The 72,089-nt window shown below is 33.9% G+C and overlaps 2 protein-coding genes, 1 long non-coding RNA gene and 1 other non-coding gene across 6 annotated transcripts; 2 read left to right on the top strand and 2 right to left on the bottom strand.

Annotated features, from left to right (window-relative positions):
- The first annotated feature begins 26,632 nt into the window (after positions 1 to 26,632).
- LOC136224949 (aquaporin TIP1-2-like) lies at positions 26,633 to 28,009 on the top strand. Its single transcript, XM_066013375.1, has 3 exons — positions 26,633 to 26,844; positions 27,161 to 27,411; positions 27,492 to 28,009. The coding sequence occupies exons 1-3, from the start codon at positions 26,712 to 26,714 to the stop codon at positions 27,864 to 27,866; spliced, it is 759 nt and encodes a 252-aa protein (XP_065869447.1). The 5' UTR covers positions 26,633 to 26,711; the 3' UTR covers positions 27,867 to 28,009.
- A 1,670-nt stretch (positions 28,010 to 29,679) lies between these two features.
- On the bottom strand, positions 29,680 to 33,076 carry LOC136223989 (uncharacterized). Of its 3 annotated transcripts, none has more exons than XM_066012193.1 (10): positions 33,058 to 33,076; positions 32,836 to 32,956; positions 32,679 to 32,764; positions 32,550 to 32,597; positions 32,372 to 32,457; positions 32,182 to 32,235; positions 30,984 to 31,051; positions 30,740 to 30,789; positions 30,508 to 30,605; positions 29,680 to 29,981 (listed from the first exon to the last, which is right to left on the bottom strand). In XM_066012193.1, the coding sequence occupies exons 2-10, from the start codon at positions 32,892 to 32,894 to the stop codon at positions 29,877 to 29,879; spliced, it is 654 nt and encodes a 217-aa protein (XP_065868265.1). In that variant the 5' UTR covers positions 32,895 to 32,956; positions 33,058 to 33,076; the 3' UTR covers positions 29,680 to 29,876. The 3 variants fall into 3 exon arrangements, with proteins under 3 accessions (XP_065868265.1, XP_065868266.1, XP_065868264.1); XM_066012194.1 differs by having other exon boundaries at positions 32,836 to 32,940; XM_066012192.1 differs by lacking the exon at positions 33,058 to 33,076 and having other exon boundaries at positions 32,836 to 32,974.
- LOC136223990 (uncharacterized) lies at positions 33,042 to 37,514 on the top strand. The gene is made up of 2 exons (XR_010686242.1): positions 33,042 to 33,735; positions 37,071 to 37,514. It is a non-coding gene; the product is annotated as an uncharacterized lncRNA (long non-coding RNA).
- Positions 37,515 to 61,776: 24,262 nt separating this feature from the next.
- LOC136225111 (small nucleolar RNA R71) lies at positions 61,777 to 61,883 on the bottom strand. Its single transcript, XR_010686846.1, has one exon. It is a non-coding gene; the product is annotated as a small nucleolar RNA R71 (small nucleolar RNA).
- Between the last annotated feature and the right edge of the window lie 10,206 nt (positions 61,884 to 72,089).

Raw genomic sequence — 72,089 nt, 5'->3', positions numbered from 1 at the left:
CGGATCAGAACATTAATTTATGCAAAGTTCTTAGGATATACATGAGAGTTTCTTAGAGATTGTTTGGATGATGGCATATGAAGGTATGTGAGGATAAATTTTGGGTAATTTTCCATACACCCCAAATTGGAGGATAATCATGGTACATGTATTTTTCTTTTAAAATTACCCTTTCTCTTTTATTTTATTCATACAAATGAAATGATATAAGAGTAATTTTATATATAACTATATTATTAAATCATCACTTACCTTTCTTTAATTACACCTCATTCAAATGAGGCTTTAATGATCTCTGAATGTCATTAATGTATGGATGCACAATATTAATTACAAGTAAATAACAACTATGTAAGATATCTTACCCAATATAGAATGCCATAACTTTTATGACGTTTAAAATAAATATGCTATCTTGGATATTAATGCGCATTGAAATACAAAAGGACATTATTCTTAAACCATTCTCATTATGGTTATTTATTAAGAATTCATTATGATATTCATGTGCAGTAGCAATCTTTATGGTTATGACCGTTATACGTGATATTATTATTAATACAAGCATGATTAAAATTCTATTATGAATTTGTTTGACATATAATATTTACTCGGTTTTATCCTTTGACTAAGTTCATTCTAGAGGCAGTGACCAACGTGAAGGAATTATTAAGTTGATTCCAAGATGAACTAAAAATTCCATAAAGAGAATTGCATCATACATGATATTTGCCAACAAGGCCAATGCAAACATTCTTTTGCTATGAAGTATGTTCCATGGATCAAGCCATTGATCCCCAAGGTAAGTGAATATAGCTTTTATGCCTTACCACAATCTTTTAATAATGGACAGAGTATGCTCCACTTTTGGAGTTCTTTCAGTGCTAACCCACAGGTACAAGGGAATTGCTAATACTACAACCAGTGCAAACACTAGCATGAAAAATAAAGCTCAATCCAAAGAAGTGTATATGCAGAGTCACTTCAGAAAAATTCCTTGACTATGTCATTGGCCAAAACGGAGTTAGAGCAAATCCAGATAAAATAAAAGCCTTGCGAGGAAAAAGGTGAAAAGAGAGCCTAAATGAAAACCCCACAATGGGTGAGAACAATGCAGAAAGGTACGCCATCAAGTTAACATGAATTCGCCATTCACAGCATGGATCCTGGGGTACGAAGCGGACAGAATGTTTAAAGCTTCCAACTTGCCACAATATAAAAGAAAAGATTCAATATAAGCGGGACATTACATATCCCGAACCCAAAGGAGGGGAGCATGTAACCGTTGGAAGAAACGCCAAAGCGTACTACAGGTTGGCCACCACACTGAAGCTTGCTAGGAGCTGGAAAACTAGATAGCTTTGTCCAGAATAACAAATAACAAGACGACAAGCAGAAGACAGATCCCAAAAAGAAATTCAAAAGTGTCATTAATGTCATAGCAGATGGACCAGTGTATCAGCCACCCGTGGAAAAAGAAAAAATATCCGCTCTGGATAAAACATCCCTCCATTGCTCCTTTTGCAGAAACAGGTCCAGTAATCTCTCCACATGCAGATGCATTGGTAGTAACAATGGCGATTCAAGGATGGGAGATAAAATAAAGCGAGTAAAGACACGGACAGTTCTCGCAATGTCATCACCAAAGGTGCATTCGCCAAACTAAATGTTGATCCGATCCAAATAGAAACAACCATTGTTGACATCATTGGAGTGACGGGTCACACTATCCAGACCAAGGGCCAGAGGTTGCAGCCCTAATTTCCATCCGTCGTCTGACAATGTACATTCCCACCAGCAAAGGAGGAGCAATGATTAGCGGGAACCAAAAGGTGGCTAAAGAGACTTATACTCAGCGTCACTATCAATCCGTCCACAATCCAAAGAGGACGAAGGTGAGAAATATTAACTTGTCACTACAGCTTTGGGCGACATAGAAACGCTCCTTATTGCTGATGGAAAGCGGGTGCGGATCGCCAAAGGATTAAAACTTGAGATCAAAGAGGATGTTAAAAAAGTTCTCATTGAGTCTGAAAGCGTATTTACATAGGAGAATGAGATCCCCACAGGAGTAAGCCCAGATGTGATTACTCATAAGTTAAACATCATTGAGGATGCGGTTCTAGTTGCTCAAAAAAGACGGAACCATGGGCCTAAAAATCAGTATTTTTACATATTCTTATATGTGTATTAAACTGTTATAGTATCCTATATTTTATAATTTATTCTTTCTCGCCATACTTCTTATATTCATTTGCCTAGCTTTTAGTGCTCATATACGCCCAATGGTTGGAGAATCATAAGTTCCACAGGTGGATCAATTACCTCAAAGATAGGACAATTGATCCCATCACAAGCGGATCCCCTTTCCATAAAGATAAGAAGCACAGACCCTCAGGAGCTTTCAAATGAGCTCAACTCTCTCCACAAAGACAGGAAAAGGATTGATCACCATCAAAAGCGGGTTAAAATCATCTCAAACATGAGATCATTACACCCTCAACTTTCTCCTCAAAGATAGGAGAACACTCTCATGGGCGGATCCATCTTTAGATGATCACCATTCGAGAAAGAGTTAAAACATTCCTTGGACGCAGGGACTTTACACTCTCTCACTCCCTTCCCAAAGAAGGGTTCACAAGTCCTACGGGCGGATCGCTTCACCTCAAAGATAGGTAGCAAGTTGATCCCCTAGGCAGCTTTACTTCCTCTAGAAGGAATAGAACAGCTTCAAACCTTCACAAAGGTTCACACATTGGGGTACGGCTGGCCACCTACCCTAAACAATCAGAGAAATCCTAAACCAAATTCTAGAAAATTACTTGCTAAAAGATATAATGCATTAGTAAAAATAGTTCTGGAAAGCAAAGGGTTCATCCAAATAATGAAGCCTCGTCTTCATCTCCAAATAATGAAGCCTAGTCTTCATCTCCAAATAATGAAGCCTAGTCTTCATCTCCAAATAATGAAGCCTCGTCTTCATCCAAATAATGAAGCCTCGTCTTCATCTCCAAATAATGAAGCCTCGTCTTCATCCAAATAATGAAGCCTCGTCTTCATCTCCAAATAATGAAGCCTCGTCTTCATCCAAGTAATGAAGCCTCGTCTTCATCCAAATAATGAAGCCTCGTCTTCATCTCCAAATAATGAAGCCTCGTCTTCATCCAAATAATGAAGCCTCGTCTTCATCTCCAAATAATGAAGCCTCGTCTTCATCCAAGTAATGAAGCCTCGTCTTCATCCAAGTAATAAAGCCTCATCTTCATCTCCAAACAATGAAGCCTCATCTTCATCAAAGTAATGAATTCACGTCTTCATCATAGAAATAACGAAGTCTCGCCTTCACAAATGCAAAGTAAAAACACTTTGGAAAATGAGTAAAGGCTAAAAAGGAAAGTGCCTAGAGTGCTAAAACCCTCCACAAAATGCACAAAAGTCCCTAAATGGCTGATCATTCTTACTGATCCCTAAGGGCGGGTCATTCTCCTCAATATGGCAGAACTGAAGAAAAGAAGTCCCTAAGGCGAATCATAATCCTATGCGGTAGGAACAAATGGTCCCATAAAGGGCGGGTTATTCCCTTTCTAAAGGAAATATAACTCTCAAGAAGCCCCTAGAGGATAACAATGGATACGGTTGGCCACCTATCCACAAGGAATCAAAAGCCCCTAAAAGTGCATCATATCCATATATGATCCCACATAGGGTGGATCTTGTTCATAAGATCCCGCATAAGGAAGCCCCAAAAGGCGCATCATTTCCATATATGATCCCCCATCTAGGGCGGGTCCACTTTCCTCCAAGATAGAAAAATAAAACACGGCGGATCAAGCCCTGATCACCACCAGGATTAAAACATTTCTCAGATGTGAGATCTTTACATCCTTCAAAAACACGACGGATCAAGCCCTGATCACCGCCAGGATTAAAACATTTCTCAGACGTGAGATCTTTACATCCTTCAAAACTTGTCTCAAAAAGAGGAGTTTTCTATACCTATGGCAGATTGATCCACCTCAAAGATAGGAAGCAGATCAAACGCTTACGGTAGCTTGATTCCCTCAAAAGGAATACCAAGCATACAAACCTTCACCAAGGTTCAAGTCTTCATAAAGGTTCAAGCCTTCACAAAGGTTCAAACCTTCATAAAAGGTTCACATTCTTAGATACGCCTTCTGGAGGAGCTTCATTCTCCTTAGTCGAGGTTACCATAGCAGGGACCGTGCTGTCAATCACAGCAGTATCAGCTTTGTCACTCGCCTCCTTAGACACATCATCAAAATCTCCTGATTCAAGGTGATAAAAGCACGCCTGGGAGATCAAACGCCCTAAAGGGCATTCTCGGCATTTTAGGGGGGCTTCTGATAACATTGTGATATTATCCTAATGATCAAAAGGGATATTCGCCAAGGATCTACCACAAGAGACCCGCGGGCGAACCTATAAGGCGAATCTCCATGAACCCTCGATTCACCATTAGAAATGGCTAGGCCGCCCCGACACTAAAGGCCATTAATGAGCTATCAATTAGCTAACCACCAGCTTAAAGGTAACCAGTAACCGCCAGCTTAAAGGTAACCAGTAACCGCCATTAATGGGACATTAATGGAGACTTTCTAGTTACTGCAAGTTACAACTTCATGATTATATATATAGCCTATACATCAGGCTATCAAGGTACACATTCACTTACCCTTTGTCAATTCAGTTTGCTCTCTTGTTCTACCTTACTGACTTTGGCATCGGAGCTTCCCCCGTCGAATCCAACGACGCCCCCCACAAAGACAGAATCTAATCGGAAATTCTCCACGAGTTATCAATCCCCTCTGGTTTTTCCCTTGAATTATCACAGATTCCTTACAATTGCTTCGTGGTTCCTCTCCTTTTTCTTTGTCTACTCCAAATGGAAAAAAATATGGCTTCTCTCCAGATACAGGATGATGAATTTGATGGTTTGGATTTCGGCATTGACCCAGCCAGTAGTAACCCGCCTGATTCTGGGCTCCATTTTGTCGGGCGTTTTGCAACTGATAAAGTGGTGAACTATGTTGCTATGAAGAATAAGTTGGCAGAATTGTGGAGACCAGGGCGTGGTGTTGCAATTTCTGAAATCTCAGCCAATTTCTTCTCAATCGAGTTTTTCCACGCAATTGACAAGGATCGTATTCTAGCGGGTGGTCCGTGGTCTTTTGACAATCAGGTTCTTATTATGAATAAATGGCCTTTGGGTGTAGTACCAGAGAATGTTGAATTACATTCCATGGATATTTGGATTCAAATTCATGATCTTCCTATTGGAGCCATGTCTGAACAAGTTGGGATTCAACTGGGGAATTTTATAGGGTCTTTTCTTGAATATGATATTAACAACAGCACTGGCATGTGGCGCCAATATATGCGTATCTGTGTGAGGGTTGATGTTCGAAAGCCACTCAAGAGAATTAAAAAGGTTCGAAAAACTCAGACGGAATGGTCTTTTGTCTGTTTTAAGTATGAACGCCTGGGTGTTTGCTGCTATCTGTGTGGTCTTATAGGCCATTCAGAAAGGTTCTTTGAGAAGATGTTTGAATCAGGGTTCAGGGACTCGCAACGTGAATGGGGTGAGTGGCTAAAAGCTCCAATAAGAAGAAATAGCAACAACAGAGGTGCGAGATGGCTTCGGGAGAATAGTAGTGGCGGCACTGAACAGCTATTGATGCTTGTCATTTACATGAACTCTTTTTACAGGGTGATTTTTTCACATGGGAACGAGGCAGGGGAACAAGTGGTTAGGTCAGGGAGAAATTGGATAGAGCTTTTGGTTCGAACTCATGGATGTTACGGTTTGGTGAGTATAAATTGTCTAGTTTGTCTTCAGCTTATTCTGATCACTCCCCTCTCTTGCTAGAATTCTGTTGTAAGCCAAGGGCACGTTATAAGCGCAAGTTTAAATTTGAAATGGCATGGCTCCGGGAGCCGGGTTTTGTTGAAGTGGTGGGAAAGGGTTGGAGCGCAGGTCGGGGGTCGAATTTAGTGACTCGCCTTGCTGGCTGTTCTTCGTCTATGGAGCAGTGGGGTCAAGATTTTCGTTCCCGTTTTACCAGGCGAATTGAACAGTGTCGATCCATTATGGATAGGCTACGTACTAGTGTTGAGCCTGCAGATATTGCACGGTTCCTAGCGGCAAAAAAGCAGCTTGATTTTCATCTAGCTCAAGAGGAAATTTATTGGAAACAGAGGGCTAAAGTGTTCTGGTTAAAAGGTGGTGACGGGAATTCGAAATTCTTCCATGCTTGTATGAGAAATAGGAGAAAGCAGAATAATCTTCAGAGGGTTCGAACTGCAGATGGCTCTTTTACTGAAGGCCATTCTGAACTGAGCAATGCGGTTAAACATTACTTCTCACAGGTTTTTACTGCAACCCCTTTATCACAACATGATTCTATTTTGGTACTTGATGTGGTGGTGGATAATGATATGAATAATATTCTTGTTGCTCTTTTTGATTTTGGTGAGTTTACACATGCGATTTTTCAAATGAAACCTGAAAAATCTCCGGGGCCTGACGGGTTGAGTCCGGGCTTCTTCCAACATTTTTGGAATCTTATTGGAAATGATGTATTTATTTCTTGTGTTGGGTGGCTTAATCGGAAGGAATTTCCGGCTAATCTCAATGATACTGTGCTTGCACTCATTCCAAAATGTGACAATCCTGAATGGTTGAAGGATTTAAGGCCTATAGCTCTTTGTAATGTTTTGTACAAAATCATTGCCAAGGTGTTAGCAAATAGGCTAAAATCTATTCTGCCTATGGTTATCTCTGAAAGTCAATCAGCTTTTGTCCCTGGAAGGTCTATAATTGACAATGTGATTGTTGCTTTTGAGTCACTTCATTTCATGAAACGTCGAAATAGAGGGACAAAGGGTAATGTGGCCCTTAAGATAGATATTAGCAAAGCTTATGTCAAAGTTGAATGGGGCTTCTTAAAAGCTGTAATGGTAAGGATGTGCTTTAATGATGAATGGATTTCATGGATTATGTTATGTGTGTCGACGGTCTCATACTCTATTGCAGTGAATGGGGAATTAGTGGGCCCAATTGAGCCGGAAAGGGGTCTGAGACAGGGTGATCCACTGTCTCCTTATCTCTTTATTTTATGTTCTGAGGTTTTCTCAAAAATGCTGTATAGGGCTGAAGCTGAGGGTCATATACATGGATGCCGCATTCATAACAGTGCACCTTCAGTATCTCACTTACTCTTTGCAGATGACTCTTTTCTTTTCTTCAAAGCAACAATAACTGAAAGCAACAAGATACTTGATATTCTGAAATTATATGAGGCAGATTCTAGACAAGCTATCAATCTCCAAAAATCAGGTATCTTCTTCAGTTCGAATGTGAGTTCTGAATTACAGTCTAACATTTGTGGAATTCTAAATGTCACAGCTTCTCTGAATACTGGAAATTATCTGGGGTTACCTTCATTGATTGGTAGATCCCGTACTGCTGTTTTTAGTTTCCTAAAGGATAGATTACGCAAGAGGCTAAATAGTTAGGGTGTAAAATTTCTTTCAATAGCTGGTAAGGATGTGCTTTTGAAATCTGTAGCCCAAGCATTACCCACCTATTGTATGAGTGTTTTTCTGTTGCCACACTCTATCTGTGACGAACTCCAACGGATGATGAATTCATTTTGGTGGGGTATGAAAAGGGATGGTAGGAGGAGCATTCATTGGAAGAGTTGGAACCATCTATGCATCCCTCGTGAAAGTGGCGGATTGGGTTATAGGGATCTCCGTGCATTTAATTTATCTCTTCTTGGAAAGCAAGGGTGGAATTTGGTGAATAATCCTAATGTTTTGGTAAGTCGTATGCTCAAAGCTAAATATTTCCGATCGAAAAACTTTATCAACTTTGAACTGGGCAATAATCCTAGTTATGTTTGGAGGAGCATTTGGAGTTCACGTGATTTGTTGAAGTTGGGGTTAAGATGGAGGATTGGAGATGGTACCGGAGTGTATGTGTGGCGTGATCCCTGGATTGCACAAGAAAGGGGATTTTATCCTACTATTCGAGAACCGGTAAATATGTCGCTACGTGTTTCAGATTTAATGATTGAAGGTGAGAAAAGGTGGGATAGAGAAAAAATAAGAAGCACACTTAATGTTGATGATAGTAGTGTTGTCCTTACTATGTACCTTCCTCAGAGAGAATGCGGGGATCGGTTGATTTGGCATCATACAAAGGATGGTTTCTATACGGTGAAGTCGGGTTATAAAGCTTATGAACTCTCTCTTCGTGATAATGGGGTAAGCCTTGGATGGAAAAAATTATGGCAACTTCACCTTCCCCCAAAGATTAAATTTTTCTTGTGGAGATTGGTTACTAATTGTCTTCCCACTCGTGTGTTATTATCTCATCGGGGTATTTCGATTCCCATATCATGTTTGTTATGTTCTGGAGAAAGTGAGCATGTTTGGCATCTCTTTACGGAATGCCCCTATGCTATTAAATGTTGGCTACAGGTGGGAATTCCATTACCGAGGAATTCTGAGGCTGCATTTGGTGAGTTTCTCTTGCAATTGTGTCAAATTCAATCATCAGATTGGTTGTGCAAATTGGCGGTGATTCTATGGGTGATATGGAATCAGCGAAATGATGTTCTTTGGAATGGGAAATGGATAGATCCGGCGACAGCAATCCGTTTTGGGCAGGTGTTCGTCCAAGAATGGAGGGAACAGCAGGTTCCTGAAGTAGCTGGAAGAAGATCTGAACAACACTCTATGGTTTGGCGTCTCCCAGAGTTCGGTTGCCTGGTCTGTAATCTTGATGCTGCAATTTTCGATTCTGATCAGCAGCATGGTTGGGGAGCGGTTATTCGAAACGATTAGGGATATTTTATCGCTTGCAGCAGTGGTTTTCAGCAGGGACGGGTTGCAGGTTGAAACGCAGAGGCTTTTGCTCTTCTTTCGGGCCTTCACTGGTGTCGGGCTATACAATGGGAAGCGGTGGATTTTCGTACAGACGCTAAAATCATCGCTGACTGCTGTAATAGTGAGGTAACTGATCTGTCCGACTTCGGCTTATTAATACAAGATTGCAAGGATATTCTTGTGTCTAGACCAGATTTTAAAGTGTCTTTTTGCCCCCGATTAGCGAACAAAGCAGCTCATACTCTAGCTAGGAGTGCTTGTTCCAATGCTAATCCTTTTAATTCTTTTGTTATTCCGCATTTCTTGGAGTCTGTACTGTTTTCAGACTTTAATTCTATGATATAATAGTAGCTTGGTGTTTTCCTCACAAAAAAAAAAAAACAAAAAGCAGGAAATATTAATAGGTAAACGTTATAGATAAGCCCTATGTAAATAGAACCTGAGCCCATCTCAAATTAGTATCCAGAACAGAAGGGCCTAATCATGATTCTATCATATGGACTTCTTACTAAAATACCAAAAATTAAAAAATAAATAAAGAATTATATCCAAAATACTAAATACTATTAAAATATCTAGATACCAATTAAAGTTAGCTTCGGTCATTAAAGACATCAAATTCATTAAGCTAGTAATTTTGAGTAAATCAGATTTTAATTTTTATTTACATTTATCAAAATCGTTTTATATATTATCCACCAAGCATTTTGAGACCATCATCGAGGAAAGAGCATGTCACTAGAGCTAAAAAAAATTCATTCTTATCGTAAAACTTTTTCCATATACTCATCTTAAAGGAAACTGTGATTGCCTACTTGTATTTGATGAATAATGTCAATTACATGCACTATGTTAATAGGTGCAGGTCTCACCGAAGGTATTAATTTTTTGTTTTTACATTTCCGGTGCATGTGAGTTTTCCATGAATTATGTTATCAAATTCCATATGTGCCATATGATTGTATAAATATACTAGAATTCTAATCAAAGTATTGTGATACATCTTAAAGGACAAAAAAAAAAATAAAAAACTTTTAGATTTGCAATTACTCTATAGAGAATAAGAAATAATTGAATTGAATGCACTAGACACAATAAATAGCTAAAATTTGTGAAATTTAACTATAAAAAAATCAGGAATTTTCACGTGCACCTTAATGATCATGTAGAATTTGCTCATGCACGCTTATTGAAAAAATAAACTTACAAACTTATAGTGGATTAAAGCCGTACGAAAATATTGTTGAAATTGAAATAAAGTTGAACTAATAGAAAGATAAAAGGATAAATAATTTTTTTATTCATGTAAAAATCATATCATAACATAGAAAAGGTAGTTCAAAATTGAGTGAAATTCAGTTTCGTATTTAGTATGTAAGTTCACATTTGAGGAGATGTGATTCACATTTGAGGAGATGTGATTCACATTTAGGTTTCTGCATCGCATATTTATGAAATGCAATGTGCAATAAGGTTCGCATTTTGTTGTTTGCAAAAATAGATACAAATAGTTCATTCGCAATTTGATCGCATTTTACACTAAATGCAAATAATAATAAAATATGTTCGCAACTTATCAAGGAGCTTCGCATTTTGCGATTTGCGAACACCAAAGCCTAGGCGAAGAATATATAACGGTATAAAAACCTTTCATATAACTAACCTAACATTGCAATTGATTATTATGTATTTAAAATCAATAATAACTTACTTGATGTTTGGAAATCAACAAGAGTTTGGATTTGAGATGAAGATTGAAAGTTATTTGGAGATGAAATTAAATTGATTCTTTTCATAGTATTTGTTATATATATATATATATTAAGGTTATTTTTTGGAAAAATATATAATAAAAGCGTCAAGTTTGATAGCATATATATCTAAATCTGTCTAAATATATAAATTTAAATGACCAACTAACATTAGGTCAGTTTTGTAAATTTCCGGTGATTTAGTTAATACAAAGGCAAAACTCATAAATTAGCCCCTAAACTTTCTCTATTTAAGGATCAAAGGATCAAATCCTTGATTATTTATTTTTCAGCATTAAGCCTTTATCATTAAATCTGTTATTTAATATACCTTTTTTAACATCTACATCCGTGTCATCAAATTTCTTTAAGTAGGAAAAAAAAAAAAAAAAAATTTACAAATCAGATTAAAATGCGTATTTACAAAAGCCTCACTGATTAATTGGTTGCATAATTGAATAATGTTCATGATACATATAATACATACATGTAGTCTGATGTGCATTGATTTTAAATGAAAACTTTTTAAAATAAAACTAATCCATGTATTGTCTCACTAATTGGAGTTGATCTTACAAAGTCTAAATGGTTTTTAGAGAATTATGAAAAAGAATTTTTTTTTTCCTAATTAATAAAGTTAAATATTATATCAGCAGTATCTGTATTTGCAGGTGTCAAACACATAAATAAGATGGATCATTTCATTCAAACTACGTGACAAACAACATACTTTCAAACTGTCATTCAATTTCAATATTTATGAAACTCTCTATTCCAAAAAAGAAGCAACATAATGACAGTGTCATTTTCAGGGTTAGATAATAATAATAATAAAAGAAAAATGAGAATAGTAGGAGCAGTTCACACTGTTATGATTTTGGAATTAGGACGTACTATTTCATGACTTTGGTACTAATCAATCTATATGGAAATATGTGGTCCTATATTTATTTGGAAATAACTGAGTTATTTTGTATGATAATATAATTGTTGGTAGAATATTATGATTTTGAAAGAATTCAAGTATGAAAGATTTTACATATGATTTAGTTGCTACCTTAAAAGAATTAGAGATGAAGTCATCTGTTTTTATTGGTCACTCAAATTTTTTTTTTTTTTTTTTTGATAAAAATGCATATATCTTCATTAGATACGAAAACAACAAGTACAACAAGAAATAAGAAAGGTAAAAAACCTTACAAAATCCACAATTGGACGAAAATGACTACAAAGAGCATAAAAAGCCATAAAAGGTACAAAACCAACAAAAAAAAACAAAAAAACATATACTTCATTGAAATCCAAATCCGTAGAAAAGCAACTGCAATCGAATCTTCATCATTTAGGTCCTTCCGAACATTTGGACCCGAGTCCGTTCGTTTATTGCATCCACGTAGATATATTGATCCACATATAAAATAAATCATTTTGCTCTTGCTAAATCCGAAAAAATGTATAAACAGTAGAATAATGTAGAACAGATACAATTCAAATCGATAAAGAAATCCAATAAAATATATAAACACTGATCGAAAAAAAAAAAAAAAAAATTTACAATAAATCTAACCGTTGAGAGGAAGAAGACGGAACTTCCTTTTTCCTCCTTAATGTAGATCCACAAAAGAGAGAAAAAACTTGAAGACAGAAAGAAGAAAGAAAGGAGCAGCGGCAGTTTTTTTTCCTAGAGAGAGCAGTTCTCTCTAACTTATTGATCACTCTATTAAAAACATGGTTGTGCTCTTGTTTCTATTTCCCTCTAGATCTTATCTATAAACTTGTCTCTCTTTATGTTATCCCTAGGTAAGAGTTATTTAAAGTTTTAGTACGTAAGTTCCCATTTAGTATGCAAGTAAAGTTTGAGTATTGAATTGTTGGTCAATTAGTTTATTAATGGATGGTTGGGCTGGGCTTACTCTTTAAAGAACACTACACATATTCACATAGAATAACAAGTGGACGTCGGCCCTACTAGAAATACTAATATTTATTAGGGTTTTTTTTATTTTTTACAAGAAAAGCATAAAACAGAACCTACGCAAAAACACAAACGGCTATTTTAAGTAGCAATCAATCGGTGTCTGTATAAGAGGGTTCACGCCAATTGGAAAATCAAAGGTTGTTGAGGTTAGATGATCATCGCACTTGTTTCATTCCCTGTGGATGTGTACTACCCTTACAACCTCAAATTCTTTTGTGAGGATCTGGATACCCCTGATTAGAGCTCGGGCTGGGTGGTGGGTGGGGCAGGAGTGATTGACATATGTTACAACCTCTTGGCAATCCGATTCAACTATAATTCATTTCGTTTGGTTCTTCAAAGCCATATTTAAACTCGAGAATAACCCCCATAATTCTGCCTCGAAAGAATTCCATTTCCCGATATTATGGGCGAATCCGCATATCCAATTACCATCACTGTCCCTCAAAAGGTCTCCTGCAGCAATAAGACCATCAGTGACCCTACAGGATCCATTCGTATTTAATTCCAAGTCCCTAGAGGAGGTTTGTCCCATCCTAGCCAAACCTCCCGCTTGCTAGGAGGTTGTATTTGTGAAGTGACAAAGTCCCAACAGTCTTCATTTTCCTTTACCCGCTGCATAATGATACGACTTTTAATCGGGGGGGAGGGAGGGAGAAGTTCAATTGGAAAAGGGTTTTGTTCCTCCATTCCCATAGCAGCATTGTAGTTGTTACAAACAAAGCTTTCCAGTTTGCAATTCCATATTCTCCCTCTGGTGCAGAGAAGCATGGAGTAAACTAGTTCACTTCTGGCAAAGAAACAAAGTTGTGCCAAGCACGATGGGGGAGAATTGATTTCCAGGTTTTCAGACTTACCGGGCAATCACGAAGCGTATGGCAGACCGTTTCCTCCTTTGACTTGCACCTGGGACAGATACCCGTGTCTACTAGGTGACGCATATGTCTCTCCAAATTAGTAAGGAGTCTGTCATGAAGACAGAGCCATGCAAAGGATCTGGAGCGTTGTGGGATCTTGAGTTTCCAAACCTGCATGAAACACGGGCTAGGCTGATTGTCGCCATTTCTTTCGACAAGAAAATCATAGGCAGCTCTACAATTGAAGGTTCCATAAATCGAATTCGTCCACCCAGGCATATCACCAATTTCAGTATTCCTTTTAACCAAGACACATCGGATTCTCAGGAGGATCTCAGTTTTGAAATATTTTTCTAAAATTTCCCATTTCCATAGACTATCGTTGTCGACCAAGTCTGCCACCTTCCATTCCGATAGTTCTCCTACTACGGGCATAAGGGTTTCATCTCTCAGTTTTATGTTGTCTAGCCACTTGTCATCCCAGAACGAGATAAGTTTCCCATTGTCTACACTCTAGGACATCCCCGTAACAAAGTCGTCAAAGACATCATGGAGGCTTCTCCATAAATGAGATCAGTTGCCTACAATCCTTTGCGTGCCCCCAAAAATGACATCCTTCTGATACTTTGAGGCAAGCATCGAGGCCCAGTACGCGGTAGGTTCTTTCCAAAGGCGCCATAAGAGTTTCATTAAGAGAACCTTGTTGTTATCTCTAGCTTTCCTAACACATGTTCCTCCGTTCCTTCTAGGTTGGCAAACCTTGTCCCAAGGAAGAAGGTTCAGTTTCTTTTCTTGAGAGCTTCTACCCCATATGAATCCTCTATTGAGTTTATCCATCGTGTTTAGTATGCCAGTCGGGAGCTTGTTGGTTTGTATGATGTGGTTCGGAGCAGTAGACGTCATAGACTGAACTAGTGTAATACGACCTGCTAATGAGAGGGAATTGGCTTTCCAGGCACTCAATTTAGTTTGCATATGGCTGACAGTCTCAACAAAGGTAGCTCGGGTGACCCGATCATGAAGTAGCGGGACTCCAATGTACTTCCCAAGGAACTTAGTGAGGGGAATATGACAAGCATTACTAATATGCCTAGCCAAGCTAACCGAGACGCTTTTGGAAACACAGAGTTTGGATTTAGTGAGGTTGATTTGCTGACCTGATACTTGAAAGAACTTCTCCATCACTTCCATAAAATTCGATGTCTGTTGGATGTCAGCTTTTAGGAATGCAAACACATCATCCGCGAAGAATGGGTGGCTAATTGGTGGCCCATTGCAAGAGTTTGATGAGCTTGATACTGTGTGAGGTAACCGCGTCCTTAAGCATATGATCTAACCGGGCCATACACTGAACAAAGAGGTAGGGGGATATTGGGTCCCCTTGTCTGATGCCTCGTGTTGGGCTGAAAACATCTGTCATTTCTCCGTTGATAAGGACATGCATTGAGCTAGTCGTTATATATTGGTTCACCACCGCCCGCCATGTTGGAGGAATGCCGACTTTTTCTATGGTATCATTGATAAAGTCCCACCTCAGCCTGTCATATGCTTTTTCCACGTCGATCTTAATCGTAACTATTCCTTTTTTACCCTTTTTAGTACACATTGAGTGGATAACCTCCTGTGTTATCACAATATTATCCACAATCTGCCCGCCTTTCATAAAGCTGCTCTGACGATCCCCGATAATATTCGATAGCAAGAGGTGGAGCCTGTTGGCGATGAATTTGGTTATTAGTTTATACACTATGTTGCACAAACTAATGAGTCTAAACTGTAAGAGAGAAACTGGGTTTGGGACCTTCGAGATAAGGACAAGAAGAGTTTGATTCACAGTATCAATAGTGCTAGTGCCGGTAAACACATTGAGGCCGAAGTGACACACTGATTCCTTCATTGTATTCCAATGCTTTTGGAAGAAAAGAGTCGGCAGACCGTCTGTACCTGGAGCCTTAGTCATGTTCATCTAAGAAAAAAGGATGTTTGAATGTCTTCCTGGTTAATCGGTCTGAAAATGGAAAGCATTCTTGTGTTATCAACTCGGGGAAAGGACGTTGTTGTATGCAGCAAGCCCCCTTGTGGGTTAACTTCCTTGTCATAGAGCTGCTTGTAAAACAAAAGAGCATGTTGCCTTATATCCTCTAAATTGTACATCCAATTTCCTTATTCATCCTTAAGTGTCTCAATCTTATTTTGCTTCCGCCAGATAAGAGTGGAGAGATGATAGAACTTCGTGTTACGATCCCCTTAGGAGCTCCACGTGCGGCGAGATTTCTGGAACTATAATACTTCTTCTTGCCTAAGGAGTGCTGTAAGTTCATTTAAGAGGGACCTTTCCACTTGGCTTAATCTGTTATCATGTCGGAAGGCTAGTGATTTCTGTACCCCCTATTAGTCGACCAAGCAATCTCCTTTTCCAAGCGAATAGATTACCATACACGTGTTTATTCCAGATGGTGGATTTTATTCAAAAATCTGTAGATGCCATCGTAGGGTGAGTCTTGCCAGCCCAGGACTCGCTGATGATTTTATCAAACTCTGCATGCTCTTCCTAGGCTATAAGGTATCTAAAAGGTCGAAGCTCATTATTTCCTACCAGGCCGCTGGCTTTAAAGAGGATTGGAGCATGATCTGAGTGTTGGAAGGGTAGTTTGATCATCGTGGCCTCTTGAAATTTTGTTCTGCCCTGCATGTTTCCAGAGACTTTATCCAATCGAACATAAAGAAATCTTCTTCGCCAGGTATAGCGTGGGCCAGAGAACCTGAAATCAATAATCCCACATTCATCCATCAGTGCCTTATGATTGATAGCTCTCGTGGTATACTGGGCACTGCCCCCTCATTGATCATCCAGGGTTCTGATATAATTGAAGTCACCAATAAGGAGCCAGGGGTTAGAAATACTCCTACTCATTGAGATTAGTTCGTCCCAAAGGTTTTTCCTCTTAGATAGAAAAGGGGAAGCGTACACAACAGATACTAGGCACAATAACTTGCCACTCTGAACTACCTCACAGTGTATGTATTGGTGGTGAATCTGAAGGACCTTAAGCTGCACTTGACAATCTCGCCAGAACACTTAGATCCCACCCGCTCTACCATGTGCCTCTGATCGCACACAGTTCCATCCTCTAAATTTCTGCACAATACTATCAGTTGCACTGCCACTGACTTTTGTTTCTAAAAAGGCAAACATTGTAGGCTTGTAAATTCGAATAATATCCTTAAGGTGTAAGCGAGTGTTCCTGTTCGCCGCACCTCTCACATTCCAAGCTAAACAGTCCATAAACAATAAAAAAAAGGGGTTAAAGAGAAGCTAGAAACCAACTAACCAGCTTCAAGGGGAGCGTTTTGCTCCGAAGCCCATCCTACTTGTGGTTAGACTGTTGTTGTAGTTTTTCAGCTTTTTGTCGCTGGTCGGTGGTTTATCGGCCCTATCGGTCTTCATCTGACTGTTTTTCGGGTGGGTTGTGATTTTTTTCATTGTTTGGGCTGGCCTTCTCCCTTCAGTGTCGTCATTATCCTTACTCCAAGTTCTTTCTTTTGTGGTTTCTATCCTCAAGATAGTAGTATCCTCTGTCTGCCTCTCTGTATCTTGGATGACTTGTGCAGTGGTATTCAGATGCTCATCCTCCTCCATATCGTATAGGATATTGAACCGAGAGCCTCCTCCATTCTCTGCTATAGTTCCTTGCTTATCCCCTTCCTCACTGGTGAGAATAATGTGTTCTTTATTTTCCTGGGCCATCACTGTATCTATCCTTGTACTATCAACCATAAATGTCTGCTCTGGGCCTTTCATTCCAGCTTTGGAAGGAGGTTTAGCTCTACGTTTCATCGGCTTTTTAGCCATCATGCACGGGCCGTAGTCATTAGCAATGACTTCGCTGATGACTCTATCAAGATCCGAGCTGTTACCTATTGCGTAGCGTTGCGCTTCCTCAGCTTCCTTGGCTACCTGGGACTCAGGGCAGTGTTCCTAGGAGTGGCCATATCTACCACATCCATAGCATATTGTGTGTAACCCTTCGTATTCAATCTTATATACCATGTTCCTTAGCTTAAATTTAGACAACATGGGATTGTTGAGATCAACTTCCACACAGGCTCTTACGAACTTGCCTCTCTCAGCTGTACCAGACTTCTTGTCGACTGAATGTACCACCCCTACTTTCGCTCCAAGCCTTGTGAGAAATGCGTGGTTATAGTACTCTATTGGAAGCCCTGGGAATCTGACCCAAGTAAGGATACAGTTCACTTTGGCACTATAGGGGTCGAACTTAGGCTTCCAATGTTGGATTTCTAGGACATGATCAACAACCAAATATGGGCCTCCCATGATAGCTAGATCAAAATCATTAGAGCTGGAGAATTTGGCAATGTAAAAGTCATTTTCTAAATCAATTAGAGCTACTGTTCCTTCTCTGACCCAGAACTGAGTTATTCTTTGCTGGAGATACCAAATCCAATTTTCCTCCCCAGAACTTTGATAATAATGGATTGGCACCATGGCTTCTAGAGATCTTTTTTGTCTTCCGCCGACAACTTGATGGAAGGGTAGATGGGATCGTCGTCATCTTCGTTTTCATCATCAGAATCGTGCCGGAGCAGCTCTTCTTTGAAAAACGGATTAGTTTCTGGAACGAATTCCATGTCTGAATCTTCCTCCTCCGATCGACCCAATACCGTGCTCTTCCAAGTGACTTTCCTCTTGGTCGGTGACTGTAGCGATTCAGTCGTTCCTAAGTCTTCTGATATGCCATCTATGCCATTAGCCTTCTTCTTGCTCCTACTTCGCTGGTCATGGGAGGAAAGAGGGTCGGCCGGCAGCGGATCCCCAAGGGGATTACTCATGTGTATCAATAGTTTCGCTACTTGCGTCATTCTTTCTAGAGAAAAAGCTACATTAACTTAGAAGGCAGTGGATTTTGGAATATAAGATTATATTTATTAGGCTTTTTACATAAATATTATAATGGGAAAATTACATAGAAATTCATCTTTTAAAAACTATTTATAATTATGTCAAGTCATAATTTTGTATTATGTCAAACTAGTAAAATCAGTACTTTTAATATATTTTAAAAATTAGAATTTATAAATTAGAAGTCTAGAATATTTTTTTTAGGGGTTTATGATTTATGAATTGGAATCTAGAATTTTTAAATTATAGTGTAAAACCATAATATATAGAGAATAATGACATATTAAGATTTAAGTTTTGTGATATGATTTAATTGTAATTTTTTACTTAATTATGACATTCACGTATTTTACCCTATTATAATTGAATACAAAATTACACTAAATCATATTATCAAACTTAATTTTTAATATGTCATGTTTTCTATATAAAAACAATAAAATATATTTTTATACCTAATTTAAAAAATTTAAACCCAAATTCATAAATCCCAAACTCTAGATAAAATATCCTAGACCCTTAATTTATAAATTTTAATCTTTAAAAATAGTGATTTTATTAGTTTGATATAATTCAAAATTATGACTTGACATAATTGTATATAGTTTTTCAAAAGTGAATTTCTATGTAAATTTCCCAGATTTATTCGGGTTATTTCAAAATAGAATTGGTTCAAACTCATCCAAAAAGATGGAAAATTAGAATTAGGGGTTTGTAAGTTAAATCTCGGATATAAATAGATAGCCACCTACCTCTAATCACAAGGCTAATCAGAGTTGATCCAGAGAATACACAATATCCTTTCTCTCTGTTTCTAACGTTCGGTTTAGTTTGTCGATCCACCGTTCTCATCTCGTGGCTAATATATGCATGGCTGATACGTAACTGATGATACGAGATCGTGGTTGCTTCTATTTTTCTGATGTTTATATTCTCAACGGGTTCTGCTTTACAAGAGGTAAGTGTTAAACCTGTGTTTGTATTAAGTTTATTTCTTAGGATAATCTCTTCATTGGTATCAGAGCCACATATCTTGTGTTCTATCTATTTTGATCCGCGAATATGAATAAAAACATAGTTTTGCATGCTAGGATCAATATTTGTATTAAATCTATGTTATATGGGCATGTATGCGTGTTTTCGGAGTGTATTTTATTTTTGTGCAAAACGACACTGAAATCACCAAAAACTATGTTAATTTGCGTTTCAGACTTTTCTGTTTCGGATTTATACAAATTATAGTCTTATCCAAGAGTGTTTGAGTCTCAAATCCTATTTTTTGTTCTTTGCATGGACAAACGGACTTCACCATCATAACCAGGGATCCCGAGAACCCTAGACCATACCAAAATTCGAGGGTAGCTAATGATGGAAAGGTTGTGTGTGGCCATCATGCGCCTGGGTGCAGGCACACACCATGTGTTGCGCATGTGGCGCGCACCAATCATGTCGCAATGCATGGTGGCCCTCACCTAACCGCAGTGCGCCACATGGTGCCTGAGGGCCTTTTTCAAATTCAGATTGTAATACACCCTTTCACGCAGATGCCCGAAGCGTGTACAACACATGCTCATCTTACCATGTGTTGAAATTTAATCAATAAATAAAATTTCAAGGATTGAAACTCTCAACCACCTAATCTAATACCATATTAAAAAACCAAATCCAAACTTTAAAGTGATAGTTAAGATTGAAGAATAATTTTTATTATTATTTCTCACAGTTGAAATTGTATTTTGTATTCATATTTATTCTTAGATAATTCTTTCATTACCTATTATTCATTATTATTATTATTTATTTATTAAATGGTTCATTGAATTGGAATATTGTTAGATTTAGAGGGTAAAAAGCACTCATGGTCACTCACCTTTGGCAATTTTCACATCATCATCATTAAACTTTAAAATAGAACAATAAACTCACTAAAGTTTTGCTCGTTCCACAATCAAGTCATAATGAACGGTTTTAATGTTTATGTGACGCCAAAATGATGATGTGGATGATTCGTAAAATCAATTTTTCGATGTGTACTTGAGGTTTTTACAAATGTGCAATTATTAAGTGGATCAAACCACAATTAATTTTATTTTTTCTAAATTTATAACCATAATTAGTGTTTATTTTATTTTCATGTGTGATTAACACGTGACATTGAACTTTCTTGCAAATCGTTCATGTCATCATTTGGCGCTACGTGACACTAAACCGGTTATTGTAATTTTATTGTCCTAATTTAAAATTTAATGACCATACTGTAACAATGGTCGAATTAGTGATGACATGAACTTTTCACCCTTGATTCATACAACATAATTTGTTGTTAAAATTTGAATTTCAAGTAACAATCAGTTCAGTAATTTATTATTACTTATTGTAATTATAATTATTTTTTTCATTATTATTATTATCCCTATTATTAGAACCATTATTAATTTTATCAAATTTTTATTTTAATCATTGCTATTTTTAAAGGATTATATTATTATTTCAGTTTCAATATAGTTCAGTTCAGTTCAGTTTTTTCGGTCATATAGAACAGAGCCTAAACTTGTTTTGCACATACTTTTAAAACCAACTAGATCATAGTTGCAATGCTTATTAGATAAAAGAGTAAAATCCCTTTCCAAAGTTGGCTTTTAGAAAAATGAGTGATCTAAATTAAAAAAAAAAAAAAGTATAATTACAGCCATATATATTCTCCTCACAACATAAGACAAATAAAAATATATATAAAAAATAGCCGTCCATATGATTAACTAAAACAAAACAGATAACATTAGAAAATATATGGTAGAGAAGGACCAAAAATGTAATTTATATTATATATATAAACAACACAGGATCCCAAAATATATTCCAAGACAAGACAAAAACATGACAAAATCCAATTCTCTTAACTATTAATTACTTATCATAATTTCAATTTTAAATTAAGTAATGGCTGTGAACATGGTCGGTCCAATACTTATTTATTGTAATGATAATGCATCCTCCAGTCTAACCATTCCCACATTAATTTACCTACTTATTTTTATTTTCTTTTTGTTAATCTTAACAACTCATTTGCACTTTTCCGATCTAATCCAAATTAAAATATCCAATTAAAATATGTATTTTATATAATTAATTAGTTATCAAGTTGCATATAGTGACTATGAATTTTTGGTTGTAATATTATCAGTTGACTTAATTAGATATATGTTAGCCATTCTTGCATTATAATTTCTACAACTTGGTCTAATAAAAAAGAAATTGTGATAATGTCACATGATGCTACTGATCAAGAGTGAAAATCAAAATAACTATTTAAATATATAATAGTTTAGGTGATGCATCCAACTAAACTACTTTTGCATAATCCGGTTAAATTATATATTTAGAAGGGATGGAAATGATGATATGGTTGACACATTAACATAAGTTAATTTAGATCTCTGACTGAAATAGAATTTTTATATTAAGCATCGGGTCTTCTATGTCACTTGGAGGACCTCCAATTCACATTTGGATATTGTGACTCCACATAACAATTAAGATAGTGGAGTCTCTTATAATTTAAGTGGATCCATATTACACGTGTCAAAATATGTATGGGAGGTCCTCCATTTGACATGGAGAACCGGATGCTTCTAATAGGGAAAAATTACAAAACTGGGTCAAATGGGAGACCCATTTACTCAACCTACTACATATCTAGACTGTTTTTATGAGACTTTTCCATAATACCCTCAATATTTATGGCGCGGCTATCTCCCTCCCGTTTGACTTCGCAGATTCCAGCATATGCGAACCTTGCGAAGCTAATGTTTGGTTTAGTTGATGCTTTTAATTAGCATATGCGAAGTCTGAATGTGTTTTGAACAAAATTCGCTAAGTGATATACAAACAACAACAGATTCTAATATTAAAATCATAATATTATCAAAATTTACAACAAGATTACCACAATAAACTCCTAACAAATCACTTCATAATACATAGGCTCTTATTCACCACTGATGGATGGACGTGTCTTACGGTGTAAGCTCTTATTCACCACCGATGGTGGAAGTCCATGTAGGTTCATTGACAAATGGTGCATTTAATCCAATAAGAAGTGAATATAACGAGTATGATTGAAAATTATATGTATAGTTAGTCCTCAAATCACTAGGAATCAATTATTTATATTATTTTTAGAGATTGGAGTAAGATTCTCTCAGAGATGCTCTAACAACACAAATCACATATATATGTTTGAAAACCGCATATCTACATTAGAATTCTAACGCAACTTTTTTTGTTATTATTATAATAATAATAATAATAATTACTATTATATATTTTTCTCTATTTATTTGATGAGCTAGAGTCCGTTTGGTTTACCTGCTTGCTATTATGGTTTTTTGTTGAAAAAAACTGTATGCTATTATTGTTGAAAAAAACTGTTTTTTCAAAAAGCAGAGGTTCCCTACTTTTATAAAAAGCTATTTTCGTGTATAAAAAGCAAACAGAAGTAGAGACGACAATGATACTGTACCTATGGGTACCCGATCCTAATGGGACTACCCGTACCCTATATAAAAGGGTGAGACGAGTATGAGATCAAAACCATCCGCGATGGGTATGAGATCAAAACCACTACCAGTTACGGATATGAGACAAGTATGAGATTACCCTCAGGGTACTGATACTCGTTACCTGTCATAAATCTTTTATATATTAGAAAATATTATTATTATTATTATTTATATGTGAGATGCGAAATTCAAACCCCAACTTTTGTTTTTCAATCATTAAGTGATACCATTATACTTTATTTTTTATCAAGGTTTAATTTGTTCAATTTTTTTAATGGATGGTTTATTAAATTATACTTTATTTGTAATATTTTTTTGTTTTATGTATTGATTTTTTACGGGTAAAGGTACCATCGGGTACCTATTAATTAAATGAGACGGGTATGAGATGCAAAATATATACCCTATTAGAGTAACTGGTAATTAAAAAATAAACGGATAAGAATTTATAATTGACACTGCCTGTAGGTATCTTATCCGTTGTTATTCCTAAATTGAAAAATTTCTAACCAAACATTTAAAACTCCATCAGTAGGTGAAAAGTATCGATTGAGATATTTCTTTTAAAGGGATTTGTGTTGAATGTAACAACTTGAGTAAAATCAATATGGTGAAACTAATATGGCTTACGCACACATAAATAAATATAGGACATGAAGCATGTACAATCATTTGTTGATTGATGATTTTGTCATCAATCATTGTTTTTCTATATAGTTTGTGATTTCATATTTTTTAGGGGGTGTTTGTTTCACCTTTTCGGAGGAGCGTTTAGCGTTTCACTCCAAACCGCAGGAAATATAGCGTTTGGTTAGGTTTATATAACCGCAGCGTTTAGCATTTTCTCTGAAAACTGCAGTGTTTTGGAGCGTTTCACGAAAAGCTCCTATTTGGAGCTTTTCATAAACAGATGTTTGCAGTTAGTTGTTATTGACATAATTATCCTTCTTATTTCCACAAAATATGTTTATTCTTTAACATTATTTATATTTCTATAACATAATTACCGAAAAACAAGATTTTGTTGCGTTCAATAAATTTTTTATTTTTTTATATAGATTATTTTTATTAATTTGTGTAACACATTTTTTATTTTATAATAGGATAAGGTGCAAAAATACCCCTAACATTTATAACTAGAAACAATTTTACCCTTAACGTCTAAAATGGTGCAATTATACCCCTAATTTTGGCAGCCAAAAGCAATTTTACCCCTAATATTGACAAGTTGGGTCAATTTGAAAAATAATTTAGCAAACTGTCTTCTTGGTCATGAATATTGTCATCTACCCTTTACATGTGACCATTTTATCATCGTCAGTAACGGATCACAAACATATGATTAGACGTGAATTCTTTTTTTAAGAAAATAAAAAAAACATATTGTCTTTTGTACGAGTTGGACAAAAAAATTTCAAATATTTCACCGAATTTATATATATTAACTTATAATTTTATTATTAAATGACAAAAAAAATATGAAATCATTTTTTTAGAACTAATGATATGTGCAATTGATGTAGAATAAAAAATAAAATATCTATGTTTTCTAATAATATCTGAAATCTATCCAACTTGCCAATGTTAGGGGTAAAATTACTCTTAGCTACCAGCGTTATGGGTAAAATTGTACTATTTTAGACGTTAAGAGTAAAATTATTCCTAGTTATAAACGTTATGATATTTTTTCACATTTTCCCTTTTATAATTTCATTGTTTATTAATTTAAAATATGTCCATTTTAGACATTTTAAATCCGAACAGCAACAGTTCAATATAATTTTACCAAACACTAGTAATTGAACAGCTAATAACAAACAGCTAACAGTAACAGCTAACAGCTTACTGCAACTACAAACAGCTAACAGCAACCGCAACAGCTATTAGCTAACAACTGAACCAAACAGGCCCTTAATAATCTCAATCTTTTTGGTTTATATGTTTAATTTAATTTAAAGAATTCATACACTGTTCTAATTGAATTATAATAACTGTATTTATATTTATTTTAAACAAATATATCGGCTTTAACAAATCCAATTCAAATTCAGAAAATGTTACAATTTCCAATGATAATATAAGATATCCCATATTCAATACTTGGGTGCTCATCCTGTCCAAATTCAGTCTCGTCCCAATTTCTATTAAAAAAATATATTTTCGTTTTAAACTAAGCTATATGTCTCACTTTATTTATCAATATATATCAGAGTTTGCACTTACCTATCTCACGAAAATTTAACTAATTAATTATAGAAGCATCAATCTATATATCTATTGAAAGTTGTCATTTTCCATTGAGTCACCTCTTATAAAGTATTTTTTTTTTTGGTACAATGGAGGGAGTAAACCGAGGAAACACCAAAAACAGACCAACTTTTAAAGACGGGTCATTCTGGGAAGCCCGGAACCACAAAAAAAAAAAGAATATCTTGAATGCCTGCAGGAGGCGCATCACACTCGTGAAGACCAAAACTCAAACTCTCTGCGTAATTTGTCATCCAATCAGTTGCTCTATTCCTTTCCCGTAGGATATGAACGAGCCGAACCTCCCAATCTCTGTCATATAGATCACGACACGCCATAATAAACCAATAAAAACGATGTCGTTAAACCACCTCATGACTAACAAGTCGAATTACTACCAAAGAGTCCATTTCAAATATTACCTTGCTCATCATGCTAAAAAACAAACTTCATAGTTCTGCCAGTACTATCGTGCAAAAACCAAGATTCACCGCCACACCTCCTAACCACTGACCATACTCATCACGTAGGATCCATTCAGCCGAAACTTGCACCGTCACTTATAAAGTAGTTAAATTAACATGTTTTCCAACATTCTAATTTGTAGTGAAAAAGATAATGTATTAATTTAAATATAAAACTAATATTATGATAGGAGTTGTTTTTTGTTTTCTTTTTTGAAAGAAAGCTAAGAGTTTTTTCTGGTTACGTGGAATATTTCTAAATCTACACTTTCTCAGTTTTTTTTAATCCACAACTACTATTCTTATTGAGATAATAATGAAGTGATTGTCATGGAACCGATTGAACTAAAAGCTCGAACTGATAGTTAAGGTCCAATCATATATCTTATATTAATCTCCGACAATAATCAATTCAATTTCAAAGTAAAATTTTATTTAAAATTATACTTCCAATGCATATAAATTTTTCTACATATTCAATCCAAATCCTTTTTTTACCATATGGTCAACCCAAATCTTTTTATTTTTCCATATATTCAACGAGGGGTCCACTTGTCCACATCATCAATCACCGCCGTTCATGGTCTCCACTAATCTAAAAACAAAACCATGATGGTCGGTAATTTAGCTTGATTAATCTCAACTGACCACCATAATAAACTAAACCTCATGGTCGGTAATGCAGACCACTTAACAATCATCATGGACCCCACTCCACCTCCACAATTCGTTGATCATGATTGATAGAATTTCTTTCCCATTTGATTGGTTGATCATCCTTACACGTGGCATTACATGAACAATTGGGAGGCTTGCCAACTGGAAAAAACGTGGAAATTCAACTCTCACCGGATGCCAACCGGCTATTCCGGTCACTTGCTATTTCATCACTCCCCTGTATAAATAACTCTCACCAAATAGGATTTCAAGCAAGACAAGAAAACAAACTTAGTAGACTCAAATATTTGGCTTTGAAAATAAACAAAAATTTCAAAGCTAAATTTTTATTTTTAAAATGCCGATCCGTAATATTGCTTTGGGATCTCCGGCTGAAGCTAGCCAACCCGATGCCCTCAAGGCGGCTCTTGCTGAGTTCATCTCCGTCCTCATTTTTGTTTTCGCTGGTGAAGGCGCCGGCATGGCATTTAGTAAGAACCTATACCTAGCTAACATTTCTCCAATATTTTTCAGTTAGTGCTAAATTCAATTTTCAAATGTATGTATTTTGGTCGGATGTATTGATCCGAAAGTATGGTAAAACCTTTCGTATTTTGGTCAGATATTTGTTTTAACATATACATATGAATCAAATTAAAAAAAATTACATAAATTGGACAACATACCAATATATAAACATTATTATTATATGGTATTATTATGTTTTACCTCTTCCTACCGGTCTATTACATTTGGTCCACCATAAATCTATATAGTTTATAATGAAATGAAGTATACACTTGACAGGCAAATTGACGGCGGATGGTGCAACAACTCCAGCCGGCCTAGTAGCAGCCGCGCTGGCTCACGCTTTTGCCTTGTTCGTGGCGGTTTCAGTCGGTGCCAACATCTCAGGTGGACATGTAAACCCCGCGGTCACATTCGGAGCCTTTGTTGGTGGACACATAACCTTCATGAGAACTATTGTATACTGGATTGCTCAGTTGTTAGGATCTGTGGTTGCTTGCTTGCTTCTTAAGTTCAGCACCGGTGGATTGGTTAGTACTAATTAAAATTGGTTTGTTTTACTTATCAGTGACCAAAAATGTAATTTGTTATAATTGTTGTTGATTTTCAGACAACATCAGCCTTTGCGCTATCATCGGGTGTTACCGTGTGGAACGCAGTCGTATTGGAAATAGTGATGACATTCGGATTAGTGTACACAGTATATGCAACAGCAGTAGATCCAAAGAAGGGAAATATTGGGATAATTGCACCTATTGCAATTGGTTTCATTGTGGGTGCTAACATTTTGGTTGGGGGTGCTTTTGATGGTGCATCAATGAACCCAGCAGTGTCATTCGGACCAGCAGTGGTTAGCTGGACATGGGCTAACCACTGGGTGTATTGGCTCGGACCGTTTGCCGGTGCGGCCATTGCTGCCCTTGTTTATGAAGTGATCTTCATTGGCAACAACACCCATGAACAGCTACCATCTGCTGATTTTTAAGTCAGAATATTGTTTTTTTTTATTGGGTTGAAAGTTGGTTGTTTTGTTTTTAGAAATGTTGTATTGGTGAAGTTGGTGTTGTTTGTATTTTGGATATGCTTCTTTGTTAATTGTTGATTCCAGTTAACTCCATCAATTCTCTATTTTCTTTTCAATCATTTTATCAATTATCTGTTTTCGAAATGACACGATATTAAAAAAACAAAAAGCAAAGCTCATTAATAATTTGCTAATTTATAATTTTTAGGGCTTAACTTTTAATTCCAACTCAGCATTAAGTTAAAATATAAAACTTTTATTGTGACTTAGTTAGATGAAGAAAATACTAAAATAGAACTAGAATGCTCTCATGGTGCTTAGGGCATTATTTCCTGGTGGTAGATTGGCCGGTGATTAAATAAAATAGAGAATATAAATGTAGAATTATTAGAGAATATATTAACAAATTGAAATGTTTATATAATGAAACACTAAAGACAGATACTTGATCGACTTTCCAATTTGCATGAAGGTTGGTTTGACTTACAATCTAGTCCTCCCATGAGGTAAAGATAAGTGAAATGAATGAAAGATTTTCTATATACGAGGAAGATGCATTTACTGATATTCAAGATAGATAAATCCAAAGGCAAGATGAATGCGGATTGAGGATTGGAATATGAGCAAGTCTATGGTTTTATCCGATAATTTATCGAAGACCATGTGTACAATCACATTTCTGGCGAAACTTATGCACAAACTTTGTGGAACAAGCTCGACGACTTGTACGCCTCAAAAACTGAAAACAACAAATCATTTTCTTTGAACAAATTGGTGAAATATTGATAAGGTACTTCTCTGGTGGATCATTTAAATGAGTTTTAATGGATGATGGGATCAGTTGTCCAGTATGGGGCTGAAAATAAAAAATGACAAATCTACTAATGCTGGCTTCCTTACTACCAGAGTCATCGTGGACGAAGGTGCTGAACCATACATTTAACTTTGGAAACTTCTTTAGAGATACGAAGTATAATCTCTCAGCATAAAAACTAGCTCAAGAGATCCAACAACTGCATGAAAGGTGCGAGCTAAAATAGAGAAGAATAATGCTAAGGTAAAGGGGAAGGTTGATGTGTGTCAGATATATGATTGGACCTTAACTATCAGCTCGAGCTTTTAGTTCAATCGGTTCCATGACATGGTATCAGAGCCTCTAGGACCAAACGGTCCAGGGTTCGAGTCCTGCAAGCCCAAGGGGCATTTGTGTGTGGGGATGTGTCAGAAATTAATATAAGATATATGATTAGACCTTAACTATCAGCTCGAGCTTTTAGTTCAATCGGTTCCATGAAAATGTGCAAAGGAGAGTTTGCAATTTGAAGTAAGGGATGAAATTCTTGTATACTTGAGCAAAAGAGGCTTCCAACGCATCAAGCAACAAGCTCAGACCCTAAAAGTATGGGCCATAGAACATTTTGAGGTAGCTGGGGCGGAACTCCTATGTTTCAAACTTCTTAAATTGGTTGGGAAAGTCGTCTCTATCCTTAGATGCGAAGGATCCCAATCCATACAGGACCAACAAATCCCTTTTATACCTTGAGATCAAGTTTCTTTAAGAAAGGATGAATGATGATGTCATCTCAATTTACAAATCCTTTTTTTGTAACCTGCCTGTTCTTTCCACTATAGTATATTGCAAGTTAACTCTAATACTATATCCAAATGAAATATGTAAAACTACATTGACTATACTAGTGTAATATATAATTACAAAAACATAGAAACTAATAAATTGTTTCTCCAAATCTAAATGTAAGCAGAGATTTAGACAGGATTATGAATATGCAGCCTTATCATTAAGACAAATAAGAGGCAGAAGATATTGATTCAAAGATGAACAAACACAAGTTTATTCATCATGTACATGCCAAAAGATGTTTCCTCGGCAAATCATCTCAACAATATCTGATTTTTATGCTTGAAAATATCTGAATCATTTAATTATACTAACTGAAATAATGTATATACTCACATATTCTTCTTCTCTTGGCGTTTTCCCAGCTTTGACCGCCGTTGCTTTAACAAGTGCATATACAGTTTCAACCACAGGAAGGGGTAGCAGACCAGCACAACCTGTTGTAAATATGAGCATCAAAAAGTAAGATCATGAATTCCTATAAAAAAGATCCAATAGTGAAAACTTGTCCTTACACAGAAACACAACAATAAATGCAACTCACACTGTTATCAATGCAAGAAAGATTAACCAACAGTATAGAAAATGCAAAATCCATGAACCAAATTGTTATAAACTATACAAATCTCAGCCAAGCTATAGAACTAGTTTAGTGGAAATCTTCACAATGTTAGCACATGTTGGAAGAACAAGGTAAAAATATATAATCAACTCTATCTTCAGTTTCCATATTTGTAAAATGTTCCGTCTCATCATGGTTTTACACTTCAACAATATGATTACCAATTATAGCACCGACTACAATCCTTAGTAAATTTGGTACTTTCAACCTGTGTTGTTGAGGCAAAATAAATAGATTGTGTACCCAAATAATGCTTCAGATTAACTACTGAACATTTGCCATCATGGATGGAATAGAAAATATAAGCAATCACGCAAATCCCAGTAGAAGCTAAGACATACCTTGAGGAAGTTAGGATAGCTGATCGGAAGAGAAGCAAAGAAATCACCGTAAAGGTTCTTGTTCTTTATATATGGGAGTGCTTGATACATCAGCCACACTGCAAAGTGTTGATTCAAGAATACAAAATTGTAAGGAAACAAGTAAATATATTTACACAATGGAGGACTGCTATGGGTAGATGGATGTTAATGTACATTTGTTCAGTGATTTCTATACAATTATTCCACTTACTTTCACCAGGAGCAATTCCCACAGGATATAGAACGATGAATGCTGTATACCTGGAGAATAGCAAAAGTTTTAACAAGATGTCTAAAGAAAAGACTACAGCTCTGACAGTATTAAATTAAACGTGTCTACGGATAACTGTTTTGAGTGAGCTTTTGTGTGCATGTGAGATAGAGGGCAAGCAAGAGCCAGAGGTATTTAACCAACACGAGATTAGCACACACCAATGTACATATTTACATCAAACCTGAGGTAAGTGATCCAAGATGGACAATTTCCAATGATGTTCAAAGCATACTGTGAATATCTAATTACCTGTGATCAGCATTGCAAACATGTCATTTGGTCTTTATGTAAGAATATAGCAAGAACAAACAAATGAAACTGGACATAGAAACTTTTTGAATGGACAATGACAAAAGAAATTTGAAAGGACATGATAAGACAATACAAAGAGGATTAAGTTAGAAAATAACTCATCGTTCCTTGCAGTTATTCTGTTTTAAATCATGAATTTATGAAAACCGAATAGGGAAGAAGATCAGAAAATGGCATATCAGTCTCAGATGGAGCTCAGAAAACCTATGTTGCACGGACAAGGACATGGGCATGGAAATAGATACCAAAAACTTAAAACATAACCTTCATAAAATAGCCTTCAAACAAAAATGGACACAGACACGGATACAGACACTAAATGCAGAAAAGCTACTAAAAAGGAGTGTCCATGAAACATATAACAAGCCTTGTAACCTTGAATTACAGGTTTTAGTCTGCCTCTATCTACAACCATCTCACTAGTATCATATGACATCGACCATTACATTTTGTTGGTTTTGAAAAATATCATAGTAAGATTTCACTTCTCATGTTACTAAAATGAGTTATAAGTCCATGGCAGTAAAATTTTGTGAGAAACAAGTTGAAGCATGCTCAATAATTCTCCAATAATGTAGCCTCCAAGCATGTCTGCTAACTAAAGTATATTTAGCATGCAACAGGTATAATGAATTAGTAACTGTCAGATATTAATATGAGTGGACCTTTAACTATCAGTTTGAGCTTTTACTTGAGTTGGTTTCATGACATGGTATCAAAGCCAGTGTGACCAAGTGGTCCAGGGTTCGATTCCTGACAGCCCCATTTGTTGATTTATTTGAGCTTTTAGTTGAGTTGGTTTCATGACAATGACAATACTAAACCGAATGTCTTGATATGAGATGAATGCCAAACTGAATGTATTGAATTGAAACATGTAAGGGAAGTTTTTCAGTTTGATAAGCAATAGGATGTGAGCTATGTGCCGGCAGATTTGCTTAGATATGAAAAAATAACTCTCTATATAATTATCTGGCTCACAACCAACAATTTTCAAGCCAAATGAAGACAAGCCATAAAACAGATATATAATTTCCCAAATATGAAGAAAATATTAAGGGACTCACCTCGGCTAGAGACCAAACAAGAAAGGTTATAAAAACTGATGGCAGTTCCTGAACCTACAAAAGTTAAGTGAATAATTGAATCAATGGAACCATCAACAAACCATTGAAGAGATGATCAATTAGGTAAACACCAAAGGTATCTATTTAGTTAACTAAAATAAGAATTTTCAGAAAGGAATAAAGTACAAACCTCGGCAAGGTTACGGATGATGAACACAAAATGGGTTCTTCCACCCCATTGCATAAACGGGAACAACAATCCACTTGGAACAATGCCTTACATTTTGAACAATTAAAAACATAGTTAGCTTAACTTAATTCAAAATTATTCTATTCAATTGAGCTTAAAAGAATCAAATTAAATTTACCCAGGGCTCCATGTATTACTTCCAAGAATGCAGCAACTTGCAAAATACCTTCAAAGTACACAAACATGTTGGATTAAAATAAAATTAAAAACTCGAATCAAATGATGAAATTGGAGCAAAAAGACTGACAGATAAGCTCTCCAGAAGAAGCATAAGCTCCAGTAATTGAGTGAGTGGAAAGAAGGCTGCTCAAAATTCTGAAGAGAGCAATAAACCTGTCATGTAAAAGCATAAATACAGAGAGAGAAGGAAAATGGGGGAAGAAGCAGAATGATAGGAAGTTTACCAGCCAAAGGTCTGAACAGAATTGTAAAGGAAAAGATACATCTTCGGAAATGTCAACATGATGATGGGTTTGGGTTTGGGTGTTAATTCTGGTTTAATTCACCATCTGTATACAACGATTTCTGGAAAATAAATTAATTGTACTTTATTGTTATATACACCATCGATATAAATTAAATTTAATCACATCCATTAAAACTCAAAACTAGATAAGATCGGCTACCTGCTATTCTACTGGTTTGCACTAAAATTAAATGCATCTTCTTTCATAAAGAAAAAAAATACGTCTTTACTGGTGCCCCGCTATCCTCACTTCCTTTAAAAATTCCGGTTTCTTCCAATTTTCCTTTCTCCTCTCTCGATAGTGGCGAAGAGATACTATACTTCATCTTCTGAACTAAACGGAATAAATCCCTACACCTTCATCTTCTTCGACTTTCTCACCTCAACCTCTCCATCCTTTACATTCAGACTCCTTAGCCAATTTCTATCATTCTCAAGTTTGAGCACCAGCTTGAAGGAAAAAAAGAACTCCGATTCGATAGCATCAAAGAGCAGCGGAAAAGGTGAAAAACAGTAAGAGCTCCTTCTGTGGCAGTAAAAATCGTGGGTATCTTAACTAGATTTCATCTCCAATTTCAGTAATTATCAAGTTTGGGTACTTGTTTGAAGGCTTGAAGGAAGAAGAGGATTGGGATTATCTTTCTTTTTCTCCTCTGCACATCCATCTTTTACTTCAACACCTAAATGCCCCATCTTTTACATTTAGATTTCATTGCCAATTTCAGCAATTCTCATGTTACCAGTTCTATGGCTTGAAGGAAGAAGAGAAAAGAAGGGTTGAAAATCGAAGTTTCAGCGTGAAAAGGCCCCTTCGATCATCCTGTACTCCCAAAAACAGGTGAGAAATCTGAGCAGTTGATTTTAATCTTATGGGATTCATTTACATTGAAATTGAATGTACAATTAGGCTTTAATTTGTTAGGAGAACAGACTTAATAGGTTCTATAGGGCTTCATTTAGATTGAAATTGAAATTGAAGGTTCAGTGGGTTCAATAGGGGCTTCAAATAATGTGGATGACTCTATCTATAGGAAAAGGCATTTGATGGGATGACTCTATACCAGAACAATCAATGAAAAAATGAGACTGAGCGCTTACTGATGACAGGAACATTATTTCGTGTTTTGTGGCTCATAATCTTGTACAAAAGACCAATCCCAGATAAGCCAGGCATAACCACCTCTGATAGGACAAGGTCAATCTGATTATTCATATCTGCTAGTATCTTCCACGCTTGTAATCCATTTGCTGCTTCAGTAACTGACACAAGAACAATAATGAGAAGAACACTCATATCATATGTAAAGATAAAAATATTAGAATTCATAAGACATTGTACATTTATTTTGTACGTGAACATATTGATGTCAAGAGTAGATAATCGCCCATGTTGAGTCAGCTTAACACATCATAGAATTTTATTTTCCCCCTTATTTATGATCTTGTTGAATCTGTGTTTTTTGGGGGCAATATTGAAACATGAACTCTGAATTCTGCTTTCTATAGAATTCGTTATAGGTTTGCTTGAGAAATTCAGCAACAGGTGGAGAATTTCTTACTATTGTTGCAGCGGATAAAAATGGATTGGTTTAGACAGTTTGTTTATAAAACCAGATTGAACCTTATAGTTATTGGAATTTTTAAAAAAATGCTTGTCTTACTGTTGGGGGATTATGCTTCTTCATGACACTCTTGTTATATCTCATCAAGGTAGTTTTCTTGGTCATATTTTCTAAACTTAATCTTAAAAGGTAGCGAGCCTGTAAAAGTTCATAGCATCTGAACCTAATTTATGAGTGGTGGGAAAATATAATAATTTAGTATTGTGTTAGAGCTGTTAGAATTAGTCAAGGGAATTAGCAGAAATTGAAAGGGTCATAATGTAGTGTATTGATCATATGATTGTTGTTTAGTTCATTTTTTTTCGTGGTTTTTTTTTTCTTGAACTGAATGTATTTCCATAGTATTTTGTAACTCGTTTTAACTTTGATGACATATCAGGCATTAGACGGTTTGGGTACCCTTTTTCTTAATCTGGAGCTTAGTTTTATGATTATTCTACTTCATCTGCTCCTTTAATCAATTAGGGGTTTTAAATTAATCATTTGGATTGAAAATTTAGATGGATTAGAGATGCCTGATTGAAAATTAATGATTATTAGTTCTTAATTCTACTGTTGATTGATGTGGTGTCAATGAAGATAAAAAAAGGGAATACTTCATTCCTCGTTCTTTATAAAACTGACTCTCTATGCTCTTACTTTTCAGTTGAATTTGGTTCTGATTTCTTTTTTTGTTGTTTGTGCATTACTTGATTCATGATACAAGTGTTCGTTTGCATTTCTAATTTGTAAAAATATACAGTTGCAGTCTTGTAATTATTTTAAACTTGCAACTCCTTTTTTGTTGGTTTAACTTTTTTAGTTCAAACAATAGATATACAGTGTTTAGTTAAGATTGTAAAACACCTTATTGATAGTTAATACATCAAGAGCACATGTATTTTTGCTAAATATTCGATTATCCCCCTGAACTTTGGAGATGTCTCAATAGTCCCCTGAACTTACTTAGCCTGACCTAGTGGCTGCTGAACCTGGTTAAGTGACCGATTGGTCACTAAGCTCATTGATCCCCTGAACTTGCTTAAAGTGATACGCTTCACGCTTCAATTTATCAAAATCACCACTTTGCTCCGCCAAGTAGGGTTTATAGGGTTAATCATATTACTTTAAGCAAGTTCATAGCATCTCAACCCCCAATTTATGAGTAGCGGTGAGAGCTGTTAGAATTTGTCAATCAAGGGAATTAGCAGAAATTGAAAGAGTCATAATGTAGTGTATTGATCATATGATTGTTGTTTAGTTCATTTCTTCTTGAACTGAAGTGTTTTCATAGTATTTCCAACTTGTTGGAATAGGTCTAGTATTAATAGAATGATTAGTTTCTCAGTGTTTTAACTTTGATGACATATCAGGCGCCAAACAGCTTGGATACCCTTCTTTTTTTTTTCAATTGATTGATAGGGCTTGTCGAGTAACAGTTATTATGACACTTCCTACTGCTGAAGATGCTGCTCCCTCTTTATCATTATCACAAAAAGTTTCTATTTTGAAATGAAATTTTACCAATTCTCGCTTCAAGTTTAATATAATCTTATAAAAGAATTGCATAAACCCTCCGGCCCAACGCACGCCCTGAGTCCTTTGTACGCTTCTTCATTTTAATAAAGCTCATCTCTTTTCTACAATAAAACCTCTTTCCTCTCTTTTGATCTGTAATTTAGTTTTATGATTATTCTACTTCCTCTGCTCCTTTAATCAATTAGAGGTTTTAGATCAATCGTTTGGATTGAATTTGGTTTTGGGTTGCCTGGTTTTGATCTCAATTTAGATGGATTAGATGTCGGATTGAAAATTAATGATTATTAGTTCTTAATTCTGCTGTTGATTGCTGTGGTATATTTCATTTTTCGTTCTTTATAAAGCTGACTCTGAATGCTCTGATGTTTTGTTGAATTTTGGTTCTGATATTTTTTTTGTTGTTTGTACATTGCTTGATTCATGATACAAGTGTTCGTTTGCATTTCTAATTAGTGAAAATATGTTGTTGCAGTCTTGTTATTTTAAACTTGCAACTCCTTTTTGTTGTTTGAACTTTTTATGATAGTTAATACATCGGGAATTGTATTTGGCCAAATATTCAATTAGCCCATGAACTTTAGAGATGTCTCAATATCCTCTAAACTTATTTAATGTGACCTATTGGCTGCTCGAACTTGGTTAAAGTGATCTATTGGCCCTTAAAATTACTTAAAGTGATTTAAAGGGTTAGTCATGTTACCTTAAGCAAGTTTATGGGCTAACGAGATGTTCAAGTGTTCAGGGACCAATCGAATTATTTAGCCAAGTACAGGAGCTCCTGGTGTAGTAAGCCTAATCGAATAACTACTGCTGTGGTTTTATGTTTACAAACTTTTCAAAAAGACAGGTGGGAGGAGATGAGATTTAAGTCTTGTTTATCCCTAATCCTGTTATTCTGGCCTAGCCTAGTCTGAGCTTGGTTTGAATATAGTGCCAACTGAGCTGGGTTTGGACAAGGTAGTTTAAGTGTGAAGTCCGGTTAGTCCCGGTCCAGATCATGAACATGTCTAACTGAAATCATTCTAAACTTCAGGCTAATTTTGTGTTACAAGATGCTGTTACCTTGTTCAAAGAATGCTCTCCCCTGCCCTTTCTGAAACTGATATAATACCTTGGGGAGCTGAAGTGTTGGTTCTCTGAGAGGCGAGACACTAGCTTCCTGTTACATGTGAATTCAGGCAGTACCGAAGCAAGGCGACGTGGAAGCTGGCGGGGAACAGAAGGTTCAGCACAAAAAGAAGCGGATCAGAAGATATATGCCGGTGCGTTACTTTCTGTTTGTTAGTATCATTATATGGTTAGAAAGCATGAAATACTCTATGCTTTTTGCATTGTTACGCGACATGTACCATACTCATTTCGTATTGGAATATTAGAGCGGGTATTCTTAGTACCTTCTTAGATTCGCTCTTTGGTCTATATTTTACGTTTTGCACGAATTAAGTTTGTTCAATTGATTGTCATACTTGCTTGATGATATACTAGTGGTAGTAGAGAGGGGAAGCTTCATTGACATTTTTAAGAATTAGATGATTCAACGTAAATCCAGGTCCCTTGGTTTCGTTTTGCTTTTTGTAGCTCTTTTTTCTTAAAATAAGTATTTAGTTAGGATTGAGTGAAACAACTGTTATTAGCTATTTAAAAGCGAAAATCAACTAATGTCTATAAATAACAACAAACAATAAATAACTAACCAATAGTCTCAAAGATATAATGCTTGGAGAAGTTTTTATTTATTTATTTAGGATCTCAAGGAAAGTTTGTTTCGATCTCTATCCTTCCACCCATAATAACGTGTTGGTTTGGGTTTCATTTTTTTAGAGTCGAACTATTCTATCTAATTATTTTTTATTAAAATTTCTAAATTGCTTTTTGCTTGATGGATATTTTACAAAACAACACATTTGGTTTGGAAGTCCTACTAATACAACACATCCATCCATCGTTTGTTCAACATCTTTTTGGAGAGGAATACAACTAGTTTGCAATTACATCCCGACGCCTAAACCGAGAAAATAAAGCTCGAATATGTACATTTTTCACATCACATTTGCAAGTTTTGGGATTTAAGCAAACATCCTGAGTTGGTTGGTGATTGGTCGACGACATTTAGGGCAATGATATCGGCATACTGGGCAATTTGATATCATTGATCCACACTCTCTACAAGTATGCAGGAAGGAACCGGTAAATATTAGTTCCACCAAACTCTGAAAATGATAAATTAACTCTTCAAATTAGTTTAAAATGACCTATTAATCTTCTGAAGTTGTTTAAAGTAGTATATGTTTCAATTTGTTCAAATCTCTACTTGCACTGTCACGTAGGGATCGTAAGGGGGTTAATCTTGTCGTTCGGTAATTTTAAAGGGTTAATCCATTTTAAAAGTTGGATGGATCATTGGAGTTTTCTAAATAAATTTGGGACTTTAAAGAATTAGGATTATAAATAAGGCGGGGTTGGAACATGGAGTGATTCCTCCATCTCTATTTCCGAATACTTTGAGGAATTTCCATTCCTGTCTCCATATATGAATCCAATAAAAATCAACCGAAATTAAATATTCTTTATGCTTAGTGTATGCAGGTTCATCCTATTACTTAGCCCAATAGATCTTAATATCCAATGGTGTTTACATGGACTTTGAATGATTAGATGAATTTGGTAGTTTATCTTTAGATCTAGGTTTATTAGAATCCTAAGATGGAGGTTCTAATTAGGGGTTAAATGCATCATTAGTCGCTGAACTTACATAGTTGTCTCAAAATGGCCACTCAACTTCAATTTGTCTAAATAAAATCACTCAACTTTGAGTTTTGTCTCAATTAGGTCACTCTGTCGATTGTAGTGGTTAAAACGAATCAAAATAATGACATGGGTAACACGTCAACATGAGTTAACTCAAATCTCTGACCGAAACGAAATGTGATAGCCATATGTTGGGTATTTTTATGAAAAAAATTAAATTTTAGTTTTTTTTTTCATAAAAATAATTGAGACGTGATAGCCAGGTGGCGCATATGTGGATGTTGTGTGTCATTTCAGTTAGAAATATGAGTTCTCTCATATTCACGTATCATATCACTTATGTCATCATTCTGATATTTTTTAATCAAATCTTATGGAAAATTTTAAAGGTTTTATAGATTTTCCGTAAAGTAGTGTAAATTTACGTAAAGTGGTTTGGTGGATAGAACTAAAATTATTTTTTTTATTAATAATTTACCAAAAATAATTAATTTACGTAAAAATGTACAAATATTAGGGAAATTTTTAAAGGTTTTATAGATTTTCCGTAAAGTAGTGTCAATTTTTGTAAACTAGTTTCGTGGATAGAATTAAAATTATTTTTTATTATAAATTTAACAAAAAAATAATAAATTTACGTAAAATTATACAAATGTTATGAAAATTTATAAATGTTTTATAGATTTTCCGTAAAGTAGTGTCAATTTACGTAAAGTGGTTTGGTAGATAGAATTAAAATTATTTTTTATTAATAATTTACCAAAAATAATTAATTTCCGTAGAATTATACAAATGTTACGAAAATTTGTAAAGGTTTTCTAGATTTTCCGTAAAGTAGTGTTAATTTTCGTAAAGTGGTTTGGTGGATAGAATTAAAATTATTTTTTTATTAATAATTTTAACAAAAAGTAATTGATTTACGAAAAAATTATAGAAATGTTACAGAAATTTATAAAGGTTTTATAGATTTTTCGTAAAGTAATGTCAATTTTCGTAAAGTAATGTCAATTTTCGTAAAGTGGTTTGGTGGATATAATTAAAATTATTTTTATTAATAATTTAACAAAAGTTTATTACTTTACATAAGTTGTTCAAAGGTTACAGAAATTTGTAAAGATTTTATAGATTTTTCGTAAATTGTTGTCAATTTACGTAAAGTGGTTTGGTGGATAGAATTAAAATTATTTTTTTATTAATAATCTACCAAAATTTTATTACATTACATAAATTGTACAAAGTTTATGGAAATTTGTAAAGGTTTTATAGATTTTCCGTAAAGTATTGTCAAGTTACGTAAAGTGGTTTGTTGGATAAAATTAAAATTATTTTTTATTAATAATTTAACAAAAGTTTATTACTTTACATAAGTTGTTCAAAGGTTACAGAAATTTGTAAAGGTTTTATAGATTTTTCGTAAATTATTGTCAATTTACGTAAAGGGTTTGGTGGATAGAATTAAAACTATTTTTTATTAATAATCTACCAAAAATTTATTACATTACATAAATTGTACAAAGTTTACGAAAATTTGTAAGGGTTTTATAGATTTTCCGTAAAGTATTGTCAAGTTACGTAAAATGGTTTGTTGGATAGAATTAAAATTATTTTTTTATTAATAATTTAACAAAATTTTATTACTCTACATAAGTTGTTCAAATCTTACAGAAATTTGTAAAGGTTTTATAGATTTTTCGTAAATTATTATCAATTTACGTAAAGTGGTTTCGTGGATAGAATTAAAATTATTTTTTATTAATAATTTAACAAAAAATAATTAATTTACGTAAAATTATAGAAATATTACGGAAATTTGTAAAAGTTTTATAGATTTTCCGTAAATTAGTGTCAATTTACGTAAAATGGTTTGGTGGATAGAATTAAAATTATTTTTATTAATAATTTACCAAAAATAATTAATTTACGTAAAATATTACAAATATTATGGAAATTTTTAATGGTTTTATAGATTTTCCGTAAAATAGTGTCATTTTTCGTAAAGTGGTTTCGTGGATAGAATTAAAATTATTTTTTTATTAATAATTTAACAAAAAATAATAAATTTACGTAAAATTATACAAATGTTACGGAAATTTGTAAAGGTTTTATAGATTTTTCGTAAAGTAGTGTTAATTTTCGTAAAGTGGTTTGATGGATATAATTAAAATTATTTTTTATTAATAATTTAACAAAAAATAATTAATTTACGTAAAATTATACAAATGCTACGAAAATTTGTAACGGTTTTATAGATTTTCCGTAAAGTAGTGTTAATTTTCGTAAAGTGGTTTGGTGGATATAATTAAAATTAATTTTTTATTAATAATTTAACAAAAAATAATTAATTTACGTAAAATTATAGAAATGTTACGAAAATTTGTAAATGTTTTTATAGATTTTCCGTAAAGTAGTGTCAATTTACGTAAAGTGGTTTTAAGGATAGAATTAAAATTATTTTTTATTAGTAATTTACCAAAAATAATTAATTTACGAAAAGTTGTACAAGTATTACGGAAATTTTTAAAGTTTTTATAGATTTTCCATAAAGTAGTCTCAATTTTCGTAAAGTGGTTTCGTGGATAGAATTAAAATTATTTTTTTATTAATAATTTAACAAAAAATAATAAATTTACGTAAAATTATACAAATGTTACAGAAATTTGTAAAGGTTTTATAGATTTTTCGTAAAGTAGTGTTAATTTTCGTAAAATGGTTTGGTGGATATAATTAAAATTATTTTTTTATTAATAATTTAACAAAAAATAATTAATTTACGTAAAATTATACAAATGTTACGGAAATTTGTAAAGGTTTTATAGATTTTCCGTAAAGTAATGTTAATTTTCGTAAAGTGGTTTGGTGGCAATAATTAAAATTATTTTTTATTAATAATTTGATAAAAAATAATTAATTTACGGAAAATTATAGAAATGTCACGAAAATTTTTAAAGATTTTTTAGATTTTCCGTAAAGTGATTTGGTGGATAGAATTATATTATACCTTGTGTAACTTTTATTTTCCCTATTTAGTGGTAACCTGTAATAACATGTCAACTTTTAATATAATTTAATTTATTTTAAATTCATTTGACACATGTCGTATTCGTTATTGAAATAAAGTAATTCTACTTTTTTTTTAAGGAAGTAACCATAGCGGATTTGAATAAATTTGCCATCTTTCCATTTTTATAGCTTCATCATAAATTATCTAATGTGTAGGGCGTTCTAAATCATTGCTCTTTAGTTAACGTAGATGTGATAATTGTCTACACGAATTGTGTAGATGATTTTTTTTACCATACCTTTAAATAATATATTTCATAAATAAAATTAGTTTCGAATATGACTATATGAGAAATAATTAGTGGAATATATATATATATATATATATATATATATATATATATATATATATAAGGGTGAGATCCAGCGTGACAATGGCTTAAGTTGTGACAATGAGCTTATTGTGTGACATAACAAAACTACATAGTTTTGATGATAATTAAAAAGGGTAAGATGGCAAATTGGTAAATAAAATGAAAGAGAGAATAGAGAAAATTGTTTTATTTTTTTTTTTTAAAATACATTTTCCCAACTTTTCCAATCTCGTTTTTCCAAAAATTTTATACCGTTGGACTCGTCTTAATTAAACAGTCATTTTAAGATCCATGAAGCTCAAGTAAAAAAAATTCCGGTGAACGGAATCCGGGTGGACGTTTTCCGGTGAGAAAAAAGTACCCAAAAAATTCTCAAAAAATTTCAGAAAATGTAAAACATTATTCTAAGAAACTTTAATTCTTGGGTAGAAATGGGATTTCTTACGGTTTAGTCTCACTAAAACGTTTTCCTTAATTTTATCCATTTTATATACTTCAACAATTTGTTGGGACTATACCGTAAGAAATCCCACTTCGACCCAAGAATTAAAGTTTCTTAGAATAATGTTTTACATTTTTTAGAATTTTTTGAGAATTTTCTGGGCACTTTGTTTCTCGCCAAAAAACGCTCATCCGGATTCCGTTCACCGGAATTTTTTTTACTTGAGTTTCAGGGATCTTAAAACGACCGTCTAATTTAGACGAGTCTAATAGTATAAAATATTTTGAAAACCAAGGTTAGAAATATCGGGAAAATGTATTTTAAAGAAAAGAAATAAAACATTTTTCTGTTGGAACAATACAAGTATTATGTTGGAACAAATGGTACACTGATTTGGAACAATGTAAGTAGGACAAAAAATGTGTCTAGAAAATTATCAAAAAATTCAAAAACATGTAAAACATCATTTTAAGAAACTTTAATTTTTGGCTCAAAGTGAAATTCCTTACAGTTTTGACCCAATAAATTGTTGAAGCATGTAAAATGGATAAAATTAAGGAACAAGTTTTATTGGGACTAAACTGTAAGAAATCCCGCTTCGACCCAAGAATTAAAGTTTTTTAGAATAATGTTTTACATTTTTTAAGAATTTTCTGGACACTTTTTTTCTCACCAGAAAACGCCTACCCGGATTCCGTTCACCGGAATTTTTTTTACTTGAACTTCAGAGATCTTAAAATGACTATCTAATTTAGACGAGTATAATAGTATAAAAAATTTCAAAAAACGAGGTTAGAAATATCAGAAAAATGTATTTTAAAGAAAAGAAATAAAACAATTTTCTGTTGGAACAATATAAGTATTATGTTGGAACAAATGGTACACTGATTTGGAACAACGTAAGTAGGACAAAAAAATATGTCCAAAAAATTATCAAAAAATTCCAAAATATGTAAAACATTATTTTAAGAAATTTTAATTCTTGGCTTAAAGCGAGATTATTTACATTTTTTACCCAACAAATTGTTGAAGCGTGTAAAATGGATAAAATTAATAAAAACGTTTTATTGTGACTAAACCGTAAGAAATCTTGCTTCGACCCAAGAATTAAAGTTTCTTAGAATAATGTTTTACATTTTCTGGAATTTTTTGAGAATTTTCTGGACACGTTTTTGCTCACCGGAAAACGCCCACCCGGATTCCGTTCACCGGAATTTTTTTTACTTGAGCTTCATGGATCTTAAAATGACCGTTTAATTAAGACGAGTCCAACGGTATAAAATTTTTTGAAAAACGAGGTTGGAAAAGGTGGGAAAATGCACTTTAAAGAAAATTTTCAAAAAATTCCAGAAATGGTAAAACATTATTCTAAGAAACTTTAATTCTTGGGTCGAAGCGAGATTTCTTACGGTTTAGTTGCAATAAAACTTTTTCCTTAATTTTATCCATTTTACATGTTTCAATAATTTGTTGGGTAAAAATTGTAAGGAATCTCGCTTTGAGCCAAGAATTAAAGTTTCTTAAAATAATATTTTACCTGTTTTAGAATTTTTTCGATAATTTTCTGGATACGTTTTTTTGTCCTACTTACGTTGTTCCAAATCAGTGTATCATTTGTTCCAACATAATACTTATATTGTTCCAACAGAAAATTGTTTTATTTCTTTTCTTTAAAATACATTTTTCTGACATTTCTAACCTCGTTTTTCGAAAATTTTTATATTATTAGACTCGTCTAAATTAGACAGTCATTTTAAGATCCCTGAAGTTCAAGTAAAAAAAATTCCGGTGTACGGAATCCGGGTGGGCGTTTCTAGCGAGACAAAAAGTGCCCAGAAAATTCTCAAAAAATGTAAAACATTATTCTAAGAAACTTTAATTCTTGGGTCAAAGCGGGATTTCTTACGGTTTAGTCCCAATAAAAACTTGTTCCTTAATTTTATACATTTTACACGATTCAACAATTTATTGGGTCAAAACGGTAAGGAATTTCGCTTTGAGCCAAGAATTAAAGTTTCTTAAAATGATGTTTTACATATTTTCAAATTTTTTGATAATTTTCTGGGCATGTTTTTTGTCCTACTTACATTGTTCCAAATGGTACACTGATTGGAACAATGTAAGTATGACAAAAAAAGTGACTAGAAAATTATCAAAAAATTTGAAAACATGTAAAACATCATTTTAAGAAACTTTAATTCTTGGCTCGAAGCGAAATTCCTTACAGTTTTGACCCAATAAATTGTTGAAGCATGTAAAATTGATAAAATTAAGGAACGCGTTTTATTGGGACTAAACCGTAAGAAATCCCACTTCGAACCAAGAATTAAAGTTTCTTAGAATAATGTTTTACATTTTTTGGAATTTTTTTAGAATTTTCTGGGCACTTTTTTTCTTGCCAGAAAACGTCCACTCGGATTCCGTTCACCGGATTTTTTTTCTTGAGCTTCAGGGATCTTAAAATGACTGTCTAATTTAGACGAGTCTAATATTATAAAAATTTTCGAAAAACGAGGTTAGAAATGTCAGAAAAATGTATTTTAAAGAAAAGAAATAAAACAATTTTCTGTTGGAACAATATAAGTATTATGTTAGAACAAATGGTACATTGATTTGGAACAACGTAAGTACGACAAAAAAAGTATCCAGAAAATTATCAAAAAATTCTAAAACATGTAAAACATTATTTTAAGAAACTTTAATTCTTGGCTCAAAACGAGATTCCTTACAGTTTTTACCCAACAAATTGTTGAAGCATGTAAAATGGATAAAATTAAGGAAAAAGTTTTATTGGGACTAAACCATAAGAAATCTCGCTTCGACCCAAAAATTAAAGTTTCTTAGAATAATGTTTTACATGTTCTGGCATTTTTTGAGAATTTTCTGGACACTTTTTTGCTTGCCGGAAAACGCCCACCCGGATTCCGTTCACCGGAATTTTTTTTACTTGAGCTTCATGGATCTTAAAATGACCGTTTAATTAAGACGAGTCCAACGGTATAAAATTTTTTGAAAAACGAGGTTGGAAAAGGTGGGAAAATGCACTTTAAAGAAAATTTTCAAAAAATTCCAGAAATGGTAAAACATTATTCTAAGAAACTTTAATTCTTGGGTCGAAGCGAGATTTCTTACGGTTTAGTTGCAATAAAACTTTTTCCTTAATTTTATCCATTTTACATGTTTCAATAATTTGTTGGGTAAAAATTGTAAGGAATCTCGCTTTGAGCCAAGAATTAAAGTTTCTTAAAATAATATTTTACCTGTTTTAGAATTTTTTCGATAATTTTCTGGATATGTTTTTTTGTCCTACTTACGTTGTTCCAAATCAGTGTATCATTTGTTCCAACATAATACTTATATTGTTCCAACAGAAAATTGTTTTATTTCTTTTCTTTAAAATACATTTTTCTGACATTTCTAACCTCGTTTTTCGAAAATTTTTATATTATTAGACTCGTCTAAATTAGACAGTCATTTTAAGATCCCTGAAGTTCAAGTAAAAAAAATTCCGGTGTACGGAATCCGGGTGGGCGTTTTCTAGCGAGACAAAAAGTGCCCAGAAAATTCTCAAAAAATGTAAAACATTATTCTAAGAAACTTTAATTCTTGGGTCAAAGCGGGATTTCTTACGGTTTAGTCCCAATAAAAACTTGTTCCTTAATTTTATACATTTTACACGATTCAACAATTTATTGGGTCAAAACGGTAAGGAATTTCGCTTTGAGCCAAGAATTAAAGTTTCTTAAAATGATGTTTTACATATTTTCAAATTTTTTGATAATTTTCTGGGCATGTTTTTTGTCCTACTTACATTGTTCCAAATGGTACACTGATTGGAACAATGTAAGTATGACAAAAAAAGTGACTAGAAAATTATCAAAAAATTTGAAAACATGTAAAACATCATTTTAAGAAACTTTAATTCTTGGCTCGAAGCGAAATTCCTTACAGTTTTGACCCAATAAATTGTTGAAGCATGTAAAATTGATAAAATTAAGGAACGCGTTTTATTGGGACTAAACCGTAAGAAATCCCACTTCGAACCAAGAATTAAAGTTTCTTAGAATAATGTTTTACATTTTTTGGAATTTTTTTAGAATTTTCTGGGCACTTTTTTTCTTGCCAGAAAACGTCCACTCGGATTCCGTTCACCGGATTTTTTTTCTTGAGCTTCAGGGATCTTAAAATGACTGTCTAATTTAGACGAGTCTAATATTATAAAAATTTTCGAAAAACGAGGTTAGAAATGTCAGAAAAATGTATTTTAAAGAAAAGAAATAAAACAATTTTCTGTTGGAACAATATAAGTATTATGTTGGAACAAATGGTACATTGATTTGGAACAACGTAAGTACGACAAAAAAAGTATCCAAAAAATTATCAAAAAATTCTAAAACATGTAAAACATTATTTTAAGAAACTTTAATTCTTGGCTCAAAACGAGATTCCTTACAGTTTTTACCCAACAAATTGTTGAAGCATGTAAAATGGATAAAATTAAGGAAAAAGTTTTATTGGGACTAAACCATAAGAAATCTCGCTTCGACCCAAAAATTAAAGTTTCTTAGAATAATGTTTTACATGTTCTGGCATTTTTTGAGAATTTTCTGGACACTTTTTTGCTTGCCGGAAAACGCCCACCCGGATTCCGTTCACCGGAATTTTTTTTACTTGAGCTTCATGGATCTTAAAATGACCGTTTAATTAAGACGAGTCCAACGGTATAAAATTTTTTGAAAAACGAGGTTGGAAAAGGTGGGAAAATGCACTTTAAAGAAAATTTTCAAAAAATTCCAGAAATGGTAAAACATTATTCTAAGAAACTTTAATTCTTGGGTCGAAGCGAGATTTCTTACGGTTTAGTTGCAATAAAACTTTTTCCTTAATTTTATCCATTTTACATGTTTCAATAATTTGTTGGGTAAAAATTGTAAGGAATCTCGCTTTGAGCCAAGAATTAAAGTTTCTTAAAATAATATTTTACCTGTTTTAGAATTTTTTCGATAATTTTCTGGATATGTTTTTTTGTCCTACTTACGTTGTTCCAAATCAGTGTATCATTTGTTCCAACATAATACTTATATTGTTCCAACAGAAAATTGTTTTATTTCTTTTCTTTAAAATACATTTTTCTGACATTTCTAACCTCGTTTTTCGAAAATTTTTATATTATTAGACTCGTCTAAATTAGACAGTCATTTTAAGATCCCTGAAGTTCAAGTAAAAAAAATTCCGGTGTACGGAATCCGGGTGGGCGTTTTCTAGCGAGACAAAAAGTGCCCAGAAAATTCTCAAAAAATGTAAAACATTATTCTAAGAAACTTTAATTCTTGGGTCAAAGCGGGATTTCTTACGGTTTAGTCCCAATAAAAACTTGTTCCTTAATTTTATACATTTTACACGATTCAACAATTTATTGGGTCAAAACGGTAAGGAATTTCGCTTTGAGCCAAGAATTAAAGTTTCTTAAAATGATGTTTTACATATTTTCAAATTTTTTGATAATTTTCTGGGCATGTTTTTTGTCCTACTTACATTGTTCCAAATGGTACACTGATTGGAACAATGTAAGTATGACAAAAAAAGTGACTAGAAAATTATCAAAAAATTTGAAAACATGTAAAACATCATTTTAAGAAACTTTAATTCTTGGCTCGAAGCGAAATTCCTTACAGTTTTGACCCAATAAATTGTTGAAGCATGTAAAATTGATAAAATTAAGGAACGCGTTTTATTGGGACTAAACCGTAAGAAATCCCACTTCGAACCAAGAATTAAAGTTTCTTAGAATAATGTTTTACATTTTTTGGAATTTTTTTAGAATTTTCTGGGCACTTTTTTTCTTGCCAGAAAACGTCCACTCGGATTCCGTTCACCGGATTTTTTTTCTTGAGCTTCAGGGATCTTAAAATGACTGTCTAATTTAGACGAGTCTAATATTATAAAAATTTTCGAAAAACGAGGTTAGAAATGTCAGAAAAATGTATTTTAAAGAAAAGAAATAAAACAATTTTCTGTTGGAACAATATAAGTATTATGTTGGAACAAATGGAACATTGATTTGGAACAACGTAAGTACGACAAAAAAAGTATCCAGAAAATTATCAAAAAATTCTAAAACATGTAAAACATTATTTTAAGAAACTTTAATTCTTGGCTCAAAACGAGATTCCTTACAGTTTTTACCCAACAAATTGTTGAAGCATGTAAAATGGATAAAATTAAGGAAAAAGTTTTATTTGGACTAAACCATAAGAAATCTCGCTTCGACCCAAAAATTAAAGTTTCTTAGAATAATGTTTTACATGTTCTGGCATTTTTTGAGAATTTTCTGGACACTTTTTTGCTTGTCGGAAAACGCCCACCCGGATTCCGTTCACCGGAATTTTTTTTACTTGAGCTTCATGGATCTTAAAATGACCGTTTAATTAAGACGAGTCCAACGGTATAAAATTTTTTGAAAAACGAGGTTGGAAAAGGTGGGAAAATGCACTTTAAAGAAAATTTTCAAAAAATTCCAGAAATGGTAAAACATTATTCTAAGAAACTTTAATTCTTGGGTCGAAGCGAGATTTCTTACGGTTTAGTTGCAATAAAACTTTTTCCTTAATTTTATCCATTTTACATGTTTCAATAATTTGTTGGGTAAAAATTGTAAGGAATCTCGCTTTGAGCCAAGAATTAAAGTTTCTTAAAATAATATTTTACCTGTTTTAGAATTTTTTCGATAATTTTCTGGATACGTTTTTTTGTCCTACTTACGTTGTTCCAAATCAGTGTATCATTTGTTCCAACATAATACTTATATTGTTCAAACAGAAAATTGTTTTATTTCTTTTCTTTAAAATACATTTTTCTGACATTTCTAACCTCGTTTTTCGAAAATTTTTATATTATTAGACTCGTCTAAATTAGACAGTCATTTTAAGATCCCTGAAGTTCAAGTAAAAAAAATTCCGGTGTACGGAATCCGGGTGGGCGTTTTCTAGCGAGACAAAAAGTGCCCAGAAAATTCTCAAAAAATGTAAAACATTATTCTAAGAAACTTTAATTCTTGGGTCAAAGCGGGATTTCTTACGGTTTAGTCCCAATAAAAACTTGTTCCTTAATTTTATACATTTTACACGATTCAACAATTTATTGGGTCAAAACGGTAAGGAATTTCGCTTTGAGCCAAGAATTAAAGTTTCTTAAAATGATGTTTTACATATTTTCAAATTTTTTGATAATTTTCTGGGCATGTTTTTTGTCCTACTTACATTGTTCCAAATGGTACACTGATTGGAACAATGTAAGTATGACAAAAAAAGTGACTAGAAAATTATCAAAAAATTTGAAAACATGTAAAACATCATTTTAAGAAACTTTAATTCTTGGCTCGAAGCGAAATTCCTTACAGTTTTGACCCAATAAATTGTTGAAGCATGTAAAATTGATAAAATTAAGGAACGCGTTTTATTGGGACTAAACCGTAAGAAATCCCACTTCGAACCAAGAATTAAAGTTTCTTAGAATAATGTTTTACATTTTTTGGAATTTTTTTAGAATTTTCTGGGCACTTTTTTTCTTGCCAGAAAACGTCCACTCGGATTCCGTTCACCGGATTTTTTTTCTTGAGCTTCAGGGATCTTAAAATGACTGTCTAATTTAGACGAGTCTAATATTATAAAAATTTTCGAAAAACGAGGTTAGAAATGTCAGAAAAATGTATTTTAAAGAAAAGAAATAAAACAATTTTCTGTTGGAACAATATAAGTATTATGTTGGAACAAATGGTACATTGATTTGGAACAACGTAAGTACGACAAAAAAAGTATCCAGAAAATTATCAAAAAATTCTAAAACATGTAAAACATTATTTTAAGAAACTTTAATTCTTGGCTCAAAACGAGATTCCTTACAGTTTTTACCCAACAAATTGTTGAAGCATGTAAAATGGATAAAATTAAGGAAAAAGTTTTATTGGGACTAAACCATAAGAAATCTCGCTTCGACCCAAAAATTAAAGTTTCTTAGAATAATGTTTTACATGTTCTGGCATTTTTTGAGAATTTTCTGGACACTTTTTTGCTTGACGGAAAACGCCCACCCGGATTCCGTTCACCGAATTTTTTTTTACTTGAGCTTCATGTATCTTAAAATGACCGTTTAATTAAGACGAGTCCAACGATATAAAATTTTTTGAAAAACGAGGTTGGAAAAGTCGAAAAAATGCATTTTAAAGAAAAAAATTAAATAATTTTCTCTTTCCTTTTATTTACAAATTTGCCACATTTTGGTTAATTATAAAATTGATCCTTGTCACACAATAAGGCTTGTCACACCATAAGAGATGTGTCACACAACAACTCAAAACTACGTAGTTTTGAGTGTAAAAATTAATTAAAAAACATTGATATTGCTACTAGGGTTCGAACCCTTGCCTCATCACTTACACTCCACACTGCTTACCACTGAGCCATTTATTTCTCTTGTGTATTCTGCCGCGCGCTGATTAATATACCAATGCCCTTGTAGCTTCTATTGTTTAATATTTGATGCATGCACTTATTAATATTGATTAAATTCACATAATAATTATTAATAGAAAAAAACAAATGTGCATAATAATTAATTATTAATAGAAAAAAACCAAGAACATGCTCTAATTTCTTATTTATTTAATTCCTCTATATTTTTGTAATTTATGTTTTAAATTGTTAAGGACGATGTTCTAAATATTGTTACATATGTTCTAAACTTTATAATTTTTGTTCTAAAAATTAAGATAATGTTTTTAAAAAATAGTAAATATATGGGCCATTTTTTTTGTTCAAAAAAAAACTCACATTCTAAATAACATAACGTATGTTCTAAAAAACATAACATATGTTCTAAAGTTTATAGTTTGTGTCCCAAAAATTAAGTATAATTTTCTAAAAAAAACAGTAGATATCTGGATCGTTTTTTCACTTGTTCTATAATATAATTTATAACTTATGTTCGAAAAAACATAACACGTGTTCTAAAAAACATAACGTATGTTCTAAAAAATATGTCGTACGTTCTAACTTCATAGTTCGTGTTTTAAAAGTTAAAATATATGTTATAACGTATGTTTAAAAAAATATATAGTTTGTGTTCTAAAAATTAAGTATAATGTTCTAAAAAATTAGTAGATATCTGGATCGTTTTTTCATTTGTTCTATAATATAATTTATAATTCATGTTCGAAAAAACATAACACATGTTCTAAAAAACATAACGTATGTTCTAAAAAATATGTCGTACGTTCTAAACTTCATAGTTCGTGTTTTAAAAGTTAAAATATATGTTCTAACGTATGTTTTAAAAAATATATTTTCTTATATAACATAAATTACAAAAATATAAAGGAATTAAATAAATAAGAAATTGGAGCATATTTTTGGATTTTTTTCTATTAATAATTCATTATTATGGACATTTTCTTTCTATTAATAATTCATTATTATGCAAATTTCTTTTTTTTTCTATTAATAATTTATTATTATGCAAATTTAATCAATATTAATAAGTGCAGGCATAAAATATTAAACAATAGAAGCTACAAGAGCATTGGTATATTAATCAGTGCACAATATAATATACAAGAAAAGCAAATGGCTTAGTGGTAAGGAGTGTGGAGTGTAAGTGAGGAGGCCAGGGTTTGAACCCCAGCAGACCGTTATTTCTTCTAAAAGAGATATTTGTGCATGATTAATGTGGAATTAATGACAATTGGTGCAGGATCAATGCAGGGGTGAATATGTAAATAATGAAGAAAATGAAGGAGTTTCTAGCATTATGCCACACCACGTGGACCATGGCGAGATACGCCATAACGAGATACGCCCGATGAGAGCGAGTAGTGGAGACCCACCATAGCTCTCAAGGAGAGCGTACATACGACTTGACGGATCTAAGAATACCAAAAGGCGCCTTTATTACCATCCATGAATGGGAATAAATACAATTAAATGGCAATTAATAGCCATTAAAGGGGAATAAAGACTTGACTGTTCGAATACCTCAACTCTGAGGGTTTCAATGCTAAATGTTGGGATTAATGGAGGATTGATAGCAATTAAAGATGAGTAATGACATGACTCTTCACCTGCTTCCCCATTAATGCTGAAGGTTACAGAAACCTATATAAATACCACAGCTTCCTAGGATCAAAGGTACACTTACTGATTCTCTACTTTTGGGCTTACAGTTTATTCTCAGAAATATTACTGACTTTGGCATCGGAGTGTCCCCGGCCGATCCCAACGGTGCCTCACAGGGAAGTGCTCCGATCAAGGATTTTTCCACAAGTTATCAATTGGTGCGGTGAACGTGGATCTCTAACAAACAGAAGATCACAAAATCTTGATTGTATAGAGTTTCACAAAGAACAAAACAATGGAGTCAACAGAATAGAAATCACAATCTCAAACTTTGGCTCAATCAGTACAACAAATCTATCCAAAGATACAGTTCTCCATATATTAGTGGGAAAGAGTTTTCTACATTAAATCTGGAACTTTATGATGAAAAAGATAAGTTTCCCTCCCTTTCTTATTCCATTTTTAATTAAAGAAAATTGAGATCCCTCACTCTTATAAAGTGCTATGAATATCATTACATGTTATTATGATAAATCTAATAAACTGTGAAAGATGAAGTCATAGACACAAATCTTTCATTAAATCTTGCATGTTTACTATGCCCTCATATTTTTATGCATGACAAAGTGTAATATGATATTATCATTGAATTAGTACAAACGCATGTATAAGACCCGTAATCTTGGGATTTACAAAAAAAATCATCCATTCAATGTGATTTTGTCATTTGATATTAAAATATCATAAAAGGGCTCATGTAATTACAAATGATTTAGATCTGGTCGGTCTTTTGGATGAACATGCATATAACTATTAGAAGAAATTACAAAAAAATCATATTTGGTTTTTCCTTGTACAATTCACCATCTATATATGGCTTTTCTCCTATATAGTACTTTTAATATCAGAAATTCATATTTTTGAATATTGTTTTGTCAAACAGTTATTTCATTCCATTTTTTACAAGGATATGTTTATTCATATAAAAACTGTTTATCTGACATTGTTAGAATTTCTTTTACCAACGTAAGAGACTTGAACATATTGAATCTATTTGTGATTATCATGTAATTGTCCCTAACTATTAAAACCATTATGGGCTAATGAATTACCAAATTGGATAAAGAAAACTTTCATGTCCCGAGCTAACTACAAAATAGTGTAAGTGTCGGTTTCGGATCAGAACATTAATTTATGCAAAATTCTTAGGATATACATGAGAATTCCTTAAAGATTGGAGGATTGTATGTGAAGGTAGGTGAGAGTGGATTTTGAGTAATTTTCCTTACACTCCAAATTGGAGGAGAATCATGGTACATGTATTTTTCTTCCAAAATTACCCTTTCTCTTTTATTTTATTCGTACAAATGAAATGATATAAGAGTAATTTTATATATAACTATATTATTAAATCATCACTTACCTTTCTTTAATTACACCTCATTCCAATGAGGCTTTAATGATCTCTGAATGCCATTAATGTATGGATGCACAATATTAATTGCAAGTAAATAGCAACTATGTAAGATATCTTACTCAATATAGAATGTCATAACTTTTATGACGTTTAAAATAAATATGCTATCTTGGATATTAATGCGCATTGAAATACAAAAAGACATTATTCTTAAACCATTCTCATTATGGTTATTTATTAAGAATTCATTATGATATTCATGTGCAGTAGCAATCTTTATGGTTATGACCGTTATACGTGATATTATTATTAAAACAAGCACGATTAAAATTCTATTATGAATTTGTTTGACATATAATATTTACTCGGTTTTATCCTTTGACTAAGTTCATTCTAGAGTCAGGGACCAACGCGAATGAATTATTAAGTTGATTCCAAGATGAATTAAAAATTCCATAAAGAGAATTGCATCATACATGATATTTGCCAACAAGGCAAATGCAAACATTCTTTTGCTATGAAGTATGTTCCATGGATCAAGCCATTGATCCCCAAGGTAAGTGAATATAGCTTTTATGACTTACCACAATCTTTTAATAATGGACAGAGTATGCCCCACTTCTGGAGTTCTTTCAGTGCTAACCCACAGGTACAAGGGAGTTGCTAATACTACAACCAGTGCAAACACTGATATGAAAAATAAAGCTCAATCCAAAGAAGTGTATATGCAGAGTCACTTCAGAAAAATTCCTTGACTATGTCATTGGCCAAAAAGGAGTTAGAGCAAATCCAGATAAAATAAAAGCCTTGCGAGGAAAAAGGTGAAAAGAGCGCCTAAATAAAAGCCATGCGAGGAAAAAGGTGAAAAGAGCGCCTAAATGAAAACCCCACAATGGGTGAGAAAGATCCAGAGGTTGAACGGGCGGATCATCATACTAGAAAGATTGTCAACAAGCATATCAAGGTATAAAACAATTCCTAGCAGAACCACCCTTGATGAGCAGACCAATCTGAAGGGGAGACCTGCATTTGTATCAATCTGTCATGGATAAAGCTATATGCACCGTGGTTATTCAAGAAGAAGAAGGTCAGCAGTTCTCCATCTATTATGTTAGCAAAATGTTGAAGGATGCGGAGACAGGATATTCGAAGCTAGATAAAATGGCTCCCACGGTTGTGACAACATCCATCCGCGTTAAACCATAGCTCCAAGTATAACCTCAACATGATCGAGATTAAGATCAAGAGCCGGCTTCACCATCATGGTTCAACATTGAACACACGAATGATGAGATTGAAAGGCGAGTGCATGTCGCTCTGGATAGACAAGAGAACAATGCAGAAAGATACGCCATCCAGTTAACAGGAATTCGCCATTCACAGCGCGAATCATGGGGTACGAGGCGGAAAAAATGATTAAAGCTTCCAACTTGCCACAATATAAAAGAAAAAAATCAATATAAGCGGGACATTACATATCCCGAACCCAAAGGAGGGGAGCATGTAACCGTTGGAAGAAACGCCAAAGCGTACTACAGGTTGGCCACCACACTGAAGCTTGTTGGGAGCTGGCAAACTAGATAGCTTTGTCTAGAATAACAAATAACAAGATGACAAGCAGAAGACAGATCCCAAAAATAAATTCAAAAGTGTCATTAATGTCATAGCAGATGGACCAGTGTATCAGCCACCCGTGGAAAAAGCAAAAATATCCGCTCTGGATAAAACATCCGTCCATTGCTCCTTTTGCAGAAACAGGTCCAGTAATCTCTCTACATGCAGATGCATTGGTAGTAACAATGGCGATTCAAGGATGGGAATAAAATAAAGCGAGTAAAGACACGAGAAGTTCTCGCAATGTCATCGCCAAAGGTGCATTCGCCAAACTAAAGGTTGATCTGATCCAAATAGAAACAACCATTGTTGACATCATTGGAGTGACGGGTCACACTATCCAGACCAAGGGCCAGAGGTTGCAGCCCTAATTTCCATCCGTCGTTTGACAATGTACATTCCCACCAGCAAAGGAGGAGTAATGATTAGTGGGAACCAAAAGGTGGCTAAAGAGACTTATACTCGGCATCACTATCAATCCGCCCACAATCCAAAGAGGACGAAGGTGAGAAATGTTAACTTGTCACTACAGCTTTGGGCGACACAGAAACGCTCCTTATTGCTGATGGAAAGCGGGTGCGGATCGCTAAAGGATTAAAACTTGAGATCAAAGAGGATGTTAAAAAAGTTCTCATTGAGTCTGAAAGCGTATTTACATAGGAGAATGAGATCCTCACAGGAGTAAGCCCAGATGTGATTACTCATAAGTTAAACATCATTGAGGATGCGGTTCTAGTTGCTCAGAAAAGACGGAACCATGGGCCTAAAAATCAGTATTTTTACATATTCTTATATGTGCATTAAACTGTTATAGTATCCTATATTTTATAATTTATTCTTTCTCGCCATACTTCTTATATTCATTTGCCTAGCTTTTAGTGCTGATATACGCCCAGTGGCTGGCGAATGAAAAGTTCCACAGGTGGATCAATTACCTCAAAGATAGGACAATTGATCCCATCACGGGCGGATCCCCTTTCCATAAAGATAAGAAGCACAGACCCTCAGGAGCTTTCAAATGAGCTCAACTCTCTCCTCAAAGACAGGAAAAGGATTGACCACCATCAAAAGCGGGTTAAAATCATCTCAAACATGAGATCATTATACCCTCAACTTTCTCCTCAAAGATAGGAGAACACTCTCATGGGCGGATCCATCTTTAGATGATCACCATTCGAGAAAGAGTTAAAACATTCCTTGGACGCAAGAACTTTACACTCTCTTACTCCCTTCCCAAAGAAGGGTTCACAAGTCCTACGGGCGGATCGCTTCACCTCAAAGATAGGTAGCAAGTTGATCCCCTAGGCAGCTTTACTTCCTCTAGAAGGAATAGAACAGCTTCAAACCTTCACAAAGGTTCGCACAACGGAGTATGGCTGGCCACCTACTCCATATTAAATCCTACAAACTTATATATTTACTTACGCAAACGTAAAAGTAAATGGCGACCATAAGGATTAAAACAATTGTACATAAGTTTTACAAACAATCGGACATAATCTCAGCGACGGATCGATCTACCTCAAAGATAGGAAACAATTGATTGCCGTCAGAGACAGAGTTAAAACATTTCTCAGACGTGAGAACTTTACACTATCAAATACTCTTCCCAAAGAAGAGTCTCAAGACCTGGCGGCAGATCGATTCACCTCAAAGATAGGAAACAATTGATTGCCGTCAGAGACAGAGTTAAAACATTTCTCAGACGTGAGAACTTTACACTCTCAAATACTCTTCCCAAAGAAGAGTCTCAAGACCTGGCGGCGGATCGATTCACCTCAAAGATAGGAAGCAAATCGATCGCCTAAGGCAGCTTAACTTCCTCACCAGGAATAAAAGCTTCTAAACCTTCACAAAGGTTCACACATTGGGGTACGGCTGGCCACCTACCCTAAACAATTAGAGAAATCCTAAACCAGATTCTAGAAAATTACTTGCTAAAAGATATAATGCATTAGTAAAAATAGTTCTGGAAAGCAAAGGGTTCATCCAACTAATGAAGCCTCATCTTCATCTCCAAATAATGAAGCCTCGTCTTCATCTCCAAGTAATGAAGCCTCGTCTTCATCTCCAAATAATGAAGCCTCGTCATGATCAAAGTAATGAAGCCTCGTCTTCATCAAAGTAATAAAGCCTCGTCTCCATCCAAGATAATGAAGCCTCGTCTTCATCAAAGCAATGAAGCCTCGTCTTCATCCAATTAATGAAGCCTCATTTTCATTCAATTCATGAAGCCTCGTCTTCATCCAAGCAATGAATCCTCATCTTCATACAAGCAATGAAGCCTCGTCTTCATCAAAGCAATGAAGCCTCGTCTTCATCAAAAGCAATGAAGCCTCGTCTTCATCAAAAGCAATAAAGTCTCGTCTTCACAAATGCAAAGTAAAAACACTTTGCAAAATGAGTAAAGGCTAAAAAGGCAAATGCCTAGAGTGTCCATACCCCTCACAAAATGCACAAAAGTCCCTAAATGGCTGATCATTCTTAATGATCCCTAAGGGCGGGTCATTCTCCTCAATATGGCAAAACTGAAGAAAAGAAGTCCCTAAGGCGAATCATAATCCTATGCGGTAGGAACAAATGGTCCTATAAAGGGCGGGTTATTCCCTTTCTAAAAGAAATATAACTCTCAAGAAGCCCCTAGAGGCTAACAATGGATACGGTTGGCCACCTATCCACGAAGAAGCAAAATCCCCTAAAAGCGTATCATATCCATATGTGATCCCCCATCTAGGGCCGGTCCACTTTCCTCCAAGAGAGAAAAATGAAACACCATTTAAACAGCCCTAAAGAGCTTTTTATACCTTTAGGGGGGGCTTCTGATAACAACCCAAATTATTCTTGAATAAGGAATAATGGAAAATTAATATAAATAATGGCAAACCGTTATTCCTTCTAAAAGAGATATTTGTGCATGATTAATGTGGAATTAATGACAATTATTGCAGGATCAATGCAGGGGTGAATATGTAAATAATGAAGAAAATGAAGGAGTTTCTAGCATTATGCCACACCACGTGGACCATGGCGAGATACGCCATAACGAGATACGCCCGATGAGAGCGAGTAGTGGAGACCCGCCATAGCTCTCAAGGAGAGCGTACATACGCCTTGACGGATCTAAGAATACCAAAAGGCGCCTTTATTACCATCCATGAATGGGAATAAATACAATTAAATGGCAATTAATAGCCATTAAAGGGGAATAAAGACTTGACTGTTCGAATACCTCAACTCTGAGGGTTTCAATGCTAAATGCTGGGATTAATGGAGAATTGATAGCAATTAAAGATGAGTAATGACATGACTCTTCACCTGCTTCCCCATTAATGCTGAAGGTTACAGAAACCTATATAAATACCCCAGCTTCCTAGGATCAAAGGTACACTTACTGATTCTCTACTTTTGGGCTTACAGTTTATTCTCAGAAATATTACTGACTTTGGCATCGGAGTGTCCCCGGCCGATCCCAACGGTGCCTCACAGGGAAGTGCTCCGATCAAGGATTTTTCCACAAGTTATCATATATATATATAAGTATAGCATTGATTGGTCAAGTCAATGGCGAATACAGAATTTTTGCACGTGCATGTGTAATTTTTTTACTTTTCAAATGGAACTTGCTCAAATTTTTTTCCATATATATGTTATAATCTAAGTGGTCAAAAACTGATTTTTAAATATGAATGTAAAACTTTTCAAAATTAAGTTAGATTTTAAAATTTAAAAAATTGTGTTCAATAAAAAAAATTAGATTTTTTTTGAATAAAAAAACAAAAAATTAGAAGTTTGGATTCGAGAGAACCTAACAGGCCAAACAATGCTAGAAGTTTGGATTTATGAAAGACCTAACACTTTTTGGACCATCTTGGGGTACTAAACAACATGCCATTAACATTTATTGAAGACATGTGATAAGTTCAAAATATACCTAAAATAACATCAATAATTACGTCAATTTCGTATTGAAATCATCTTAATTATATTCATTTAGAATATTTTTACATCTATATTTGTTTCTATTGTGCAAGGTACTAAATTATTTGGAAAAATCCAAATAGGAGCTAAAACGGAGCAAAAACGAGAGAGAGGTCATATTTACAAGTTAAAAGGCACGTACAATTTAGAGGCCGCTACGAAGGACTTGGGAACAATCTTGGAACAGAGACAAAAGTCTCTGTCGCGATCGAGATTCCCAATATCTCGATCGCAACACGCCTTTTCCTATGAAGGAAACGCGAATTCGTGCTTAAACTCCCTCAATCCAAAGACGCGACCGAGATTTCCATAATCTCGACAGAAACAACAAGAATACAGAACACATTTTACATGTTTTCAATTCAAAACAACACGTCTATTCATCCGGATAGAAACGACTCTTCACCAGTGGACACGACACTTCAACAATACTCTTCATCAACTATAAATAAAGGATACATTTAGCATTCAAGAGAGTTAGGTAGTTAGAGATTCTAGTTTGCAATTTTGTAAAAGCATACTTGCTGTAAACAAGTTGTTCAATTAGTTAGATACAAACACAAATATTATCGTTTAGAGTTCAAGTATTGTTCTAAGTCAAGTTTACACTTTGTAGAAGATCGACCGAAGTTTCTATTTCAAGGATTTAGCGAGAAGAACCAGTGCAGGAAGCGCCCCAGGGTCTGACAAGCCTACGAAGTTGAGGAAATGATTGACAATCCGGAACTCAATTAGTTAAAATGCTATCCAAACTTCTTATTCTCTGTTAACTTATGACGATTCATAATAAATTAATAAATTATCTTTTCAATGCAATTCATTTATACTGTTGTTGTTTTTAAGTCTGATCTAGCGATATTCTTAAAAGTAATATACTTGGTGTTTTCAATAAAAACCTTTTTACACAAATCATATTTCCATGAATACTTTGTTGATCACTTAAGCAAATTAGGATTTATATTTGGTATCTGTGAGACCACGATTTACACCAATTTGATTAAGGTATGCAATCTCAGACCGACCGTAGAAAGATTGTCTGCAGTTCAAAGCCTAGTAATTGAATTAATCGATAACTTGTTACACACTGATAATTTATCAAAGTTATAAGTTGCTTTCTTGCTTTGTACATACAAGTCTTGAATTTTGCTTGTTCCTAAACATAATTTCTGCAATTGTAATCTAAACTATTAACAGAATTGGATTCAGAATCCATAACCATTTAATCTATCCTAAACCAATAAATGATTTTTCTATTAGAGAAAACGAATTTAATCAAAATAAATAAGTTTTTATATATCAAAGTGTTCTCTGTGGGTTCGATATCTTTTATTATTACAAGCGAAAGCCACTTGCGGAAATCGCTAAACAAGTTTTTGGCGCCGTTGCCGGGGAACGCCAAGATTTTTTATAAAAAAAATATTTTTTGTATTTTATTCCGAATCTAGTTTTGTAGATACTTATATTATTATTTACATATTATATATTAAATTTACTAACAATTTTATTTTTCAATTTTTTTGAAGGTAATTTCAGTTCGTGCGTGTAATTTCAGTTCATGCGCAGTACTAGAAGTTAAGGCATTCAACCGGAATCACTCTATCCAAAAATTGAAAGAATGATTAAGAAAAAGAAAAAAGAAAAAGAACAAAGAGACACAGAATCAAGAACCACAACCAGTGAAAATGGCAGATCCCCCTAGACTTATGGATTTCGCTACACCGGGAGTTGAAGGTGTTGCGAATAGTATAGTTAGACCCCAAATAATTGCACACCAATTTGAAATTAAACCAGCTTTGATAAATATGTTACAAAATAGTGACGTTTTATGGATTGCCTAACGAAAACCCTAACGCCCATTTGACTAACTTTCTTAAGATTTGTGACACCTTTAAAATTACGGACGTTTCTGCCGAAGCAGTCAAACTTCGCCTATTTCCTTTCATTGTGAAGGACAGGGCTAAAGTTTGGTTGAATTCTATGCCGGCCGGAACATTCCAAACTTGGAACCAATTAGCCCAAGCATTTTTATCGAAATATTTCCCCTAGCCAAAACAGCAAAACTTATAAAAGAACTTACATCATTTACACAACATGAAAATGAAACCCCGTATGAAGAATGTGAACATTTCAAAGAACTTCAACGTTTATGCCCACACCACCATTTTCCCGATGAACTTTTAATGCAGACTTTTTATAATGGAATAAATCCCACAACAAGAGGTTCACTAGATGCTATGTCGGGAAGGTTATTTATGAAGAAGACATCTATTGAAGCAAAAGAACTTTTAGAGGAAATGACAATTAACAGTAGCATATGGCCTTCTGAACGTGCACATACACCGGTTACTCCAAAACCATCGTCCTCGACTTCGTCATCTATTAAAGGTATAGTTAATCTTGACCCTATTGCAATGTTACAAGCCCAATTTTCTGCGCTTCCGCATAAAATTGATAAGCTTATGACACCGTGTGACATTAATGGAAACCCCATCCAAGTTGATATGGATTGTAGTGGTATGAATGAGGTAGAACAGGTAAATTTTGTCCAAGGACAGAATCAAATCAATAACCCCTATTCGAATACCTATAATCCCGGATAGAGAAACAACCCTAACTTTAGTTGGAAAGAGAATAACAATACTGGTGCCAATCAAGGTAGAACTAATAATTATCAAAATCAATCATTCCCACAGGATATAGAACGATGAATGTTGTATACCTGGAGAATAGCAAAAGTTTTAAAAAGATGCCTAGCGAAAAGACTACAGCTCTTGCAGTATTAAATGTATGCACTGTGTGAGTGAGCTTTTGTGTGTATATGAGATAGAGGGGTAGCAAGAGTTAGCGGTATTTAACAAAAAAAAAATTAGCAAAGACCAATGTACATATTTACGTCAAACCTGAGGTAAGTGATCCAAGATGGACAATTTCCAATGATGTTCAGAGCATATTGTGAATATCTAATTACCTGTGACCAGGATTACAAACATGTCATTTGATCTTCATGTAAGAATATAAAGACAACAAATAAATGAATCTGGACTTAGAAACTTTTTGAATGGAAAATGACAAAAGATAATCAAAAGGGCATGATAAGAGAATACAAAGAGAATTAAGTCATAGATGGAGTTCATCCTTCCTTACAGTTACCCTATTTAAATCAATAATTCATCATTCCTTACAGTTCAACCATTTGAGCATGATTTTCCATTTACTCTCACTGGTGGACATAATAGGAAATTTCAAAGTAAATGGTTTGAAAAACATCAGTGGCTAGAGTATAGTGTGTCTAAGGATGCTGCATATTGCTTATGTTATTATTTGTTTGCCACTGGTAATAAATATGGGGATACTGCCTTTACACAGACGGGTTATACTAATTGGAGAAAAGCTTTAGAAAATTTTATTGGCCATGAGGGAGGTCAGAACAGTGCACACGGTTATGCTAAACAAAAGTGGTTGCAATATCAAAATCAAAGGGAGAATATTGATTATGTGTTATCATCGAAATGTTCTGTAATTGAGGTTGATTATCATACTCGATTAACAGCAGTTGCACGTGCCATTCGACATCTTTTGCAAGAAGGTTTGCCTTTTCGAGGACATGATGAGTCTCCAAACTCAATACGCCGGGGTCACTTTCTTGAACTTCTCAAGTATACTAGTGACCTTAGTGAAGAGGTAAGGAAGGTAGTGGATTTAAATGCTCCAGGAAATAATCAATTGACTTCTTCCACAATTCAAAGGGAAATTATAGAAGCTTGTACAAGTGAGACGAGAAAAGTTATCCTCAATGAGGTTGGGGATAAATTCTTTGCTCTGTTGGTTGATGAGGCTCGAGATTGTTCAGTAAAAGAGCAAATGGCTGTGGTTTTGAGATATGTGAATAATCTGGGAGAGGTGATTGAACGTTCTATTGGGGTAGTACATGTTAGTGAAACTACTGCAGAGTGCTTAAAACAAGCTATTGATGATTTCTTTGCGAAGAATGGATTATCAATATCGAGACTAAGAGGTCAAGGTTATGATGGGGCTTCTAATATGCGTGGCGAGCTTCATGGTTTAAAGACACTCATTTTAAATGAAAACAAGCATGCATTTTATATTCATTGTTTTGCTCACCAACTTCAATTAGTTGTTGTGGCTGCTGCAGCACAAAATAGAGCAGTGAGTACTTGTTTTGATTACACTCCTATGATTGTGAATATTGTTGGAGCTTCCTGTAAAAGGAAGGATTCTCTTATGAAACCACATCATGAGAAGGTAGTAAACAAAATACAGAACCATGAAATTTCTACAGGAAAGGGCAAGAATCAAGAAATCAATTTAGCTCGACCAGGTGATACACGTTGGGGTTCCCATTATAAAACTTTAGTCCGTCTTTTTGACATGTAGGATTCAATAAGAAGTGCTTTAAACTATACATGTGGATGGCTATGATGAGAAAAGTCGAGGGAGTGCTGGGAATGTGCTTGCAAAAATGGTGACATTTGAATTTGTGTTTGTTACAAAACTGATGTTGAATATTTTGGGAATGACAAATGAATTGTCACAAATCCTACAAGTAAAGGGTCAAAATTTAGGAAATGCTATCCGTATGATTCAATTGATGAAAAAGAACTTGGAATCATATAGGGAAGACAGTTGAGATAATCTATTGAAAGAAGTCACTGATTTTTGTAATGCACGAGAAATAGACGTACCTAGTATGGATGATGTCATTAAATGCCGTGCTAGACGTCTTATTGATGGAGTACAAAAGACGTATTACCACCATTTTCATGCGGACACTTTTTTGAAGGTATTTGATTTCTCTTCATTTATATAAATTATAATGAAATAATATGAATGACATATTTAATGATCATGAACTATTTTATTCTAGGTAATTGATGATATTTCTGGATCATTAGACAAACGTTTCACCGCGGCAAGTTCAGAGCTACTTAGGTGCATACCATGTCTTGATCCTTCTGATTCTTTTGCTACTTTTGATCATGAAAGACTGCTTTATTTTGCTGGGTTGTATTCGGAAGATTTTTCCTCCTCTGAGTTGATTGAGCTTCACCATCAACTTAAAAACTACATTACTGATGTAAGATTTAATAAAGCATTCTATGGTCTTCGTGATATTGGTGAGCTTGCAAAGAAGTTGGTGAAACACAAATATCACACCACTTATCGTTTGGTGTATCGACTTATCGAGTTAGCATTGGTCTTACCTGTTGCAACAGCTACAGTTGAAAGATGTTTTTCTACAATGAACATTATCAACACGGATTTGCGCAACCGAATGGGAGATGATTTGCTTGGAGATTGTTTGATGTATTATATTGAGAAACAAATTTTCATTAATATTGATCATGAGCTGATTTTGCAAAATTTTCAGAATATGAAATCTCGAAGAATATTCTTGCCACCTATTGATAGTTCTAAAGTTGTTAGTAGGTCGTTGCCTTCTGCTAATAGGAACTAATTAGCGGTGTATTTTTTCAACTACCTTTTATTGGAATTATTGGTATAGCTACTACTTTTTATATCGTTGCTTTTTTCAAGTTTTTGCTTGGTGTAAAATTGGACGGTTCGGCTTGGTGTTAAATTGGCTCCCCCAGCCGAGCAGTTCTGTATTCGCCACTGCCTAGGGATGAGAAGGGCCCCAATTATAATAATGTATAATACTATTGTAAGCTTTTAAATTATACTTGATTAAATTCAAAAAAAATTATACTTTGATTAAAATCATTGTCATCATATTCTTTCCAAATTATAAACGTTGGCATTATTATTATTATAAAAAAAACCGTTGGCATTAAATTAAATTAAAAAAAAATTATACTTGATTAAAAATATGGGCATTAGTTACTAAGCAGTGTTGCCAAATTCTCTAATTTACCACATATTCTTTCTAAATTTCCTAATAAAAATGCTGGACATCAATTCTCTAATTTATGTGAGAGTCTTTCCATAATTATCCCTCCCACCATTAATCCTAATAAAATTTCTAATTTATCTCTCTCTCCTTTAATCACATTCCAATCTCAAAATATATTAAATGGTAATATTATCATTCATCTTCGGTTCATCATCAATTCATCAGCTATATAATCAGTTATGTTCTCTAATCACCTCATTGTGAAACTTTCAATTGCTAATATTTTTTTTTCTTTGAGAAACTCTATCAAATTCTGATTTACTTGGTCTTCAAAAGCAATTTGGGAGAAACGCATCAAAATCTTCCAATTTCAAGAACTTAGCCGGTAAAGCCCGTCAACTGATAAGATTTTCAGATTTGGTTTTTCATTTTTCTGTGCTTTGTGTCCTGAAGAACATAAAATCTATTAGAACTATTTCATAATTTATTAAATTTGAGAATTTTATCTAGAAATGCTCATAGACATAATTTTGTATAAGAATTTGGGTATTTAAAGGAATATAAAATGTTTTTATTAGATAACAAAAAAATGTCATTTTTAAGTAATCTTCTTTTTATACAATTAACTTTTCTACTTTATTTTCTACTTGTATTTATTTATTAGAGCCCCACTTGGTAAATCGTCCATGGGCCTCTAAAATCTCAGGATCGGTCCTGAAGTACCCAACTTATCAAGACTTGGGGGTGCTTGACGGACGACTACAATTCTTTTCTCTAGTAAGAAATAAACTACTGATCATTTTTTGTATAATTTAAGTGATTAAATTATCTGTTGGCCGTCAAAATAAAAATTTATTTTTAGCTTTATATAAATAAAAAGTACAGTAAATTTAAAATAAAGTTCATTTACAAATAGCTCACACGTTATGTGAGTTGTATAAGTTCCTAAACACACAAGCCAAAGGCTACTCACACAGCGTGTGGGTAGCATTCTGATGTTTCTGCCCAAAATAAGTTAATTCACATGACGTGTGCCCCGACCAACACGTTTTGTGAAGCATAAAACGACACTCAAGACGTGCAAATTTTTTAACCCGGATCTATATGTGGAATAATTGCTAAGAATAGCATTTTTCTAAGGAAAAATCCGATGATAAACCCATAAGCACTAGCCCCTTCCAGAATCCCTTGACAGATCAGGACGGAATCCCAAAATAGATAAACACTAGCATAACCTCACCTACTAATACTAGGGTAAATTACACCCATGACCACTGAACTTGACCCATTTTAATATTATGGACATTGAGCTTCAATTCTTAACGGTATGACTACTGAACTTTACACTTTTTAATATTGGTGGCTACTCAATTTTAACTAACTCCTCAAAATGACCGTTAACAATATCAAAATCAAAATATTCAAGAATTAAAATTGTTCAGAACGATATTTACGATGAACCATATTTTTTATTTTCCAAAATCACCTTTGTTGGAGCTTTCTCTCTAGAAATTCATACTCTCTCCTAACCAAGCAACACCTAAATGACCTCAAAACGAAAGTTTTCAAGAATTAAAGTTCCTTAGAATATCATTAACTATTCAATTTTTTTTATATTTTTGAGACCTTCAGCGGTCGTTTTGAGGCTTGAGTGGCCATTTGTGTTAAAAAGTATAAAGTTCAGTGTCCATACCCGTTAAAAATTGAAGTTCAGTAGTTACAATGTTAAAATATGTAAAGTTCAGTGGCCATGAGTGTATTTACCCTAATACTGGGCCTTATTTAAAAAGCCAAACCAATCACACAGTTACACATGTCCACCTTTAGCCTTCCATTATCACTTACCCTACCATTATTAGAGGCGGTAAAAGAATACATGACCTGATTAAACGACACGCAAATTTAGTGTTTGGGTTAGCTTAGTAGGTGATGTGTCATTTTTGGATTGATATGAAACTGACATATAAATTTTTGAGTTGGGTTAGAGTTGATATGCTAACCCGAAAACGACACGAATATTTAAAATTATTGTTACATTTTCTCGTAGTTTTATATGTCAGTTTATTAATAAAGATAATAAAATTATAATTATTACTTGGAAATATAATTTGAACCTCCTAACATGATATTAACGGACTTTTCAATGGTTGGTGTTAACATAGTAATATAAAAATGACATAAAGTATTTAAAAATAATATCATATTTTCTTATATATGTAAAAGTTAATATTTCGGAGAGTGTGCAGTTGTGTGCCTAAGACGAAAAAGGATTTTTTGCAAGCTATCAAAGTCTTTGAATCCGGTAAGTCAGTCTCACCAACTATTCTTTGCTTGTATCCAGTCAATAATAAGTCAATGAGATGGGATGAGATTCGTTCTCTTACCTAGGGTTTCACACCCAACAAAAAGTAATTCATGATCTGATATGCACGCGCAGAGGCGTCTTGGCAAATAGGGATGCAGGTGATGAGAATCAGATCCATGCCAAGAACGATATTATATTTTCCAAGTAATAATTATAATTTGATCCCTAGGAAAGCTAACGAATCAGGGTCGGACAGAAAAGAACCCTTACAAAACTAGGTTGTAAAGACTCAATCCCAGTCTCCAACAATTAAGGATTTAATCCCGAATTGTTTAAAGTAGTGCCCCAAAGAACACAAAAGAAACCATTCACAACTCTTAAAGAGTAATATTTTTATTAAGATGAAACTTGTTACAAACTTAGAAAATTGGAAATATTTAAAGACTAAAACTAAATCATGTTGGACTTATTTTGCCCTTACATAACTAAAATAAACACAATAAATATAAGGGTAAAAAAGTAACTAAGCTAGTCAAAATTATTATCTAGAAAGTCAAAGTAAAAGTCTTCCTCATAATTCATCATGTAGTCCCATACCAAAGAAAAATTGTGCAATTCTTTAAATTGCAAATAATTTCTCACAATCCAAAACTTATTAGCCAACTTAATTAAATCTCCTTAAAATCCAAATTCAATTCCCTCAAAATCCAAATTCAAAATGAATTAACTCTAATTGATTCGTTTTCAATTTGATATTCGTGTAGCTCGAAAGCGATTAAATTATTTCATTTTGAACTTCACACGCTTCAATGGATTATCGAATAAAGGACTAAAATTCGTAAATATAATCTCGTTCTTGGCATGGATCTGATTCTCATCATTCCCCCTCTCTTTAAGACGATTCGTCCTCGAATCGCAATGTTGTTCGTGGATAGACTTGAACACCTGCAATTTAGAATCTAGAACACTAAACAAACAAATGTCAAGTTTGTTAGTATGAGCACGTATCTTTTCAACACCCACAAAATCAACAAAATTTGTCTTTTCAACTCCACACAGTTGTTCATCAATTTTCACCCCATCTTCTCTTGCAACCAGTATCTCTGAAACATAACATTGGTCAGAGGCAAATACATATTGAATCTCAATCTTGTCTACATCATTCTCAACTTGAGATCTTGTTTCAAGTTTTTTATTCGACGGCGTTTCATGTTTCTGTGTTAGTTCTTCAATTTCAAGAGTATCATCCTCATATTTGCATGTAGTGCTCTTAGACTCTTTGTTCACTCTACCTGACGCATCAACAACTTTTCCAGTCTTTTCACCCTTTATTTCTTCACTTACATATGTACGTTTATCGCTGTTACCAATAATCTCATATCGATATATGAAGTCTTGTTTGTTGTAGTAGTTCTCGACTCGATTGAAATCTTGCATTAGACTCGGCATGTGTTTGTATAAACCCACATAGAAATGGTTAGGAACAAATCGTTTTCTCATAACGACTTTTAGCTCTTTCCAAGAATCAATTGGTGGCTCTCTACACCTTTCTCTGGTTGTCACAAATTGATCCCACCATATTAAAGCATAATCTGAAAATCCTGTAATAGCTTTTTGTAACTTCTTCTTTTCTGAAAAATTGTTATAGTCGAAAATCATTTCCATTTTTTTCTCCCACTTCAAATAAGCTTCGGGATCATCTCTTCCACCAAACGATGATATTTTAAATTTTACATTCCCAAGACCTATTTCTTCTCTATCATGGTCACCACGATTTCTAGTCAATCTTCCACTGCCATCACAATGATACATTACATCGCCTTGGTTGGTTTCTAGAGCAACTCGTTGATTTTCTTCCATGATGTCCATACGTTCCATCAAGAGGTTCAACATTGTTAACACTTGATCGTCTGCCATATTATTGTGCAAAAGAAATTCAAATAGATCAAGTAAAAATATAATAATAAAAAAAAACTCACGATTCACTCGGTGTTTCGCTCAATTTTTTTTTGGCTATTCTTTCTGATATGCTCACCACTCTGTGCCTTTTACCGCTCGATTTCTCTTATAGTGTTCTTTAAGAAACTTAGTAGAACAAGTTCAATTTTAAAAACTCAACAATCAAAAACCAAAATTTAATCGTATAACCTAAGAAGCAAGACGTTAAACAATGAACAGAACGCAGGTAGATAACTCGATGACCAAAGTCTAATGTCGACGATTGGAATTTTTTTTTTCTTTTTTTTAGACAAGAAAAAGATACAAAATGATTACTCAATAAAAATTGAAACTAAAATTCAAAAATATAAGTTTCTGAAACTTAATTGGCTTAATGCTTCTCCAGCCCCCTTAACTTGTTCAAATTAGTCATTTTACCCATCCAACTCATCGAATGTTCTATTTACCCCCTTAACTCCATAAAAATGGTATTTCTCACCCCCTTAACTTGTCCAAATGTGTCATTTTACCCCTTCTCAACTCATCGAATATCCTATTTACCTCATTAACTCCATAAAAGTGGCATTTCTCACCACTTATGATCCTATTTACCCTCTTTATTCCATAAAAATGGTATTTCTTATCCCTTTATAGTAGTAAAAAAAGTTGAAAAGAGAAAGAACCAATAAAAAATACAAATATCAAGCACATTAATATAAACAAGTTAAATACATTATATGTAGGGATAATGTACCAAAATAGGCCTATGATTTTTGGGGAAGTATCAATTTAGGTTCCACTTACAAAATAGCATAAATATAGGTTTAACGTTTAAATTTTTTTTATCAATTTAGACTTCGATAACGGATTGTAAGGGGTGAAAAATACCACTTTTATGGAGTTAAGGGGGTAAATAGAACATTCTATGAGTTGGGGGGAGAAATGGACAAGTTGAGGGGGTGAGAAATACCACTTTTATGGAGTTAAGGAGGTAAATAGGACATTCGATGAATTGAGGGGGTAAAATGACCAATTTGGACAAGTTAAGGGGGCTGGGGAGGTATTAGGCCAACTTAATTTTACTTTTTTTTAATTATGAATTTTCTATTTTTTTTAAGTTCACAACTTTTTTTTAGTGTTTTTTTTTTCACTTCGTTTTTGTTGTTGTTGATATTTTTTTTTAACCACAAATAAAACAAATCAGAAACAAAATTTAAAAGCAACTGATTGAACCTTTTTTTTCAATTTTATGAGTTTTAATTGGAAACAACAACTAAACCTAATAATTTCAAAACTACGAATTAAGATTTAAATTCAAATTTTAATGTTTGAAGACAAAAAAAATTAACAGAAAAAAAGAAAATACAGATAGATAAAACCTGAAAAGTTAGAGCTCGGCTCTGATACCAAACTAATGCGAATCCACGAGGAACAGTGCCTCGAAAACCCGACAACTAGATTTGATCCTTAGGAAAGCTAACGAATCAGGGTCGGACAGAAAACAACCCTTACAAAACTAGGTTGTAAAGACCCAATCCCAGTCTCCAACAATTAAGGATTTAATCCCGAATTGTTTAAAGTAGTGCCCCAAAGAACACAAAAGAAACCATTCACAACTCTTAAAGAGTAATATTTTTATTAAGATGAAACTTGTTACAAACTTAGAAAATTGGAAATATTTAAAGACTAAAACTAAATCATGTTGGACTTATTTTGCCATTACATAACTAAAATAAACACAATAAATATAAGGGTAAAAAAGTAACTAAGCTAGTCAAAATTATTATCTAGAAAGTCAAAGTAAAAGTCTTCCTCATAATTCATCATGTAGTCCCATACCAAAGAAAAATTGTGCAATTCTTTAAATTGCAAATAATTTCCCACCATCCAAAACTTATTAGCCAACTTAATTAAATCTCCTTAAAATCCAAATTCAATTCCCTCAAAATCCAAATTCAAAATGAATTAACTCTAATTGATTCGTTTTCAATTTGATATTCGTGTAGCTCGAAAGCGATTAAATTATTTCATTTTGAACTTCACACGCTTCAATGGATTATCGAATAAAGGACTAAAATTCGTAAATATAATCTCGTTCTTGGCATGGATCTGATTCTCATCAGCAGGGAACGTTCAAAAATTTCTCATCGCGCATCAAAAGAAAATTGCATCGGAATCAGGGAAGGCAGATTCAATAGTTGCCTCACAGCTTGCCTATTCGATAACATCTTCTCGTGGGATATCTTACCCGACTT

This window comes from Euphorbia lathyris, chromosome 3 (genome assembly GCF_963576675.1).
Source record: "Euphorbia lathyris chromosome 3, ddEupLath1.1, whole genome shotgun sequence".
Taxonomy (NCBI): domain Eukaryota; kingdom Viridiplantae; phylum Streptophyta; class Magnoliopsida; order Malpighiales; family Euphorbiaceae; genus Euphorbia; species Euphorbia lathyris.
The sequence above is the reverse complement of the archived record's forward strand: the minus strand, read 5'-3'. Positions and strand labels throughout refer to the sequence as shown.

What these genes read in the sequence shown, in the direction of transcription:
- LOC136223989 (XM_066012193.1), bottom strand. Translation starts at nt 32,894, where the DNA reads ATGTTGACATTTCCGAAGATGTATCTTTTCCTTTACAATTCTGTTCAG. An exon ending in TTCTTCTGGAGAGCTTATCT is followed by an intron (nt 32,598 to 32,678) that starts GTCAGTCTTTTT and finishes TGTACTTTGAAG; the next exon opens with GTATTTTGCAAGTTGCTGCA. An exon ending in AGTAATACATGGAGCCCTGG is followed by an intron (nt 32,458 to 32,549) that starts GTAAATTTAATT and finishes TCAAAATGTAAG; the next exon opens with GCATTGTTCCAAGTGGATTG.
- LOC136224949 (XM_066013375.1), top strand. Translation starts at nt 26,712, where the DNA reads ATGCCGATCCGTAATATTGCTTTGGGATCTCCGGCTGAAGCTAGCCAA. An exon ending in AGGCGCCGGCATGGCATTTA is followed by an intron (nt 26,845 to 27,160) that starts GTAAGAACCTAT and finishes TACACTTGACAG; the next exon opens with GCAAATTGACGGCGGATGGT. An exon ending in AGTTCAGCACCGGTGGATTG is followed by an intron (nt 27,412 to 27,491) that starts GTTAGTACTAAT and finishes GTTGATTTTCAG; the next exon opens with ACAACATCAGCCTTTGCGCT.